Source organism: Emys orbicularis, chromosome 5 (assembly GCF_028017835.1).
Source record: "Emys orbicularis isolate rEmyOrb1 chromosome 5, rEmyOrb1.hap1, whole genome shotgun sequence".
Lineage (NCBI taxonomy): Eukaryota > Metazoa > Chordata > Testudines > Emydidae > Emys > Emys orbicularis.
Genome location: NC_088687.1, coordinates 38,714,517 through 38,786,605, shown reverse-complemented (window position 1 = coordinate 38,786,605; position 72,089 = coordinate 38,714,517). Strand labels below are relative to the sequence as shown.

The 72,089-nt window shown below is 40.2% G+C and overlaps 1 protein-coding gene across 1 annotated transcript; it reads right to left on the bottom strand.

The window, feature by feature from the left end:
- Nucleotides 1–12,837: 12,837 nt before the first annotated feature.
- UGT8 (UDP glycosyltransferase 8) lies at nucleotides 12,838–57,147 on the bottom strand. Its single transcript, XM_065405658.1, has 5 exons — nucleotides 56,326–57,147; nucleotides 25,617–25,759; nucleotides 20,765–20,841; nucleotides 16,280–16,499; nucleotides 12,838–13,201 (listed from the first exon to the last, which is right to left on the bottom strand). Exons 1-5 carry the CDS (start codon nucleotides 57,145–57,147, stop codon nucleotides 12,838–12,840), a joined length of 1,626 nt encoding a protein of 541 aa, XP_065261730.1.
- Between the last annotated feature and the right edge of the window lie 14,942 nt (nucleotides 57,148–72,089).

The following is a 72,089-nucleotide window of genomic DNA, read 5'->3' as shown; positions in this document are numbered from 1 at the left end:
CTTCAGGGGGGTCCAGCACCATGGGTTCCTCGGGATAGCTGGCGAGGGGTAGGCTCAGCAACTCCTCCGGGTAGCTGGCACGGGGCAGACTTGGCAACTCCTCCAGGTAGCTGGCACAGGGCAGGCTCGGCAACTCCTCCAGGTAGCTGGCGCAGGGCAGATTGGGCCAGTCCTTGAGTTTACCGCCGGTCGCTGGGGTTTCCCAATCGTGAGCTAGGCCGGAGGCATCTGGCTTCCCCGGTGGCTGCTCTCACAGTGAGCTCTGGGGTCGGGCCTTTATACTTCCGGTGCCATGCCTGACCCTCTGGGGGGCGGGCTCAGAGCTCCCTGGCTCCACCCACTCTGGTGTCTGTAGGGACTTGTCTCTCCCTGGGGCAGCAGGGAACCACACCGCCTCACTACAATCCCAAAATGCTTTAATGAGTCTCAATGCAAGACAGTGCTTAGAGTATTTCTGTAGATGGTATAAATGACCTAGAACAACAATGAAAAGGTGGGTGAGGTCATATCTTTTATTGGACTAACTTATACTGGTGAAAAAGACAAGCTTTTCAACTACAGAGAGTGCTGGTCTGGGAAAGGTACTCAGAGTGTCACAGCTAAATACAAAGTGGAACATATTATTTAGCATAAGTAGTTAACACATATTGTAAGAATGTTGTTGTAGCTGTCTTGGTCCCAGGATATTAGAGAGACAGGGTCCAATAAATTCCACGGGTCAATTATGTATTGTGCAAAATGTTTTATTTAATTTTACCAATTTTAAATTTGTGGCTTTTTAATTTTCTTGGTTGTTTCTTTGTTCTTGTATTATGAGAAAGAGAACATGGGCAAGTTCACTTTTGCTTCCCTACATCATTCATTATTTCAGATTTCTTTTATCATGTCACCTCTTTGTTATCTCCTTTCTATATTTATTAGATATTCCTTATTCTGATATCACATCAGTTTTACACTGGTGTAACACGATTTCTTCAATTCTAATACTAAGATACTATATTTTAAAATCTTCTCTCAGCTAGAATTCCTTCCGTGCCTCTAAACATTTTATTTTTTCTTTTATGGGCCTATTCTGTTTCTGCTTTATTATTTGGTGGTGGCCAGAGATTAATTCATTCTCTTTCATAAGATCACTGGAAAGTAGAACAGATTCGTTTATGTTCTTTTGGGGGCTGCATCAACCAGCTGCAATCAGTCATTTGCAGGAGAAAAGCTAACAGCTTTGTTTTATTTTTGTTGATTCTTTTATCTAATTGAATAAACTACCTGGTGATTGGTTTATAAAATGGAGAGGATATTTATCAAGGGAATGAAACAAAACAGGGAAATGATAAAAATGAATCTGAAACAATATGGATGGTGTAAAGGGCTAGTAGGTTTACTAGGGTTCTTTAACTCATCTTGCATGGAGTTACCACCAGCCAGTGGACTCCACTGAACATGGGTAGGAATGCACACTCCACCTACTGCAAGGGTAGCAGAGCTGCTGCAGTAGCATATACTCCATTGGAGCCCCACAAGGAATTTTGGTCAAATAAGTGTGCCCCATCAACAGTCCCTCCAGCCTGGGCTGTGGCTGTAAAACCCTAACCTTATCAACATGGTTATCTATTGCATCAGAGACCTCTTTTCTCAATCATAATTGAAAAGAGTGATTGGCTAGAAATCCTTTGAGGCCCCTATCCTTGATTTTGAATGGATTATTCTGGTGTAAATTCTAGGTGAAAATGTAAAAGATTGCACATTTTGATGTACTGTTTTGATTCAAATAGACCTCCAAGTCTTTTTCTATGGTGCTGACAAAAATGCAAATGGATACCTGACATTTACTGAGATAGAAAAGATCCTGGGAGAAGATGCACCTCAGAAAGAGGAATTGGATGAATTTGATGATGATAACAATAAGATGTACTCCTACCTTGAATTGAGAAAAGCCCTTGAGCTGACAGGTAAGGATTTTTTAAAAACCAATGAGGTTTGTTTCTTAACTAGATTTTTCTCCCTTCCATCCAACACCTCTTCCTCTTTCTGAAAGACGGCATTAGGGCTTGTCTACAGTTGAGAATTTGCTGAAATATCTATTCTCCAATAATTATTCCAAAATTAGCCCCTATGAGGACACTTTTATTCTGGAATAATTATTACAGAATAGCTATTTCAGTAAATTTTCAATTGTAGACAAACCCTTAGAGATAGACCTAAGTCACGAATCTGGATCTGGAATCGCATCTGAACTTTCCCAGAGTTTGGGTTGTTCAGGTTCAGGGTTCCAACAGGGTGTCACAGTTCAGCTGTGGATATGAACTTATTCCATACTTGACAAGTTTCAGATCTTGAGTCCTTCTCTGGGCCCAAGTGTAGCTTGAATGAAATCACAATCCTTTTTGTTACTTGACAGCCACAGCCATTTGGGGGGTTTGAGGTCAGCCCCTACAATTATTACTTTCTGAGTTCCAACACTATGACCACATTATAGAAGGGGAAAAGGTTACCCTAAGTACATTTTCATAATTATGACTGAAGACTCAAGACAAGAGGTTTTGGGAAGTTTATTTCTGCATAGTGGAAATGGGGTTCTCACTTTCAATCCTTGGAAGTATAGCTGGAGAAAAAGGCACAAGATAATTTAAGAGCAAAATTCTCCTCTCATATCTTTGTGGTGCATTTGACTCCAAAATTCTGCTTTTCCCCACATGAAAAAATATCAATATATTTAGTCGGGAGACCAGAATACTGGAGCTGACATTCACCATGTATCTGAGAGGAGATTTTTCCTCTAAGGGCTTACCTATATTCAAAAACTTGCACTTGATTTAAAATGTAGTGATACCAATGAACATCTCCAATGTAAAACGCACTTAAACTAGTTGCACTTAACTAAACTAAAATGCACTTAACTGACATATAACAATAAGGACATTAAATAAAATCAGTAACACACTCCAAGTAGTGCCATTATACCTCAGAGCTGCATGTATAGCTTGCTGCCTTTGGCCTTCTTTTTCACAATACATTGGTATCTTAGTCATGTGAATATTTCAATTGTGTTGCCATTTATGGTACATATGGACTGCTCCTGCAACTCTTAATCAAGTGATCCTCCAACCAAAATGTCCCAAATTCCCACTGACGTCAATAGGGCTATTTATGTAAGTAAGAATTGAGGAGTTGGGCCATAATGATGCCCTAAGGCCATCCCAAAACACAAAGGTTTCCTATTCTCTCAATTTTACTATTTTCTGTTTATTACATAATGATATACTACAAATTTGTCTACATTGTTCTAATAAGAATGTCTGTTATGATGTGCCTCTGGAAATTTCCATTACATGTGTCTGACGAAGTGGGTATTCACCCAAGAAAGCTTATGCTCCAATACATCTGTTAGTCTTAAAGGTGCCACAGGACTCTCTATTGCTGTTATGATAATGTCTCACAAGACCGTCTCATAAAGAAATCAGGAAAGATAGCCCAGATGAACCTAGTATAAGGTGGATGGACAACAGGTTGGAAAACCATACCCAGATAGTTATCAATGGTTCACAGTCAAGTTGGAAGGGCAAGTGGGGTCCCCCAGGCATCTGTCCTAGGTTCAGTTCTACTCAATATCTTCCTTAATGATTTAGATATTGGCATAGAGAGTACACTTACAAAGTTTGCAGATGATAGCAAGCGGGGAGGAGATGCAAGTTCTCTGGAGGACCGGATCAGACTTCAAAATCACGTTGAGAAACTGGTCTGAAATAAATAGGATGAAATTCAATAAGGACAACTGCAAAGTATTGCACTTAAGAAGAACTAATCAACTGCACAAATAGAAAATGGGAAATGACTGTCTAGGAAGGAGAAAAGGATCTGGGGCTTTGTGATGGGGTGTACTGGCCCTGCACTGGAGAGAAAGGGGTTAAGGCAACACTCTGAGCCACGGAAGCCCCACCCCCTCAACCCCACTGGGCATGCTCCAACTGCTGTTGCAGTATAAAAGGGAGTTGCACAGTTCAGTCGGGGCTGACCACCGAGGAGGGAAGACACACCTCGCCAGCTCCAGACGAGGAGCAACCGGAAGCCCATACCAAGGGAGTAGGAGATGCTGCGGCCCAGGCAGGCACCCAGGCACCCACAGAGGCCCCAGAGAGATTATAGCCATAGCACCCCGAGACCCTGAAGACACCCAGACTCAGCTACAGGAGTCAAGGTAGGAAGCAGCCCTGGGAGGGACCAGCCAGCATCCCCGCAGTAGTCGGCGTGTTACGGGTGGATTCCCCGCCGACTATGTGGCAAATCCCATTGCCACTACCAGGGCCCTGGGCTGGGACACAGTGGAGCAGGGAAGGCCTGGATCCCCCTACGTGGCCGCCCCCCCGTTTCTGGGCGGTGGCCCACCAACTGCCTTCCCCCATGTCTTCTACTGACTCTGGCCACTAGGCCGCGCTTCCCCACAGACAAGGGAAGCCCTACTGACCCTGGTCATTGGGCCGCGTGTCCCTGAGGCAGGGCACAACCCTAGTGGCTGCGCCGTGGGGCTATCACACCCTCGCTGCGCCCCAGGGTGACCAGGGTACTGGCCCCATGAGAGTGCATCACAAACTAAATCTGAGGCCACAATGTAATACTGTTACAAAAAAAGCAAACATCATTTTGAAATCTATTAGCAGGAATGTTGTAAGCAAAACACGAGAAGTAATTCTTCTCCTCTACTCAGCACTGATAAGGCCTCAGCTGGAGTACTGTATCCAGTTCTGGGCACCATACTTCAGGAAAGATGTGGACAAAGTGGAGAAACTCCAGAGGACAGCAACAAAAATGATCAATGGTCTAAAAAACATGACCTACAAAGAAAGATTCGGGGAAAAAAACTGGGTTTGTTTAGTCTGGAGAAGAGAAGACTGAGGGGGGACATGAGAAAAGTCTTCAAGAACATAAAAGGTTGTTATAAAGAAGAGGATAAATTGTTAACTTTAACCATTGAGGCCAGGACAAGAAGTAATGGGCTTAAATTGCAACAAGGGAGATTTAGGTTAGACATTAGGAAAAACTTCCTAATTTAAGGGTAGTTAAGCACTGGAACAAATTATCTAGGACATTGTGGAATCTCCCTCAATGGAGGTTTTTAAGAACTGGTTACACAGGGATGGTCTAGATAATACTTAGTCCTGCCTCAATGCAAGGGACTGGATTAGGTGACCTATCAAGGTCCCTTCTAGTCCTACATTTCTCTGATTCAGAGTAGCTACATTTAGCTGAATTCACCATAAGAAAAACTTATCATTCAAACTTCTGTGTTTCAATGTACTTAAGATATGACCCCAACTAACAGTGAATCTTTTTGTATTACAGAATAACTGAGAAGACTAATTGCAAGGCTGAGAGATGCACGCAATGTTCTGGATCTTTATTTTATTTTACAGGAAAGAAAATCATGTACAGGTTTATTTTTAATTGGTCATTCTTTTGGAACAGCAAAATATCAATTATATATGGATAAAATGCTCCTTATTCCAATAGGCACACCATATTTACCATAGTAGCCATGTGTTGCAGAATAGCTAGAGGAGACTTCTCAAAATGTTTAACTCACTTTTTTGTAATTGTAAGTACATAGGCAAAAAAGGAAGATAAAGGAAATATTATTGATCAAAATGTTTTAAAACCATGGATTTAGTATTAAAAATTGTTATGCAGCTTGAGCGTGTCTTTTTAAAGTTTTTCAGTATATAACTTCTACTTTATTCTTCCTTAAGTACTCTAATAGATAGTCGATGATTACTCATTTACCCCACCACCACCACCACCACCCCTCAGTTAACACTATAATACTATTTACTTGGCATATCAAAGAGTGAAATCCTTCCGTCATCATCCACATAATAGATCTGGGGTATGGAGCAGAAATTACTGCATATTTTGACCACAATGTGTCAGGTGTGGCTTCTTCGGATGTTTGCATGTTCCAAATGGTGATTACCAAAACCCAATGATGTGCTAGAGAGGACAATCGGAGATTCCTTGGGTCTCTGGGTTCAAATTCTGTCATTATCAAATTGAAAGGACAGTTGTGGAATGATTTATTTGCCTCTGATGGAGTCACCCTCTTTCTGGATACAGCTAAATTACTCTTGCTAGAGACTGCTTATCTGTATGCTTGTAATGTTATTTCAGACAGCATGTTTCTTTTTCTTTGGAATGGACCAGATTGCACCAAATATAATTGGCATTTTAAAGTCTTTTCCTGGGGAAGATACCTACAGGCCCCATTTCTCCTACGAGTTCTTTAATTCAACAACTACAAATTGAACCCTGTGCTTTACTATCAGTTTCCACAGTATATTTTTCAGAAACACAGTATAAATATTTCAGCAAAGTGCAGTATAGTAGGTTTGGGCCTGGGACTGTGCCTGCAAAAATGTCCGTACCTGACTTGACTCACCAGAACAGTTGCATTAACTTCAGTGGGACTTCTGATATGTTTTCATGGCTGGGCCTTTGTTGAGATGTTGCCTTCTTCCTTAGTTACGAGAAAGCATTTGCATTTCAATGAGAAATGAATGAATATTTGTCAATCCACCCACCCCAATGCACCCATACACCCTAATATATACAGGAAATTCGGAGCCTCTTGTTAAAATATAGGAAGAACATCATAGTATGCACCAATTCCATGTTGCCCCGATAGATCTCTAAAAGGGAATGAGATTTGGTCCTACTGCAGTACAAATTATACTTGCACTGTCATAACAGGAAGGCAGCATCATATAAAGAGGGTAGTATATCCTTTCGGTGGAACATCTGTTCAGCAGCGTTGTGATACAAGGCAGGTGGCTGGGGCAAATATGCAGACTATAACCCTACATGTAGATCGAACAGAGTAAAGGCTATAAACCAAACATCAGTTGTTCAGAACATCACTTTGGTTGTGGAGGTCATGTTTTCCCAGACACTATGCAAGCAAGTTTATAATTTATGAAAGGTATTCACACATCTCATGGAAAACCTAAGCAACTCAAACTCAAAGACTTCCCTTTTAGAATGACTGGACTTCATAACAAAATGAAATTGTCTATCATTCGTTACAAATTCAGAGGTCTGTAATTACTCATATTTTCACTTAGGCCCAAGTATTCCCACTGAAATCAGTGACCAGGATTTGGCATTAGGAAATTAGTTGATCTTCAGTTTATACAATTGCATTGGGACTGACTTTTCACCTGTACTATTATTGAATACATTAGACCAAATTTGGCCCTGATTTATGTGCCTTGCAACCCCCAGGAAATCAGTGGAGGATTTGAGGGACGAAACCCTAATGTAGTCAGCGGGACTCTAAACAGGCAGATGCAATTGCAGGATTGGGGTAGGAATGCCCAATCTTTCGAGGTACTGAACACTTCCAAGACGGTTCTGAGTGTGTGCATTACCTGCTGTATACAGTGGGTACACTTGAAAAGTTCATGCTTGTTCTGGAGGTATTACCAGTTTCAGACGTATTCTCCTTGTTAAGCAAAGAGAATATCACCACAATCTATAGTATTTTGAAAACTGTCAAAAAAATGAGGTCACTGTATATATAGAATGGTGGGTACTCAGCATAACTACCAAATCTAGGTACACATACTTACTTACCCATTTTAATGTTCTCTTCATTTTAGATGTGCAGATTTGACTATTAATAATTAATACCTTTCACTTGTTTAAATCTATAAACTCAAATGAGAAAAATAAATAGACAATAGTTCATGGAATTCCAAATCCTTATAACTTGTATGTCAAAAAGTGTCATAAACAGAGGAATAGATAAAATAGGAACAATATGGTGCATTTTTAATTTTGTAAAATAAATTTTGTGTGTGTATGTGTGTGTGGTGGGGGGGAAATTGGCAGTACAATTATTTTCTATTTCCTAAAGTTAATATATTTTAATATCAATCTTCCAAAAGCTACTTCTATGGGAGATCTTACTGGAAAGAAAATCACTTACAGGTTTATTTTTTAATTGATCAAACAGCCACATTTTAGGCAAGAAATTTAGCCCATGACTATTTTGTTTATGTATAACCAAATATCGTTGGGATTTTCTAAGGCACCTAAGAGAACTGGTTGATCAAATCCCATTTCAGTAGGATTTGGATAACTAATTCTCTTAGGCTTCCTTGAAAATCCCAGCCCATGTGAATACCATGTACTGCTGTCACAGTGCCTACGATGATTGTTCCTAATTCTACCAATGGAGAATTTGTATTGGGTGTCCCACCTTGGCCACAGAGTGCAAGGTACCTTTTCCCCTATACAAGTATTTAGAAAGTGCTCAAATGTCGGAGGAGCTAGCCCCCCTCCTCTGTGAAAGCCAGTGTGAAACTGCCATTTTAATTAAGGACAAGCACAACATGCACTTCTTAGGGCACATTATATACTTTGTTGATATTTTAAGTTCAGCATACATATACCCTGTATTTAAAATTGAGAATATTGCTGATGCCAGGAATACCTCTAAAACTAAAGTGAACTTTCAAGTGCACCTTCTGTATATGGCAGGTACTGAGCCCCCTCAACTCAGCTGTGACATATATGGCGGTTGAGGCCACTTAGAACCTAATGACCAAAGTCTGCCCTTTAAAACGTGTGTGATCACTACAGAAGTTAACGAGAGTGGCTTGCACATAAGCAAAGTACATGTCAGAAATAAACAGGGGGAGCACATCACAGCAATTTCATGGCTGAACTCACGCTTGGAGGATCTGCACTTTTTTCTGACATCCTCAGAACCTCTCAAGTATGTTATAGCTTCATATTCTCTCAAGGAGTGGGAAGGGGGAGTAAGGAGCAAACTTTACAGATGGCAGTATGTCAGTTCCTGTTCTTTATTAGCACAGGTGGTATTCCTTTAATTTATTTTTTGCCTGTAGGATCTCCTCCCCACATATTCTGCCAACTTATGGCAGGAGGCAATCAAACACTTTGGAAAGAGGTTTTATTCCTCAATTTCTTTTGCCTATGCAAATATCACCACTAGTTAGGATGGCAGCCAAAAGAAACTCAAATACAGTTCCCAACCAAGGATTGAATAATTAGCTGTTTATTTGTCTTTCAAACTCTCTGCTTCCTTTTTGAGATTTCCCTCCTCCCCTTCCTTCTAAAAACTTCCAACTTCTGCATCCCTATATATCCTTCATTATATATAGACATTTGTCTCTTTTCTCAACTTCCCTCTAGATAATGCCATGCTATACTGCCTAATGAGTTTGGTCATGATTGTCCACAACTTTAGAACTCACGTAATTAATTACACCTATGCAAAGTGAATGTAAAGGGCTCCAAATAAGAAATCTCCTCAATTACATGGATTGTAGTGGTTTAAACCCACTTTGTACTCACTTTGTATAGCTGAAAATGCTACACAATATGCAAGGCCAAGGAGGGCCAGACCCCTTTTATTACCCTGTGCCAGCAAGAGCTGAGAAGAGAACTGATTAGACTCATGCCAGTTTCACACAGTTACTGTTGCCAGAGCTGCTTTGTGGAAGAATAGTACAACTGGTGCGATCAACCACTAAGAGTTTGTCTGACAGGAAAGCTTGTAATGGGGGAAGAGGAGTGTATGAGGAAATGCAGGATACCTTCAACCTCAGACCAAATGTAGACTCCACATTGAAACACTTTTTAGCTAGTCAGAGAGCTCTCTCTACATTTTAATAAACACCTCTGTAAAACCAATGTGATATTTTCCCCTATATCTTTTAAAAATTTATAATGTAACATAGTCAGTCCTGAGTGCAAAAGACTAGTTCAAAGGAACACATTAGCAGTGGTTTGGTATAAAAGTCAGTATTAACTGAATGTCTACACTACAATACTGAAATGAAATGTGTTGATATATGTCATTCTTCCGCTCTACTCTGCTCTGGTTAGGCCTCAGCTGGAGTATTGTGTCCAGTTCTGGGCACCGCATTTCAAGAAAGATGTGGAGAAATTGGAAAGGGTCCAGAGAAGAGCAACAAGAATGATTAAAGGTCTTGAGAACATGACCTATGAAGGACGGCTGAAAGAATTGGGTTTGTTTAGTTTGGAAAAGAGAAGACTGAGAGGGGACATGATAGCAGTTTTCAGGTATCTAAAAGGGTGTCATAAGGAGGAGGGAGAAAACTTGTTCACCTCAGCCTCTAAGGATAGAACAAGAAGCAATGGGCTTAAACTGCAGCAAGGGAGGTCTAGGTTGGACATTAGGAAAAAGTTCCTGTCAGGGTGGTTAAACACTGGAATAAATTGCTTAGGGAGGTTGTGGAATCTCCATCTCTGGAGATATTTAAGAGTAGGTTAGATAAATGTCTATCAGGAATGGTCTAGACAGTATTTGGTCCTGCCATGCGGGCAGGGGACTGGACTCGATGACCTCTCGAGGTCCCTTCCAGTCCTAGAATCTATGAATCTATGAATGAAAACTTCATTATTTAGAAATCCAATATCTGATTTAATATATTATCATATTTTTGTTTGTTCTCCCCTATAGATGGCCAAATAAAACCGAGTTATTTACTAATAAAATTTGCTTCACTAAAAAAGCTCTTGAAAACTGTATATTATTGGAGAGTTCAGTATAAATGTTGGAAATCCTTAGACTACTGCATTTTTAATCTGGCTGGGGATTCAGTTGAAATCAGTGCTATAATCTTTGTCAGTAATGGGATTTTTACTATGAGGAAACAGAATAATGCTCACAAAACATCTTTACGTTTGGAGTTTCACATACATACCATGCCCTTGAGTGTACATACTGACCAGTGCAGTATATATGTATTTTAATATACATATATATATGTATAGTTATAAATACACACATTGTATGAGTTAATGCATATACACAAAACCAGACAAATATGAATCATTTGAATAAAAATGTACTTCCAACAACAGTAATTCTCTATTAAATCCATGTTTATTGCATAAGTTTTATCACAGTGGAGATTAAATTATGCTTAATCATCCGGTCAGTGCTTTTGTACCTTCACTATACCAAAAACAGTAAAAGCAACTCAGTCATACACTCAAAATCCTGTTACCATCCCACCACTCATCGCCTCAATGTGTTCCTTTAGTTGCCATGTACTGATAAGATTGTAAAAAGATATATCTCATCGGCTTATTTATAACAACATTTTCTTCAAGTATTCGGAAAGCAGTACAAATGTCTGTACCATATATTAGAAACATATTTGTAATGTTATTTATTGCTATAGAAGGGAGGCTCCTGATGGAATGATAATGAAATATAATGTCACTGTGTATGAAGATGATCTCAGCATTCTGTCATTTTCACAACTCTTCCCATGTTAGTGAACAACACAAGATAAATGGGCTTCTTTCCTTCCTCTGTCATTCGTGGGATTTCAAACTATAAATAAACAATGCATACACTCACAACATGTGTAGTGCAAATTCCAAGTAAACAGAATGACATGGAAATAAGACATAGTTGCCAACTTTGGTTCAGCAAGACAGCTCTGATTTCATGACTAGTGCCCTGCATCCCCACTCTCCATTCAAAGCCAGAAAAGTCGCATGTCAGCTACAATGATTGACAGAGATTGTTGAGGGATGGGGCCATAGTGGAGAGCAGAAAAGACAATCTCTATACACTGTGTTTGGTTTGCGAGGTTTAATGTCACGCATGACATAAAACCTCTAAACATGCATTGGTTACCAACCCAGAGAACCCATCCCATGTTCAGAGACTTTAGTGTTGGCAACTATGTCAGGCACTGTGTGGTCCAGACCAACATAAGTTAATATTTTTTCCAGATAGAACTGTTGAAAGAGAACATCTACAACACTGTGATTTAGAAAAAAACTTAATAATATAATAATTATTATTAGGAAAGATATTCAACTTTTCTTAAACAAACCCCAAATAATGGTTTGCTTCTGCATTGCTCAAGGGCCATGGCAAACCTTCTGCACTGAGCTCAGGGCCAAAAAAAATTTTCTGAGTTTCATTTATTTTTCTTAATTATGCATTCTAACCACACAGCCATTTTATTCATTTAATTAAAACTCCCCTACATTTCTTCCAGTGGAATAAATTATTTATGTAGGGAAAGGCAAATAAAGCCCCATAAAATAAAATAAAAATAAAACATACATAAATATAAAATTTACAACTTATCCTAGATTAATCAAAATCCCTTTCTCTAAAGCAATGGCAAAGAACAGAAGAGTTATATAGCCTATCAGGGGGGAAAGCAGTACATATTTTTACCATTTTTCTTCAATGTTCAGTTTTGAGAAAGTTCTTTTTTATGGCTGCATTCTCAATCTGCAACTTAATTGCTGCGTGTCAAACACTGGGAAAGATGACTTTATTGAAACATCATTCTTAGGCAACATGTCAAACCTTTAACAAATATAACACAGAGCTAGGTCTAAAATTCTCTCAGCTAAAAGAGGGATATATATATATATTTAAAATAAAAATAAGAAAATCTTTGCAAGTAAAAGGAAACCTTTCCTTATCTGGGACACACACATTCAGGTTTAAAAACTGGGAAATCATAAATATGGTCATTGAATTACTTCAGAGAATTAAGGCTTCTAAAAACTTCAGTGCCAAAATAACCTCTCTGCATCCGTATTAAGAATAAAATACATTTTGCATTTTAGGTTGTGTTTTTTGTTTTGTTTTTTAAAGATGTTTCTTAGTTCTGTAGAATCTCATCATATAAGATTACATACTGTAGGGGAGAGTTAGAACTGTTTACTGATGTTTTACTTTAAGTAGTTGTTAGACTAAGTTACAACGATAAAATTCAATTATTGATCTGATTCATTACTGTACATGGGGTAGTTGGCTCATTTCACCTTTTTTTCATGTTTAATGTGACCATTTCTTCTGTATTTGCCATTTGGTATCCCGTTGTGGTAATGTCCATTAATGGTGCTATGTTCATCACTTGACCAAAGATGTTTGCTTTGTTTGTGGATAAACTTTGCTATCCTGGCCAAAATGTAGTAAAATAAGGCAGTACCAAGTAGTACAACAAAGGCAATATCCAGTAAGAAATACTGATAAAAAGAGATGGTGTAAACAGCAGCACGTAGATGTTGTGCTCCATTGTGTCGGAGGATGTAATTAATCCAGTACACTGTCCGATTAACAGGATGCCCGGGTTGGTCCTGGTGAATTTCAGACAGCTTTTGGGCCCGTTGCCTGTAGCTGCGGGAAAGAAGCAAACAATGTGACAAATTAAAAATATTATCTTGCTCTCAAATGACAAGTGTCCATGTGAACAGAGAGATGTACTTGAATTTCTCCATATTGAGTGGGGTATTTTGGTAGGAAAATGACAAAGAACAGCAGGTTTTTGAGATGCACTATAGGACAGGTGAGTCCTCTTCAATTCAATAGTAAAAGTATTCAGAGAAAAATAAATACTGACAATAGTTGTACCTACATTTATATCTGTACACATGTTAATATGAGGTAAAATTCACCCCATGCAGAGAGCCAGCAGAAGGGTTTAAATGGGACTTTAGTGATGCATTGCCCTTCTGTTGGCCTTCTACATGGGGTGAATTTTATTCACACTGAAAAATAAACAAAACAAATTAGAGGAATTCCCCCCCACACCACTAAAATAGACACATACTCTGTCCAATATATTGTTCATTTATACTCTGTCTCTAATATAGTCTGAACAGATTTTTATATTGTTTGACACTAGATCTTTCATGTTTGGGATGCATTTTTTTAAATTTATTTTTTAGTATCAGAATGCCCTGATCATGGGGATTCCCTTTTCCCTTTATTTCAGGACAAACAGATTACTAATGGGGACCTCCCCTCCTCAAATCAGATAACTGTACAGTGGAAGGCTGATGTAACTGGGATTCATGAGATTTCCTTTGCAACTTCCTACGTAGGTATTTTTTCCTTCATTAATACCCTTCTCCTACTGACTATTTTATTTACTCATAGCATTGTCCTGCCCTAAGACAATAAAAGTGTCACCCACAGACACTGTCCCTATCAACTCGGTAAGTTGTGTCCAAAGCTCCTACAGTGTAATGCACTAGACAACTAGCTAGAACATTCACCTATTTAATTTAGGAATAGTCTATGTGCTACAAATGATAACATGCATTTGGAATAAGGATCTAATATATGAATATTCCTCCTCTTAAGTACCATGGGACAACAGGTAGCATTTAGCAGTACTATAATCACTGGGTTTAGTAGTTGATTTTCTTACATTAGTTATAGTGTGAACACAGGCACACTCCTTGAGAATGTGAGCTGTCATCAACGGCAATAGTCCTGATGACAGCATGAGTTTGTCACTATAACAAGACTAAGTGAAATCGCTCACGCAATCATATGCTATAAAACCAACATGCTTTTGTTCACCACAGGTTGCTAACAGCTTATAGTAATTTATTATCTGTTAATGTGACTTCTCCAGGTTCTTTTCTGCAAGCCCAGAGTGGGTGTAACTTCTTCTACCCTGCAGATGGAGACAGAAGAGAAGCCATATGCTTGGTGGAACCCCCAGATATAAAGGTCTCTAAAATCTGAAAAAGAATACCTCTGCCTTCCTGTTTGTTTGGGAAGCCATCAGGGCCCTTTCACAGATTCTGCATTTTTGACAAATCATCGTAGATGTGAACTGGTGATATTCCCGTTCCCCTGGCTGACAGTGACTCTGAATCAGTTAGTGTTTTCTTAGAATGCAAGACTCACTCAATATAAAAGGTCAATAGGAACAGTTAATTTCTTCTGTGCACAAGAGACAGAGTAGTCTTTGGCTGCCCCATCAATGTTCTCCATGCCACTCTGTTTACATGTGCCTCTGTGGTGCTATTATGTCTTTGGATCCTTAATATCTTGCCCTTCATCCTGTCACTGAATAGTAATAACATGCCAGACCATCCAGAAGGAGCGGCGCCAGGGTTTTTGGCGCCCTAGGTGGGGGTCCTTCCGCGCTCCTGGTCGTCGTCAGCAATTCTGCGATGGGGGGGTCCTTCCGCGCTCCCGGTCTTCGGGGCACTTCGGCGGCGGGTCCCAGAGCGAGTGAAGGACCCGCTGCAGAATTGCCGCCGAAGACCCGGAGCGTGGAAGGACCCCCCGCCGCCGAATTGCTGCCGAGGGCGGCAAAATGCCGCCCCCCCAAATCCTGGTGCCCTAGGCGACCGCCTAGGTCGCCTAAATGGAAGCGCCAGCCCTGCCATCCAGTCTCCAGCCTGTCAAAAGAGAAAGCGCTCTCTGCTACAAGACTAGTGGACACTTCATCCAAAGTGTCTGTCATGACAACTGTGTAAATTAAGGGAACATCCAAGAGCAAATTCAGCCAGAAAGACTTGTCCTCTAGCCACCAAGTGAGAGAGGACTTCAGATATAAGAGTAATGGTAAGCAAATAGAATCAGACTGAAGTGACTAATACATGTGCCAAACTGAAGTGTCTGCAGATGAAAACATGACCATTGTAGTTCCAGACATGCCAACACAGAAGCCAGCTTATGAACCCAGGCTATTATTGAGTCCAGCTGAATTATGAGAGAAACTCAAGACCTCAGATTCATAATTCTTTGTAGAGATGATAATATTTTACTGATCAGCTTGAATGACACACCTCTGCCCCAAGATAAATCTGCTTCTGGGATGAGAAAAGAGAACCTTGTGTTTATTCTAAACCAAGCTGTGGGCAGACAAGGCAAGGTTACTCTTTTGTATCCATTATACCATAGGACCCAGACAACAATTTTGGATCAGCTACAATTCAAATATTCCAGCTGATAGAGCCAAGTATATGCATAAAATATGTTTAAACCTCTCTGTCAACACAGCAAAAAATGACCATTCTACATGTTACTACTGATTCATAGTGATTCCATCAAGACAGATATACAGATGCTTTGCTTTACAGAGAAGGATAAAGTGTGTGGGGAAAGGGCCAGTTGTTGTCCTTGAAAAATATAGGATTAATGGTCAGGGATCTTCATCTGGTGACTGTACGTGCTAACAAGAAAAGTAAATGAGGATAATGATTTTTAATATGGCAGATAGAATACTAATTATTGGAAAGATTTGTCTGCATTATGTACAGGACCACATTTTAAAGGAATGACTTTTTGTGTATCCATAATGCCTGTACTTCTTTGTGCATATTGGACAACCAGGCAGGAACTCAGCTGTGTGCAGAAATCTCCATTTGCGTAAATATCTGTGCATACAAATCCTCATTTGCATAAAGATTTAACCTAATGACAATTAAAAAAACAACAACGTTTCCTTACCTGGGATCATTAATGACTTTCACCAGTGCTTCATATAGTTCATCCTCAGTAATTGTCTTCCAGTTTAATAATATTCCCATGCCTTTGGCCTGCACTCGGGTCATAGTATCATAGTGGTCTCCAAAGAGGGGAATTCCCACCACAGGCACTCCATGGTACATGGTTTCAAAAATACTGTTCAAACCACCATGGCTAAGGAAGGCTTTAATGTTAGCATGACCTACAGAGAGGAAAAGTGAAGTAAAGGAAAGAAAATGCTTTACAAATATGTATATTATGTATCATAAAATTACTGAAATTAGAAATAGAAAAGAACAATTATCACATCCAGCAACTCTTCCCAATCAAGTATTATTTGGATAGTGTGCTGTTTTAAACCCTTTCTCAATTCATTGGTGAATAGATTAAACAAAACCAGCTTCCTACTGGATGCTTCTCTCTGCCAAATTAATATATTGCCATTTATCATTATCCTTAGTTTCCAAGCCTCTGTTTTTGTCCAAACCAATTTGAACGATTTTTTCAAATAAGATTTTGTGAGGCAGAGTATAAAATGGTTTAATAAATCTGAGTATATCACAGCTCCTTTCAAATTTCTACGACTTCAGTTCAGGAAGTGCACACAATTGCTTGAAGTTACATATGTGCTCAAGTACCTCCTTGAATTGAGGTCATAGAAATTTTGCAATCGATGTTTTCTCATTCCTTGTAGTCCAACATACAAGGTGGGATATATTCAACAAAATGAAAATCTCATTTCACACACATGGTTTAAAATAATTAATATAACTGGTAAGTGTGATATTGAGGGATTCTGACTAGGTCGACTCTAGCAGACCCTGAAGTTAAGTTCACATGGTATCCCCAGAGCAGCACAAAGATGCACATTCCAGGTATCCTTTCCTCAGGTTTCTGTTTAGAGTGGAAAGTAGCACTGAGTGGTTTCAGGTTACTCTGATTTGCTGGAAAAGTTGAAGGAATAATAGGATTGAATTGGAGCATCCTGTAAAGCCTTGTGTTTACTTTTATCTAAATAAAACATCAGTTTCATGAGGGACAAAAGCTGATTACTTTTAACAGACTGTTGTTGATTATTACCATTGGTACATGCTAACTTAGCATTATAAATGAACCAAGGAGAGAACCCTTATCCCCAAGAATTCATAGAATCATAGAATATTAGTGTTGGAAGAGACCCCAGGAAGTCATCTAGTCCAATCCCCGGCTCAAAGCAGGACCAACACCAACTAAATCATCCCAGACAGGGCTTTGTCAAGCCTGGCCTTAAGAACCTCTAAGGATGGAAATTCCACCACCTCTCTAGGTAACCCATTCCAGTGCTTCCCCACCCTCCTAGTGAAATAGTGTTTCCTAATATCCAACCTAGACCTCCCCCACTGCAACTTGAGACCATTGCTTCTTGTTCTGTCATCTGCCACCACTGAGAACAGCCTACCTCCATTCATAAAAAATAGGAGTCTTTAGTGACAGAATAATTAATTTCTTTGGGGTAAAATGGTCTGACTGTAACAGTAACAATATATTATTGTATTAAATAGAAGAATTTGACTTACTCAGTGCAATGTGGTTACCACAACAAAATTAGTTTAGTTAAAACGTATTTGCCTCATCACTACATTATAATTAATACTCTCTCTCTCTCTCCCCCACCCACCCCCACCCACTTACTTACTTACTTACTTTTTAATAAGTTACTCCTCAGAACGAATCTTTAGACTGGCATTGTTTTGCAAACAACTTCTAAGTAACCTAGAAGCAACCATAAGCTTTCATTGGGTCCTAAGCTCAGCAGTGTTTTCATACACTGTTGACACAAAGTAAAAAAGCTCATGGGAATAAATCTTAAACATTCTTTAAAAAGAAACTATTATGTCTGAGATACAGTTGTTTGACTTCTTATTTCTCAGGTGCTTAGATAACACAGCTATGGCTTAATACCCTGATAAATAAACTGAGAGAGTTTGTTATCAATTTGTAATCCACATCCTATGCCTGATAATGCTTCGGTAGGAACAAGCAGCAAATATATAACTATATTGCCACACATACACATTCCTCAGGTTTCAATCAATTGTGTGTGTGTCTGTATGTTTCTGAATTTTCACTGAAAACATCAGCAAAGACTGGATATTTGAAGTGTTTGCTGGTAAAGCAAACATCATATAGTACTCAACTTACTAATAGTTACAGGTGAGCAGTGTTCCAAGATAGCATGATTCTAGTAAATCTCTACATAAGTGACTTATCTTTTTAAAATATTATCTCATGATTGCATAGCTTTTGCAGTATATAAAGCTTTCTTCAGTGCGGTTGTCCCATTTATGAAGGCCACAAAGTCCTGTATTTTTTTTAAATCAGCTATGAAACTAAAAGAAATGTAAAATAAATCCTATCTCTTGAATCCTCTCAGCTCTCTTGGAGGTGGGCTAATGAAGTTCTATGAATTACCTACTACTTGGCCATCTTAGTTTTAATAGAACCAACCATTAGGAAAAGACATCCTGGTCCACACTAACCCCCCACTTAGAACTAAGGTACGCAAATTCAGCTACGTTAATAACGTAGCTGAATTCGAAGTACCTTAGTTCGAACTTACCGCGGGTCCAGACGCGGCAGGCAGGCTCCCCCGTCAATGCCGCGTACTCCTCTCGCCGAGCTGGAGTACCGGCGTCGACGGCGAGCACTTCCGGGATCGATCCGGGATCGATTTATCGCGTCTAGACAAGACGCGATAAATTGATCCCAGAAGATCGATTGCTTACGGCCAGACCAGGAAGTAAGTATAGACCTGCCCATAGAGATGAGATTGGGGAAGGAGAGAAGGACAGTGATCTTATAGATCTCAGCAATTCTGACCAAGAGGATGGTCTGGGCTCAAGACAGGAGCTTTAAAGCAGACTCCACTGGGGTCCTCTTTCATCCCAACTTTAGCAAGGAATTTGTGTCTTCTCCGGTATAGTACGTACATATAGGCGCGGACAGATCACAGGTTTCCCCTTGCTCAGATGTGGCCTGATCCACAGTCCATTGAATTCAATAGGAGTTTTTTCTACCAACTTCAAAGGCTTTGGATCAGGACTATGTTTTGTTGGACTGATAAAGGGATTTATACTGAGGTAAAAGGAATAAAACGTGTAACATATTATAAGCTCCTTGGGGCAAGGAACATATTTTGGTTTTGTGCTTATATAGAGCCCACCCTTAGGGGGCCAGGCCTCTAGCCACTACCACAATACAAATAATAAATGCATAAATAAATAAAATAATAATAATTTATTGATTTACACTTTATCTGACTAGGGAAGACAGTGAACAGCCACTGAAGATACACCTGACTTAGTTTAGCCCTTGTGTTTAAGAAAGAAAATTGTTTAATTTTGAGGAAAAGCCATGGCTATGGTAGTGACTTTACACGACAGTCCAGGCACATGCATTTGTGGAGGTGTTCAGAAACATAGAAGATGGGCAATGTTTTGTGTAAGAGAAACTGCCAGATGACTGAAGGGTCATTAGTAAATTCATCAAATTTTGTGTTTGGGTATTCCTGGGTGGTTTTCCAGGTACAAATTCTCTTGCAGAATTCTGGCTAATAAAAGTCACTGACTGAGTCAAAGCCTGATTATTTTCAGTTGTTGGGAACATCATTACTATCTTTGCAGCAATCCAACTGTCAGACACCATAGATGTTGTAAGCGCTTAACTAAAGATGGCACCGTCTTTGGTTCTTTTGGAGGTCCTAATTTCAAGCCATTTGATTATTTAACCAAAAATGAATGTCTTTCAACTATTATGACAACCCAATGATAATAATAATCAATTTGCCTTAGCTAGCACTTTATATACTCAAAGAGTTGTACAAACATTAACTAATCAATTACCACTTTAGTGATGGGGAAACTGAGGAAAGATAGCAGGACCTGATCTTTAGTGTCATAATGTTCTGAAAAAGTTTTCCTTGAGATTTTAAACACTGAGCTCAATTAGGTTTTGGTTGGTTGTAAAGTATTAGCACGAGAAGTCCTCCAGATAAGTGGCATATTTAAATTTTCAAATTTTAAAGGTTTGGATTTTGTTGAAACTCCCCCAGCAAAAAAGCAAGCAAACATGAAAACAAGCAAACAAATCCCTCTAGGTTGAGAACCACCATGGAAAATTTACAGATGGAATGGAGAACTTTTCAGAAAGTTGTAAGCAACTGAAAATGGAAGTCTGGTTTTTTCTCCTTCAGTTATATTCTCAACATATGACAAACTTCACTAATTAGCACAGGATTATTACTTTTCTTTTGCACTCAGAGCATAAAAAGTGATTTATTTACCTTGACTTCGTTCTGAGTTCTACATTCTTACCGCACTATTTCTGGTATAGAAGTTGGTTGTTTTAAAATAACAAATTTTACAGCACTGTCAACTGGATATACTTTGATTTAAAAAAAAGCAAGCTTTCACCACATTTTGTACTCACCAAGGAGGTCATTTTGTGGTAACCATTCTCTGAGTTTTGTATTGTTTCCTAAATTCTTCGGCTTGCTTCCTGAAAACCTAAAATGCACAGCAGACAGCAATCTTTCAAAATAAATTCTCAAAAGTTCTGAAACTGATAGACTTGAAACACACATTCAAATCAAATGATCCCTGAATATTAAAAACAGTCATTCACCTGGGGAAAGGATTTATTTATGTACCATTACATGGAATTGGAGTTGTGTCAGCAGGTCAGACAGTTCCAATGGTACAAAGTAATTGACCAATAACTACAGAGTAATTTCAGTTATTTAGTTTTCCTACACTCTGGCTGACAGATAAATATGTGTGTCTGATTTGCGTAATGGCAGTATAGTTTTTTATTTAATACCCATACAAATCCCTGTGTGATGCTGTATGATTGAAACATGACCATTTATATAATTGATATTGCCACTGTTAGACAATGCAACAAACCCTGTATAAAGTATGTCATGTAAGGTGTCAGTGGAAAAGCTATGATTTGCTAAAGATGATTATTCTGTTTAAATCCATATATCATCTCTGTATCTGAAGTTATGAATACTGGCTATAGATCTATATCCCAAATGTGTTTGTTCCAGGGGGAACACCCACCAGGTAAAATCATCATTGAAGCCAGACAACTTTGTGTTGATGGCCATTCAAAGGCAATTGACTCTCACAAGGGGCACAGAAGAAGCTTATCCCACCCAGCAAGTCTTCCTGTGAACGCCTTAGCCTGCAAGTGGGCAATGGCTGCTCCTGCGAGTCATCAAAGCCATGTAAGAGTATGTGACTTGACATGTGACCTTGGGCTCCATCTTTTGCCTGTAATTTTTGGCAAACTGAGACTGTGAGCTTTGTTTGGGATAGTAAAATTCCAGTCACATGATATAGGGAATAAAAGACCCTGGAACATCTCCATTTTGTCTTCATTTCCTGCTTCATTTCTCTGGACTGGATGAAGCTCTAAACAAGGATTTGATGACCCCCAAGCCATTTGAGTAATTTCCAGAGAGACTTTTGCAAACAAGCAGTTTATTCCATCACTGCTTCAAATCTGATAGAAGAACTTTGCAATCACTTGTATGTATGATTTCTGTCACCATTTTAATTCTCCTCTTCTTTCTTTATAAATAAACCTTTGGATTTTAATTACTAAAGGATTGGCAACAGCATGATTATTGGGTAAGATCTGAGTTATATATTGACCTGGGTATGTGGCTGATCTCTTGGGATAAGAAAAACCCTTTGTTTGATTAAACTGGTTATCAATAACCACTCATCATAAAATCTAGTGTCTGGGTGGTGAAATAAGTGCTGGAATGCCTAAGGAGACTGCATTTTTGACTTCTTGTTAACCGGTGTTAACCAGAGACAGAAGTTTACTTTTGTTAATGGCTTGGTATAATCTAATGATAGAATAACCACCAGTTTGGGGGGTGAGTCTGCCCTATTTCTCAGCAGTTTGTCCTGAATCTGGTATTCTCAGCTGTGACCCATTGAGGCGCGGTGTATCCCTAATACTCTGATAAGCTGAAGTCTATTATTAAATAGAGCAGAAGGTTTGTATAATCTCTCTATGGGCATTTTGTTGAATGAGAAAATATTAATAAAGCTACTCTGACTGGCTACTACTATATAAATCCCTCTACTCAGTACTCCCCATCAACATATCCATAACAAACACAGCTCAATGTGTGACTTCCCTTTGCAATCATGCAACCTCCCCTAGGTCCTAACAATAAAAACTATTTAAAAGGAATTACTATCAGTGGTAAGAGGGGAGAGAGGGCTTAGACTTCCCCAAGGGGCAAAAATCTAATACAAAGACTTAGGGTTCAGGCAGGGAATCAGAACTAGAGGCAGCCATATTTACTGTGGCTAAGATTTTCAATGGCAGTTGGGTGTCTTAACTCCCTTAAACTGATTTGAAAATCCCAACCTGTAGGATTATGGATTGGTAATTATGAAGGTGCTTAGGGATTTATAGCAGTCAATCATAACACATTTAATAGAGGGGGGAGAGAAAGCAGAACATAACTACTTGGGGAAGCTCCCTGTTTGCTCAGCCATATCTTGGGTTAAGGACCTTTGATTTCAGAGTTTATTTCACCCAGAATATAGTTATTAGTTGGAAAAGAAGGAACATCCTCATGTTACCAGTTAAATAAATAATTCACCATTGCATGGCTTGTACTATTTAGGCTGCACATTCTGTGCATTTCTTAAAAAGCTATGCTATTTACCAAAAATATATAAAGTAAAAAATAAACTATGTCATGGTCTTTGGCTACAATTTGACGGAGAATATATATAGGAAAGCAATAAAAGAGATTTACCTAACAGTAATTTTATTTATCATACTCCTTCTCTTTCCCCATTTAACACAGAAAAGAGTAATGACAAGCAGAAGTATTTTTCTACTTAAAAGGTCAGTTATACAAGATCCACTTCTTCTTCGGCTATCCCTCGATGTGAAGATGATGTCTGCCAAGGGGGTTCATTGGTGAATTTTTAAGTGGATGAGGAGCCCAATTCTTGCCCTGCAGATTTTCCCACAGAAGTGACAGGTGTAATCTTGGAGGAGACATAGTTGTTGGCTGGACTGTTGTGGCCTTTCTTTCCTTTGTCACTTCTCTGTCTCATGAGCACGTCTGTTCTCCTCAAAGTGACTTCCCCCTGTGGCTTGGTGTATGGTGTGGTGCCACTGTGTTCTGTTCCGCGCCAAGTCCTCCCAGTCTTTTGGGTTGGTGCCTCCCTTTTTAAAACGTACTTTCAGTACATCTTTGAAACGCTTCCACTGCCCTCTGCACAGCACACCCACTTCAAACTCAGGAAGAGACTTCCATAGGTGAATGATCAGAAGAACATGGGTATGTAAAGTAAAATTCCTAAATTCATATTTAGGCACCTCATTAATTAAGTAGCCTGATTTTCTAAAGTGCTGAGGACTAAGCAGCTCCCAGTAAAGCTAATGGGAGCACCTGGATGTTCAGCTCTTCTGAAAATCAGTTCACTTACTTGAGTGTTTAAAACTGAAGTGGAGATCATGACAAGCAAGAAAACAGTAAATAATTTCTCTTGCTATTCATCTCTTTTTCACCCATCCCACAAAAGAAAAAAATTACTGGACCAGCACCCTTGTAATATTGCGCCAAAAGCTATTTAGTAGAGATAAGCTGGTAAATAGAGTTGGTCCAAATATTCTTTTTTTTCCCTCCTGCCCAGGAGAACTAGTTTGTCAGGGAAGAGGTCATCTAGCAACAAGTCAGCTGGTAGGGGTCTGTGATCACCTATGAAGGTTGATCAGGGAGTCTCCTGACATAGGAGACTGGGAGGTTATAAAAGGGCAGAGCTGGTCTACGCTGTGTCTTTGGCCATTTTCACCAGCTCAAGCTGAAATTAACTGCTGCAGGAACCTGCTGCCTTCTTGAACACCAACAGTTCCCTAAGGGGAGGGTGAGTTAGAGTGAGAAGCATTATGCTCAGGCTGTTTGTTGTTTTCTAAATAATCTGTGCCCTCTTGGTGTTTTTTCTCTTACGGGCAATGATGTTGTAGAATACTGTGCAAAGTCTGTCACTTTTGAGACAAAAATAAAACTTAAACATAAAGAAAGGGACAGGGAGGGGCCAGAACACTGCATCACTCAGTTCAATGCTGTTTAGTAATAATGATAATTAAGAATTAAGAATAAATAAAGCATACATAACTACAGCAGGAACAACAGCTACCAGAAGGTAATGAAATGTTGCTCTCCTGGAGAAGGGCAATTTGATATATTTTAAATAAAGTGCTGCTCCCTCATCCTGAGCAGACTCCAGAAGGGAGATTCAGGATTAATATTCTTCATTTCCTGTTCTAAATTGTTGTGTTGCACTGCTGTGTGCTGTCAAACATTTGCATTTAACAAAAGTGCTGTCACTGATAGTAAGGGAGTGGCTCTATAACTCAAACCAGGAGATGCTGGAAATGCAAAATTTCTCACCCACTCCTACCTAATTATTGTTACACAGCAAGCTAAGGAATGCAAGTACCTATGGTCCAGTCTGAGACCTGGGGGAGATTTCTAAGTTTCCAAGTGAGATTGTGAGGATGCCTTATGCTTAGACAGAGGAGTCTCCACATCCATGTGATCTCCTAATCACTCCAGACAAGCAAAGGGAGAGATATTTCTCTTTCCCTCTTTGTGTTTAACAGGCAAGATAAAGACAAGGATGAGGGCAAAACAAACAACAGGGAGCTGCAGGCAAGGAAGACAGACAGACAGATTGAGACAAATGGAGACAAAGGAGAGAGAAAGACAGTTCAGAGGACAAGAATTTCCTACCTGAACAAAGGTTCTTGTTCACACACAGCCCTTTCTCCTTCCTTCCTGTCATGTTTGTTTCCCTGGCCCCATCCCCAACATGAAGTCAATAGGATAATGTCATTCCCAATTCCTAATATGAGGTCTTTAGCTAGCAGTGATGTTAAAAAGCCTCAAATGATTATGTTATACATACCCTCAAAAAGTTCCTCATATTGTTCTATCTTTTTTTTCTGGCTTACATCCCAGTGCTTATAACCTGAACTGCACTCTGCTAGGAGACTGCTGTGTTTCTGACTACAAGGACAATGCTGCAAATCCAGCTTCTGTGAGAAAGTGGGGAGGGAGGTTAAAAAAGGGCAATAAATATCACCTTTCATGAAAGAATTACGTCCCTCCTGCTATCCTGCCTATCTACATTGTGTGTCTCAAATTCAATTTGCTTCCAAACCAGGACAGTCCAAATATGAGGTGAGAAACCTTCAAATCTACCTCAGACATGTATTATACTGTAGTTCTTACCTCCAGATAACCCTCTGAGGAAGTCTTGCCAGGGCATATGCTAATTTATTTGCTATGTCTTCTGACAAATATTTCACTCCAGCTCCAAATGAGACAAGGACAAAGCCATTTTCATTAGCACCATTCACCCATGTTTGAAGATCCTGTGGAAACAAACATTTGCACTGAGCATTGTAAAACAAGCATCAGAATAAAATTACCATTGCATACTGGAAATTTGTCTGTCTGTCACTGCACAGCTTAGCAGTGCTTCATGAGGCGTTTGAATTTTGGAAATTAGGTAGTATAATATCCAAGAGATTCAGACTACATAACTGATATTTTGAAAGTTATTAATATTAAATTTATCCCTAGTTTTGGGTTTAATTAAAGCCTTTATATTAACAGCCAATATAATGGGTCAAGAGATTCTTTCCTAATTTGTTAAGGTAACAAATATTGTTTACATATAGAAGCAGATTTGCATCTGATCTCAGATAGACAGGTACACATAGCTGTGTATTTTGAAAAATCAGCTCATGTGCCTGCAAATGCACAATAGCAAGGTATATGCAACATATGAATAAAACCCTAAACTAAACTCCAGAATCCGAGGTTTGGCCTTAATCAAAGAAGGGAAGGAACTTTAAATAGAGGGTTTTTTTAAAGGGCAAAGATATTTTATTAGGTTGTTATAAGTACAAAAGAGTAGAGAACTAGGGATTTGGAGAAACAGATAATTTCTTCTTATAAAACTGGAGTTAACAGTACTGAACAACAAAATGTTCACTTCACAAGCTATTTTATTTTTGGCAATCACTAGGAATAGCCAGATCCTAGGCTTAGATACTTCTTTACCTTTGAACTTCACTGACCGCCTCTTTAGTTTATTTAGATAGCCATGCGCAGCATTCCAAAGACATAAAATAACAATATTATAAAATAACACTGCCCCAAAACAAACAATCAAAACCTTCTACACAAGTTAAAAACCAAAGCTGAAATCTTGACACCATTGAAGTCAAAGGCAAACCCCCCCATTGACTTCAGTTAAATCAGAATTTCACTATGAAGACTATATTAAAATATACAAATATACCAAAGGCAAATTTCTTCAGTTCTGTCACTAAAGTACATATATGATACAAGATATACAATATGCAAATAGTCAGTTTTCTTACACTGTACTCATATGTTTTACCACTGTTTCGTTAGTTCCTCTAAATGTTCTCTAAGCAGCAAGCCGCTTGCAATGGCATTTCTGCAGAACCCCTTCATGCAAAAACTATACACACCTCTAACAAGCAACGTAACAGTGGAAGAGGTGAAAGTGCACATACTTTTATCGCTTAGGAATTTAAGGGGTTTTCAGATTCACCCTGCAGTGTAAGCTAATAAAAGTTGTGAATCTGCAATGAATTACATGAGGAAATATGCTGTCAGATTAAAAAAAATCAATCATCCTAACACTATCTACTGAAAGAACAGTAGCACAGACTGGGATGCCTTCTCTAGTACATAGCACAATTAAAGCCTTGTAATTACTGTACTGCACAAGCACCCATTCATCTCCAGGTTAAGCCAGATTCTGCCCTTCAGAATTTCAGGGCACAGGGCTTCCAATAATGGAAAGTCACCTCTCCACCAAGGGACGCACAGATGATCTGCCCATCACCAAAAGCAGGTGGCACTGGCAGGGAAGAGGGCATGGACCAGTTGCCTGAGGGAATGATTCAGTACCTCCACTAATGAACCCAAGTTAAATCAGCCCTCCCCTAGGCATGGCAGTAGCTCATAAACCAGTGAGGTAATCTGTGCCCACTAGGCATTAGACATGCCGGTTTTACTGTGGGATATTCACCTGCCAACAGGGGAGAGGGATTTACATTTTGAAAATGTTTTAGGTAACAACACTGTCACATTCTCAGTCAGTGGAGAAACCAGTCTCCACTAGTTGTATCAAATAAACTCAATTTGCTGATAACTAGAGGCAATTAGAGGGAGAGAGGGGAGAGAGAGGGAGAGAAAGAGAGAGAATGAACAATACAACACATGCTAATTTTTATTAAGACAAGGTCATTTTCCCTTTCCAAATGCATTGCAAGTAGCAGTCCATCTGTAATCTACTGTGTAAGGAGGCAAAGGTGACAGTACTTCCACAATCAGCAGAACTTTATGGCACTGACTGGAACTTTCAATGGTTATATTTGCAAAGCAGCATCAAACCTTTTATGAAAGGTAGTATTTCAGTGGCTAATAAGTTTATTGGATGCTACATGAAATGTTAACTGCTACTTTTCAAATATAATATATTACTATAGAAGCATGTGACAGAAAATACTACTGATATTAAAGAAGAGCCTGCAATAGAATGTTCCCCAAACAATTCATCATAATGGATATCAGAATGGTTCCACAATTCATCAGTCACTTGTTGGAAAGGATTTAATCATAAGAAAAACAGCAACAGTATGAATGTTTATTTTCACCAACAAGTAAGGTGAAACCATGGCTCTACTGAATTCAATGTGAGGTTTGCCATTGGCTTCAACAGAGTCAGGATTGCACTCTTAGTTTTTAATACAATAAGCAAAAGCCTGTTAGCAGCTTCAGGTAATTAATATTAAAAAAGTAATTTTAAAATACAACTGGTGTGTGGAGTCACAGAAACAGTCAGATTTTTTTGGATGGAATTTTGTGCAGAAAGTCTTCCAGAGTTCAGAATTGGACACATTCCCCTCCAGAACACAAAATTGATATTAAGTAATTTATCCTGTTCTTGTTATAGTCAGGAGAAAACTTATAATAAGGTCAAGCTGGTGTTTGTATAAACAAAAGGAAGGAAGCACAGGAAAACTCCTTATTGATTGATCCCGGGTTTTGATGCAGGGTGTAAAATAATCAATTGAAATGTACAGTATTAGTTTTCACTGGAATTCCACAGTAAGAGTCTTTTTTCTTCCATTACAGGTCATCTGCCTATTTACTGTAACAGTTAAACTACAAAAAAAGAGACAGCAAAATTTGAACCCCTCAGTTGACTTTGTTGAAATAAAGTTTATATAACCCCAAGCCAGCAGATAAAACTTCCCAAGAATACTGTGATAGCAAAGCCCTGCAGAGTCAGAGTAAAACTATCTCTGTAGATCAGAAAAAGAAGAGTTGCTAACTAAACAGAAATCCAAAACAAACACGAGAACAATGTCATCAGGATATCACGAAAAGGTAGATAAGACCAGGAGGCCAGTGTGCTAAATAGACTTGCCTTTTGCTTTTGGAAACACAAACTCAAATCCTATTTAGATCCTAACTGATGTCAGGCAGTGCTGTAAACTGATACCGATGCCTTACAGATATCCTAGTCTTCAGAATGCTATTTAATTTCTTGGAACCATGATTCATTACTATTTTCATAAGATAGGGTTACCATATTTCAGCAAGCAAAAAAGAGGACGGGAGGAGCCCCGCCCCTGTCCTGCCCTAGCCCCGCCCCTGCCCCTCCCACTTCCCGCCCCCCTCAGAATCCCCAATCCTCCCCCCGCTTCTTGTCCCCTGACTGACCCCTCCTGGGACCCCTGCCCCTAACTGCCCCCCAGGACTCCACCCCCTACCTAAGCCTCCCTGCCTCTTGTCCCCTGACTGCCCCCTCCTGAGACCCTCCCCCCATCCTAACTGGCCCCCTAGGACCCTACCCCCTACCTGTCCCTTGACTCCCCCAACCCTTATCCACACCCCCAGACAGACCCCTGGGACTCCCACGCCCCATTCAACCACTCCCCACCCCCTGACAGCCCCCTCCAGAACTCCCGACCCATCTAAACCCCTCTGCTCCCTGTCCCCTGACTGCTCCGATCCCTCTCCCCACCCCGCCCCCTGACAGCCCCCCCCAGAACTCCCAACCCCCCCCCCGCTCCTTGTCCCCTGACCACCCCTCCTGGGACCCCTGCTCTTAACAACTGCCCTCCAGAACCCCACCCCCTACCTAAGCCTCCCTGTTCCTTGTCCCCTAACTGCCCCCTCCTGAGACCCCCCCCACCCTAACTGCCTCCCCGGACCCTACCCCCTACCTGTACCCTGACTGCCCAAAACCTTATCCACACACCCCCAGAAAGCCCCCCCCCCGAACTCCCGACCCCCCCCCTCCCTGTCTCTTGACTGCCCACTCCAGAACCTCCCTGCCCCTTCTCCGACCCCCTGGCCCTGCTGCTCAGACCAGCGTGCTGGGGAGGAGGAGCAGGGGGAGGAGCTCCAGACTGCCTGTGCGAACGACCAGCTGGTGATCTGCGAATGCAGGGAGGGAGTGCTCTCAGCTGCAGGGGAGAGGAGGGGGAAGCGGAGGAGGGGCTCTCTCTGGCTGTTGGAGCCCCATGTAAGTGGCACCATCCGGCCGGCTGCCCTGTTAGCCACGCGGGCTCTGCATGGGGGGGGAAGTCCGGACATTTGCAAATTCCCCCCGATGCTATTTTTAACTCTAAAAGCCGGTCATGTCCGGGGGAATCCGGACGAATGGTAACCCTACATAAGACTTATTATAAGGCCCACAATTACAATTCCCACACAGCAATAGGAAATGGGCATGAGAATTGAGTAAAAGGAAAATCAAATGGGCTGTTAACACTGTGCAGCTTGTTCTGTCAACAGCAGCCCAAACAGCATAAATATAATTTACTAACATATTAGGACATAACACCACAAAAACTAACATCCAATAAAATACAGCACGTGTACCAGTGGCCAGTGAACTGCCTCCTGCTACACAATGCAAAAAGGATTTCCATTTTCTGAAGAATGCCTGTTTGAGTCACATCTTGCCACTTAACCATATTTTTTCCCTTGCCTTCCTGATTCTTTTTTGTTTGGGGGTTTGCATTCCTTTTGTGACTGTTACTGTATCCTTTGCTGAGTGTAAGACTTTTAATTTCTATACTTTGATCTTTTTGACTACTTTCCTCATTTTTTGGAAGCCCTCCTTTTTAATCTTTAGTGTTGCAGAGCTAATTTTTGGTATAATTCTTCCCTTGAAAATGCTGAACGTAATTAAATTGTGGTAATTTTTATATAATTGTTTAGGGCATAATTGAGAATAGCCTCTCCTTCTTGTGTGTTCTAGAACAAGCTGTTCCAGAAACAGTAATGTGAGGTGTTGTGTAAGGTGCATCTTTAAACCTGTCCAATTATGACATATGACTAGTTGATATATTGTTAGTTGAAGTCATCCATTGTTATTGTTTTAAAAGACTTAGAGGTCTCTTTGACTTCCCTTGAGATTGTGCACTGTGGTGGAAAAATTAACCACACGTTGTGTTTGGATCAGAACAGCCTGAGGCCCACTTTATTACAAGCATGCAGGGAGACACAGCCAGCCTAGCTGGTCTGTCTAACAAAGGAACACAGAAGCTTATATAGCTTAAAACCACATTTAGTCAAACACACTTTTCATTTGTAACATACTTTTAAACAGAAAACCAGCTCTTTATAAGGAATACAAAAGCAACAAGCTTTCCTGTTATTCACAGGTGTTTCTCTAGCAAACTTTTCCTGTTATTCACAGGTTGTACTTTTGCGGTTAAGGCTTCTAGCGATTACAGTTACATTTCACAAGACTGACATTTTTCATTCTCTCTTTCCTCCTGCCCCTTGTACACAGTTATTTTAATTAAAGTTATCCTGGTCAAAGTTTGGGCCTACTTAATTTTCCCTTACAGCTCTCAGATGGCCTGTGCACTCAGGTGGCCTTTTTCTGATCAGGAGGCCAGTGATATAACTCTATTAGTATATATGTATTCTTATAATTGGGATTTTTCTAAGTATCCAAAGTACAAGACAGCAAGTCAGAGGATCTCAGTTCTATTTTTACCTTAGCTGCTAATTTAAACTCTTTACGCCTCAGTTTCACCATAGAGAAAATGGACGTAAGAATACCAACTTTACAAAGATGTTTTGAGGCTTTATTAATTAATTAATTAACATCTGAAAAGCACTTTGAGATCTCATGAAAGGCACTAGAGAAATGCAAAGTATTATGCTCAGAACTAGAGAGAAAGAGAGAGACCACAGGAACTTTGCATTGCTTATACTTATTACCTACGAAATTCACGGCTCATTTTGGTCAATTTCATGGTCATTGGATTTTAAAAATTGTAAATTTCATGATTTCAGATGTTTAAATTAAAATTTCACAGTGTTGTAATTGTAGGGGTCCTGACCCAAAAAGGAGTTGTGGGGAGATCACGAGGTTATTGTCGGGGGGGGGGGGAGTTTGCGGTACTACTACCCTTACTTCTGCGCTGCTGGCTGATAGCTGAGCTCTGAAGGCAGAGCTGCTGCCAGCAGCAGCGCAGAGGTAAGGATGGTATGGTATTGCCCCCCTTCTGCACTGCTGCCTTCAGAGCTGAACCCTCTGTCAGCAGCCACCACTCCCTGGCCACTCAGGCAGCAGCGCAGAAGTAAGGGTGGCATGGTATGGTATTGCCACCCTTACTTCTGCGCGGCTGCTGCTGGTAGGGCACTGCCTTCAGAACGAGTCACCCAGCCAACAGCTGCCAGTCTCTGGCTGCCCAGGTCTGAGAAACGCTGGTCTCCCCTGTGAAATCTATATAGTATAGGGTAAATTAGTATAGGTAATTTTTCATGGCCGTTAATTTGGTAGGGCCCTACTTATACAGTGTCAACCATATCTCCATAGTCTTTGATTTAGATGTTACAACTAGGCAACCTTGTGCTTCTCCCCTTCAATCCAATGTCATTACGCAAGCAGAAGAGGACGGTGTGTGACACGGACACTGGCACGGAGTGTTTACTTTAACTGATCTCAAGCAACAGAATTCCAAACATGGCAGGCTTCCCTGGTAACAAAGATAACAAACACCATAGCTGGCACTATTGCTCAATTATTTTTCTCTTCCAGCAACGGGAAGTCATATCCTTGAGAGAAATCCTGAAAAGTTTATCTTCTGTAATTAAGGAGCTTCAAAGTAAATAAAAGAAACATTAACAGTAGCTTAGACAGCAGTATCTATGCTAGGCTGAATTAGACAGTTGGTTCCTATTGGACAGGATGCATGACTTCCAATATGTGAACAGCAGTGAACAGCTATGGTGTTTGTTACAAGGTAAACCAAAGGTAAGTCCAACGAGACAAGACAGATAATACAAGTGGTGTTAGATACAAACAAAAATTAACATTTGTCTTGTCTACTTGGGCTTTAAGCAATTCAGCACAGGGACTGTCTTTCTAAAATTTTGTACAGCATCTAACTCATTATATGGCTGCTTTGTCTTTTATTCTGTTTAAGGCCTGATCCAACTACTACTTAATGCAATGAAAAGGCTCCCACTGATTTCATTGGAAACTTGGTTGGTCCCCTAAGATGCCAAATAATAATGAACAATCTTATTCTTTTAGGAATAGCTCTAAGGGGCTGCTCTTACCTGTGCCAGCCCAGGAGAAGTCCAGGTGAGCCTGAATCCTGGTTTCTGAATTCAGATTTACCTTAATACCATTTGTTTAAGGCTTACATAGGCCTCTAGCTAAGGAACATACTCAGGGGTATTGCTGTCCTACTTTCCTGGACTGCAACCCCCCCTTTCAGCACAGGCTGGTGCTGAAAATTAGAAGTGCTGTGCATGGGTTGCAGATAATAGAACAGATACATTGTGTTCTTAGATACTAAACTGTTCAGTGAAGGGACTGTGTCCTTAAATCTGTTTGCATAGCACTATGGGGCCTTAACCTTCACAGGGGCCTCTGGGCACTACTGTCATATAAATATTGTGTACAAATAATAATCAGAAGGTATATGGGCTGAAGAAATGCAGAACCGGAATTTACACACTCTCCTTGCAAAGTTAAAGCAATAGCTTTCCCCTAGATTTTCTTTTTTTTTTTTTTAAATATATATAATCCTTTCCCATTATCTCTTTAGTATTTTTATTTAAAAAGTAGGAAATTAAATCCAAACAACTAGTGTTAACCATTAAGGTTACAAAATGAAGCATGCAAATCAGTTATGGATGTTTACTAAACATTAACAGAGCCACACTGCACAAATGTAGTATTTTCTATTACTCTGTTATTAATGCATATTATAAAATATATAAGACGTGCAACTTAACACTTAGAATTTAAAAAAACAGAATATGAACTGAGCCCTTAGAATATGAAAAACAGTGCTTTACCAACATAATTACTGTGACACTGCAGTCACAGCCTTATCTTTAGAAATTTTCTCTTTTGAGTTCTTGATCTTGCACCCCTAACACAAGTCTCATGCAAGATTACTAGAGTAAAATACAAATACTGAGCTGGATCTTGTCAAACCTTCGTCACCCAAGTAATCCCAGTTGAATAACTTGCATACTTAAGGCTGCAGCATCAGTGCCACTATTTTATTGATACACCCACTTTTGTCATTAATGTAAACTTGCAGTCCCATCCCTATGCCATCTATGCACTTACGAATATGCTTTGCGGTCTGGTTATAGACTTGGACACAGAAATGCCTCTATTGTGTGTCTTTCCTTCCATGATTCTATATGTTTTTTTTAATAAAAACAGAAATATTTGTGAACATTAAACAGTAATGACATGTTACCAAACAGGAAAATTCACTGTTACAAAACCAGTATTTCTTCTCCTAAGATATATACATTATTTTTCAAAGTGCTTTCTTGCTTTTCACCCTGCAACCAGAGAGAGAAATGCCCTGAATGAAAACCTGACCCCACTGAAGTTAATGGCAAAACTCCCATTGACTTCAGTGCGGCCATGATTTCATTCTGTTTCCAAGTTCAGTTAGCTCTGCCTGATCCCTGACCTGGTTTGTCCGCCATTAAAGTCTGCAACCATTTTTTACCTTGTCCTCATTTTGGGCATTTTAAAGTTCCTTTATTCAAGTGCTTTCCAGAAAAGGGACAAATGTCAATTTCAAGAGGGTCTCACACAACTGGACAGAAACAGCAAGTGAAGCCAATTTCCCTGCACTATCCCTGAGCCCTCTCTCTCTCCAGCTACAGTTTCTCCACATTTCACTGAACAGTCTTGTCTGGTAAAGAGATGATAAATGATAAAACTCTTTCTGACATTCTCTAAGAGGAAACTCAGATTACCAACCCCAAGAGCACAATGTAAAGGGCTGTATATGCCTTTTACCTAATAAATCCTAAGCCATTACACAAAAAAATGTTCTTTGGCTTTTGGCAAAACTTTTCCACTGGGAGGTATTTTCTGGTGGCTTACAGCTCCTGCTCTTTGCTTCTTTCCACTAACACCACCAGCACTTCCAGGATGTCTCAACTACTTTTCTACCTAGTGCCATCATTTTTTTTTTTTTTTTTGGTATATGCATGGGTCCCAACACCTTTTAACCCTCCTGTGTCAGTCCAGCCTGCAGGTCTCAGTTGCTGCTCTCCAAGTTTCCTCCTAATTTTGTGAGGTTGCAGGCAGTCTAAGAGCAGGTCTACAGCGGCGCAGTATCTCCCATCGGCGTAGTTAATCCACCTCCCACGAGAGGCAGTAGCTATGTTGATGAGAGAAGCACTCCCGTTGACATAGCACTGTCTACACTGGGAGTTAGGTCAGTATAACTGTGTCACTCATGGGTTCACACCCATGAGTGATGTAGTTATACCGATGTAAGTTTATAGTATCAGAGGGGTAGCCGTGTTAGTCTGGATTTGTAAAAAGTGACAAAGAGTCCTGTGGCACCTTATAGACTAACAGACATATTGGAGCATAAGCTTTCGTGGGTGAATACCCACTTCGTCAGACGCATGGCAAGTTTATAGTGTAAACCTGGCCTAAGAGTCTTAAATCGCTGACATTTAGCCAGAGTGAGTCACTGGACCAGTGTTTCTGCAAACACTTAGCCCTGGTCTACACTACAGAGTTAGGTCAATGCAAGGCAGCTTATGTCGACCTAACTCTGTAAGTGTCTACACTAAAATTTTGCTCCACTGACGTAACTCGCCCGCTACATAACTCCACTACCACGAGAGGCATAGAGTCAGTGTGGACGTATTTAGGTCGATGCAGTGCCAGTGTAGACAATGTCGACTGTTGCTGGCTTTCGGAAGCCATCCCACAATTCCCCACACTGACAATTCAGTTGGTGCAAGGACACCTGATGAGGACATGCACCGCCAACACAAGGAACAAAGTGTACACATGCACAAGTGATGTAATTACTATGGCAACTGTATGCTGATGTAAGTTAGGATGACTTAATTTTGTAGTGTAGACATGTCTTTAGTTCCTGGCTTTCAAAATCCATTCAGGGTGGATCAGCATACTCCCCCCTTATCCAGTTTAAATGGTATTCATGTTGTCCTGAGCTATTGTAAATTCAGTGATCTGAGTGCTCAATCTAGGTAGTGCAGGAACTATTTTAGGTCAGGGAAATGTGATGCATTTTCTTCTCTGTACTCTTCAGAGTTTCCTCTATATCAGTTCAGACATCCTCCAAACACATTGCATTCCTTTGTCTGCTTTAATTTAACTCAGAAACATTCTTGAAGGGTCCTGTCTACAGTCCTCTTTACTCCAAAGAGATTGCTTTATGGGCATGAGGTCATGATAATATCCAATCAGCAGAAATTGTTTACATACAAATCTGCTTCCAGAAACCCTCATCCCATTCAGTTTGTAACGAAAAAGCCTCTGCAATACCTTTTAAGATTTTCAGCTCAGTATCTTTCTACTACATTTTAAGTTTATATATATTACAGATGGTCAAATAATGAAATAAAGTTTAGTATACAATAAAAAAAGCCAAAACATGCGTACACACACAAATCCCAACGAATTATTCAACCAACTCTAATAAACATCAACTTCTTTCATTTTATTATTTATTATGCCCACTGGTTTGTCAATCCCTACAAGTTATGGGTGCAGTGTATCATAAAGTAATACTCGAATTTTCATCCCTTTTGGGATTTGACATAGAAGACAGAGAAAGATATTATTTCATTGCCATTCACTTGCCCCCCCACTGTTTGATAGTGCAATAATAACAGTGGTGACTTTTTGTCCACATCTGCAATGTACTATCAGCTGTTCATATATACTTATATTTATTTTAACTTGAGATTTCCTAATGCATTAAAATATCAACATCTTCTTAAGAAAAACTCTAAAGACTGCACAGTTCCTTTCATAAACAAGTGCGGTACATCCCCAATGGAACATGCCCTTTGGGTGCACTTGATTACTTTTTAAAGAACAAAACAAACAAAAAATCCCATCAACGTATTTAAAAAGTTTTTGATTGTTATCCTTATCAAATGATTTCTCATCCTTGGAAAAACAGACATAGAGAGCTATTTGTGTAGTTGGTGTTTTCTCAGCATCTTTATGGCAGAATCATGGTCGTTATTTCATGTTTATGGTATAACATATAACACATTTTACAAGCACATAAAAGCACGCAGATACTAAAGTAATGGCACCTTGTACAATAGACACACAGAGAGCTACATAGAGAATGGACATGCCAGGATCCTAATTCTAGTTATTCTCTCACTCTCTTTTCACATTTTTCTCCTGACATGAACAATGACTGTTCCAGGAGGCTGAAGTGGAGGAAAAGAGCAGTACACTACAAACAGGCATCAGTTAGTGCGACAACGTTCCCAGCATTCCCTATTCATCACATACATACTCGGCTCTTTTCAGCACTCGCTTATTCCTGCTTCTCCCACACAAAGAGTCTTAGAGCTAGGCTGCAAATCACATGATATTTTTACATCAAGATAGACATCTGCAGTGACAGTTACAATAGCTCCAGTCCCAAAGAGTGCTGTAAAAACAAGCTTTGTAAAGTTAGGTTAGTGGAGGAAGCTGATAGGGACAGGGGAGAGGTATCCATGTCTCCATATAGATTCATATTTTGTTCATGACAATTATGTTTATATTTTCTTATTATTTATGGTAGAATCTACCTAAGCTTTATAAGGAGAAAGCAAAAGTGTGTTGGGAAGGAAATGTTTGTTCCTTTTTCAATCTGTCTGTCTGGCATATGCAGTGACTGAATAGATCTGGTACTCTATGGTACTGGAAAGAAACAGAAAACAAGTGCGAAGAGCATATTGGCAGCTATTTGAAAACTGTATGCCACTAACATTTGAAATCATGACATCTGTCATGCAGTAGCATAACATGGATGGAACAAATCTTTTAAAAAGCATGGGCAGTCAAAGACTGACCCACAGCCCACTAAAATCAACAGAAAGACTCCCACTGACTTCACTGGGGTTTGGAGAAGGTCCTCAATGACAAACACTTTTTGCTATTTTGCCTGATGGTACTGTGCAAGTTCAGTACTATTCTTCTCATAGTATCATGTGAAAAGTATGAACAACTGAAACTCATGTTTTTTCTGGTGTGCACATGCACGGCCGGCTCTAGGCACCAGCGTTCCAAGCATGTGCCTGGAAGCGGCACTTTTCAAGGCGCGGCACTCCGGCTTTCTTTTTTTTTTTTTTTTTCTTCGGCGGCAAAAAACCTGGAGCCGGCCCTGTGCACACAATGATTTTTCAAGTTCTTTACATCCCTTTCCAATATATAAATAAAACCATATCTCTTGTACTACTAAAGTACACATTCTACACACCGAACACTGTACACAATGCTACTGGAAGATCACACTAAACTTTGCCATGTGGAAAAGCAAGCATTCAGTTACACTTAGATTACACAGTAATAATGAACAATGAAAACCCCTTTCTTCAGTCCATACATATATTATCCGGAGGACTTTCTCTTTCCCTGGCTTTGATTCCAGTCACCTCTCCATTCACCAAGATTTCAACATTCTGGAAACTCCATCCACCAAGACATTCCCACAATTACAATCAGTTGGGGTTAAATCCTTCATGGAGTAATTATCTCTCTCCAGAACTGACACGTAGATCACATATTACCTCTTCCTGAACAATGAGGAAGACTGTTATCAGCCTAACTTTCTGGCACTTTCTCCTGGATGTCTCACAGACAAATTACCGCATATACTCGTTCATAAGCTGAATTTTTTTAGTAAAAAAGGGAAGCACCAGAGACGGGGGTCGGCTTATGAACGGGTATAGAGAGGGAGAGGTGGGACACAGCTCCTCCCCCAACAGAGGGAGCAAGGAGAGGCAGCACAGCCAGAAGGGAAGAGGCGGGGCCAGAGTCTCTCCGCTTCTGGCCATGCTGCTCTTCCCCCAGCCTCCGAAGCAGCTGCAGCTCCAGCTCCGGGGCTAGCAGGCTGCAGCCATGCCGCTCGGCCCCGCCCCCCAGAGTAGGCTGTGGCCATGCCGCCCGGGAGCACGCTGCGGCCGTGCCTCCTGGTCCAGCCCACTGGAACATGCTGCGGCCGTGCCGCCTGGTCTGGCCCGCCGGAGCAGGCTGCGGCTGCGCTGCCCAGCCTGCCGGAGCAGTTCCAGCCAGGCCAGAGACATCCTCCCCTGGCCCTCTCCAGATAAGGTGGGAAGGGATGGGATGGGGAGAGAGGGGGGTCCCGGGCTAGGGGTGGGGTCATGTGGGGGGTGGTCACAGGGGTTACTCCCCTGACCCCCAGCTTCTCCCCCCAAAAAACATTTCCCCACCAGTTGCTGTCCCGGCCCATCAGGGTAAGCAGCTGGCGCGCCGGGACACTTTTGTTTACTTAGGTTTACCTCCGTGCCTGCAGATGCTTGAGGTAAACAAACCATTTCGGCCCACCAGCGGCTTATCCTGATGTCCCGGGAGCCAAAGTTTGCTGACCTCTGAATTATAGGGTCGGCTTATGAACGGGTTATAAAAATTTTCCATTTTTACTTATCCATCTTGGGGGCATCAGCTTATAAGCGAACCGACTTATGATCGAGTATATACGGTAAGCTAAATACAAGTTACTTATTTACCTTCTTCAACTCTCCCATTTACCCCGCTTCTTTAACACAATTCACACCACCGCTCACTTACCCAGTCTTGCAACTTGAAGGAAATCTTTGACTCCTCCCTGACTTTATGCCATCACCTCCAAATCTTGCAGTTCTTTCCCTGACAACAGATCAAAAATCCATCCATTCTTCTCTGTCCTGGAAACTAAACACTTGTTCATGACCTGGTCCATTACCACAACTACTTCCTCTCTGTCTTTCTGTGAGTGGAGATGAGCCTCCCTGCCTAGTGGCTACAGTCTGCAGCACCACCTAGTGGTAATGGGGTAGGGTAGGGGAATGCAAGCCCTCCCATTCCATTGGTTTTCAACCCACGGACCCTCTTGAGCACCATAATGCAGGATTCCACTACCTGCAATCCAGCTAACATTCTTCCCGGGCCTCTTCCTACTGTTCTATCCCTCTCCTTAAGGCATGTCATGGCTGGCAGTTGTCCATGGCGATCTGGAATTGAGTCAGCAGAGGGGTGTGTGATCCATAATCAAGAGGAAGGTGTTTCCCAGTAGGTAATACCATAATACTACCCCTAGCCCTACGCTGGAAGCATTGGTGTAGAGTATGAACCATCCTGTGAAGTCATGGTGGAAGAAGACTAGTTCACTGCTCAGGAGGTCTTTCAAGGTCCTGAAGACTTAATCGCCAGCTTCAGACTAGGCGACCTTCTTGGGGCTACAGTTCTTCAGCAGGTCAGTGACAGGTGTGGCTATCATGGTAAAGCTGGGTATGAACCATCTATAGTAGCCAGCCAGACCCAGAAATTGTCTAACTTGCCTCTTTGTTGATGGGATAGGGCAGTCTGTCAAGGCCTGGACGTTCCTGATTAAAGGCCTAAGTTTGCCCCTTTCAATGGTCTTCCCAGATACATCAACTCATGAAACCCCAATCGGCACTTGTCTGGGTTTGCCATGAGGCTGGAAATCTCCAGAGCCTGTAAGACTGTCACTGTATGATCAAGGGATGTCTCCCAATAACCACTGTAAATGACTATATCATCTATGTAGGCTACTGCATACTGGCTGTGCAGTTACAGGATTGTGTCCTCAGCATTTGGAAGGTGGCTGCAGCCCTGTGAAGGCTGAAGGGCATAGTCTTGAAGTGATACAGGCCAAAAGGTGTTGCAAAGGACATTTTCACTCAAGACCCCTTGTTAGAGGAATCTGCCAGTAGCCTTTGGTCAGATCTGGGGTTGAGATGTATTGTTGTGGCCGTCAATCACTCTAACAACTAATTGACTCGGAGCATGGAATATGCATCAAATGTCAATGGGGGAGGCAACAAATGTGGATATCACATTTATCTTCCTAAAGTCTATACAAAACAGAGTCATTCCATCTGTCTTGGACACTAGGACAGTGGGGCTCTGCCAACCATTGTGAGATTCCTCTACCACCCTAAGGTCCAACATTGCCTGTAGCACCTGATGTACAGCGTCTCACATTTTCCTGGGCAGGGGATGGTGGCTTTCCCAGACCTTCACTTCACTAACTTCAGTAAATACTTCCTTAGTATAATACATGAGTTAGTTTTAAATACAAAAACATGTTTTGATAAACTTATTTTTTTCCTTATGTTGTCCAGCACATTTAAGTCATTTTTTTTTACTAATAAAAACAATTTTAAAATGCTGGGTTTGTACATTTTAATTGAATTTTACACTCTGTCTAAATGCAGCTTGAAACTAATCTTAAATAAAAATTATCTTCTACTAAATAAGAAATGCATTATTGACCATTTTCTAACATAATAGATGTAAAAATTAAGAATGTACATAAATATAAGTTAAACTCTAGAATTGCCTAAACAAATACCTATATAGTGTATCCTACTGATTAGCAAAAAGAAATATCAAATTTAGTATAAAAATTATATTTGATTGCATATCAACATGTTTTTATGGTTATCAACTAATGAGACTGAACCTTTATTTAGAAAAATAACTAAAAATTAAAAATGCAAAACAAGATTAAAAATCAATTACTTAAATCAAGGTTTCCTGCTTGCTGATTAAAATCAGTGATTTATCCTGGTCTCCCATGTTTCAAAGGAGATATTAGCTCCAGCAGAAGCCAGATATGTTTTTTTAATTCATTTCCTCAAGGTTCACATATATTCTCTTCAAAGAGACTGTCTAGGCAGTCCTCTCCTTTCCCTATATGAGTAGTATTTATTGTAGCCAGCATTTCATAAAGGAGCAGATACTATGACCTTGCTTTGCTCTTTTTTATATTTGTCAATGAGGAATAGTTTCTACACAAGACTATATTATTGAAGACTGAGGAGTTTAAGTGTGTAATATTCTTTTACTAAAATTCTGTCTGTGTTTGTACACTTGGAATAAGCACTTATGGCTCCAGCCATTATTATTATATGGAAAAAAATCTTTTTTATCATTCACAGACAAAAATGGTATTGTGCTGACACTACTGTGTGAGCTTTGTTCAGTTTGATTTTCTAATTAGCTATTCTTAGCTAGTTTAAATGTTAAATGCACAGCTGTGACTGGTGAGGTCCCAGCTGGCAGTAACCAGTGGTGCCTAATACTGAGCTTTGTTTCAAATAAACAAAGTTCACATATGCAAACATAACTGAGTTTAAATATCAGAAACTTTCCCTGTTCGGCTCGTAGATTCAAATGTGTAATAGCATCAATGTCTGCTCTCTGAATATGGCTGTGGACAATCATTCTTTAATGGAAACACATACACGCTACGTGATATTTTATATAATTTTTAAATGCTAAAATATTGTTTACAGCAGAGGGGAAAAAACAGATTTAATTTAGAAAGTACAATTAAAGTAATTTTCAGTAACAAGTTGTCAATTAATCTATAGTTATTTTATTTTTATCAATTCCTAAGCAAAGAACAGCTAGCACAATGGAGGAGGAGGGGCTACAGTAATACAAATAAGAAATAATAAAGAAGCATGTAGATGGCTGTATTTTTTTTATTATTATTATTTTCTAGTTTCCTAACTTTCCTGGTGTATTCTAAATCAGAGAAGCTTGTATTTGTTTAAATGCTGCACTGTGAAATGCAAGTTTTTCCATTGGGTGCCTGGGTGTTGCTGAACAAAACTGGGCCCTATTGTGTAAGCCAAAAGAGAAAACCATTCCTGATTCAAAATAAGCAACAGCTACAAACAGAATAGCGGCTAAGGGTCCAGAGAGTGTTCAGGAAAGTGTTATGATTTCAAGCACATTACATACTCAGAGGTGGTATATCATTTGAGTATGGGGAGGAAGGGTGGCATTATTCCATCATTTTGTCATTGTGAGGTGGGATGTGGAAAGGAGAAAATGGTGTGTGTATATGGGAACTATGGTCAACGTATGAATTTCTCTCCACATCCAAACCATCCTTCTATCCTATTTTGATGATGTCTCCCACCAGAGATCTTCAGAGGCTAGCATTTTGGGCACTTCCGTCCCACTATAGATGCACACAAAATACAGCAGTAGAAGAGTACAACAAGGATATGTGTCTGCTGTTCTGCCTCTTGTTCCCTTGTGGTACTTAATTTTTAAGCATCAATGAAATGAATACAGTCTGCTTTCTTTTTTTATTTAATTCTTGCCATTCAATTTCCTCCGGGTCACCCTATTTCCCAGGAGGATATACTCTTGTCCCAATTAATTTCATAAAGTAAGTTGAACTCTGGACCCTTTCATCTTTTTCCACAGATATTTAATCAGTCTTAAACAAAAACTGAAAGCACTTTTCTGGGTGTACTTTCTATTTTATAAGTCCATGTGCAGAAACCAACAAGGCCCTACCCTTGGATGCTATTCTTCATTGATTACTCAGTACTAACTTGTTTAGACCCTGAATTGCACCAATTTTTCCTCTTTTCATCCCTCTTTCCCATTCCCTTTTCTCACAAGCACCTCACTGCCTTCACCCAGCCTGTACAACTCCTAAAAATAAAACCAAGGACCAAAAGAATTTATGTTTTTACAGTATCACTGAATGTGTTTCTCTCAACAAGAATCTCACGTGACCGACTACCCTGCAGGTTTTGGTGCTACTCTTGGACAAGAAAGGAGACACCATTAAGATGTCATTAATTCCTATCCTGTCAGTGGAATTTATAATTAAATGCAAAAAATAATGTTAAAATGACATTAAACTTCCAACTTGACACAAAAAAAGAACTCAGCTAAACCTTCTACAGTACCCTTAACTCATGACCTGTTGTTCACTGTAGTTCATGTGAGGTGTAAAAAGTCACTGTTCTGAAAGCCATTCATTAGGCACACATTCAGGGAGCACCAGATTGGAGTCCTCTTGTCTTCTACAAATCTAAGACAAGTCATACGTAACATTATGCTGACATTCATTTTGTATGGAGGAACTGAAAATGGTTTGAGACAAGTGTTAGATGTTCAAAGAAAATGTTATTTGTACGGACTTCTGTGAGTACTTATATTTTATCTAATAATGAAGTTGGAGGTGCAGTACCTCTTTAGAAATACTGGGTGAAATCCTGTACTGACTGAAGACAATAGGAATTTTAATGTGGCCAGGATTTCACCCACTATATTATCAGCGGTTCTCAAACTATGGGGCAGGCCTTCCAAGGGTGATGCGGGAATGTGTCAAGGGAGGTGCGAGCTGTGTGCTTTTTTTTTTTTTTTAAGACCTCTGGCTGTCAGCCCTGGGTGGCTGGGGCTCATGTAGAAGGGCCATGCACACCCCAGAGGCGGGGAATAAAGGGGACAGCTGGAGCCCTGCCACCCAGGTTCAGGCTCTCCTTCCCCTCCACTCCCCAATTCCCTCAGCAGGAGGCAGCCCGGGCTCAGGTTCTCCTTCCCCCAGCCCCCAATCCCTCACCTGGAGGTGGCGGGGCTCTGGCAGCCCCGGTGTGGCAGCAGCAGCGCAGAAGTAAGGGTAGCAAAAGTGGCACTAAGTCTGCTGTGAAAAGTGATGACAAATACCACTTTTCACACTGTCTCTCTTACTTCTGCACTGCTGCTAGCATGACGCTACCTTCAGAGCTAGGCACCTGCCCAGCAGCCACTGCTCTCTGCTCTGTCTTCAGAGCTGGGTAGCAGTATATGTACTTGGGGGAGGACAGTAAATGACTACTGACACAAAGAAGGGGGGCTCAATCAAATACGTTTGAGAACCACTGCACTATATTAATCTTAGATGTATCACTATTTAATATGCATTCTTATTTGTATATCTGTTTTATTGAAAATGTAAAAAAAAAAAATTTTAAATCTAATTTCACTTTTTTAATCTCTAGACCTGTTTATAAAAATGGTTTTTCACTGCACAATTAAATAAAGCATTTTTAAACCCAAAAAAATGAAAAAAAACGAATTCTGTCATGTGTAACCATAATGAATTTGACCCACACTGAGCATCAGCAAGTTTGAACCTTAAATTTTCAGGTCCCAGCACAGATGTCTACTTCTTGAGCTAACGGAGTATCTGTTTTCTGCTACTACATATGGTAGGGTTACCATATTTCAGCAAGCAAAAAAGAGGACGGGAGGAGCCCCGCCCCTGCCCCTCCCACTTCCCGCCCCCCTCAGAACCCCCAACCCTCCCCCCGTTCCTTGTCCCCTGACTGCCCCCTCCTGGGACCCCTGCCCCTAACTGCCCCCCAGGACTCCACCCCCTACCTAAGCCTCCCTGCCTCTTGTCCCCTGACTGCCCCCTCCTGAGACCCTCCCCCCATCCTAACTGGCCCCCTAGGACCCTACCCCCTACCTGTACCCTGACTGCTCCAACCCTTATCCACACCCCTACCCCCAGACAGACCCCTGGGACTCCCACGCCCCATCCAACCACTCCCCACCCCCTGACAGCCCCCCCCAGAACTCCCGACCCATCTAAACCCCTCTGCTCCCTGTCCCCTGACTGCTCCGATCCCTCTCCCCACCCCTGCCCCCTGACAGCCCCCCCCAGAACTCCCAACCCCCCCCCGCTCCTTGTCCCCTAACTGCCCCCTCCTGGGACCCCTGCTCCTAACTGCCTTCCAGAACCCCACCCCCTACCTGTACCCTGACTGCCCAAAACCTTCTCCACCCCCCAAAAAAGCCCCCCCCCGAACTCCCGACCCCCCCCCCGTCTCTTGACTGCCCCCTCCAAAATCTCCCTGCCCCTTCTCCTGCCCCCTGGCCCCCTTACCCTGCCACTCAGAACATGGTGTTGGGCTCTGTGCGGAGCCGGACACGTGGCTGCGCTCCCCAGCGCAACACACAACCCGGTCCCTGCCCCCGCACAGTGCTGCCGGAGCGGGGCGTTGGGCAGCAGGGGAGGAGGAGCTGCCGAGGCCCGATGCAAACGGCCCGGCAGGCCGGCCGGCTCAGAATGCGGGGGGGGCGGGGAGGAGGAGCTCTACAGCTGCTCCGGAGTCCAGCCCGGCAAGCTGTGGGGGAAGGGCTCTGGCTGCCAGAGCCCCTTGCGAGCGGCTGAATTTCCTGCAGCCCTCCCAGCCGCACCTCGATCTGCATGGGGGGGAAATCCCGGACATTTTTAGTGATTTACAAATTCCCCCCCGGACGCTATTTTTAACACAAAAAGCAGGACATGTCCGGGTAAATCCGGACGAATGGTAACCCTAACATATGGACAAGCTGCCAGAGGGATACTTTATGTACAAATTTGCCAGTGGCTCACATGACTATTTGCTGGACAGCAGTAGAAGTATTAGAAATTAGGAATCTTAAATTCTGTTCCAGGGTTTCAGAGGATTGTGATCTATTGGCTACAGCATTAGCTGCAGCCATCATAGCCAAGCCCATATTTCACGCATTCACTTGGAAATACAATGTGGCTGAGAGGACAAGAGATTAGTCTGAGATATTAGAGATACAGGATATATTGCCAGCTTTGCTTGCAGTAACCTTGTGAATTCTCTGTCAATTTATTTGTAAAAGAGAGGAATGATATTGGACTGCTTCTGCAGGTAGGGCTTGAGGCCTTGTCAATAAGGTATCTGTAGTGCACTGAAATATAAACCACAGTCAGTAGATTTGATACCAAATTGGGTAGACTTCTGGTGCCTAATTCAGGGCACTTTTTCTTTAGGCCACAGGTTATTTGGACAGGGGTTGGACTGATGATCTATGGAACATTGCCTGACTTAGCAGAGCAGTGGAACAAACAGCCTAATTTAGCTGAAATGCAGATTTCCCACAAAATCCATACATTTGAGAACTCTATTCTGAAATGGCAAGTGAGAAAGGAATATCTGGGGATATGGAAATTATGACAGGAAGGAAGTGATCATATTAAGGTTCTGGGTTCTAAGAAGATTAAACCACCAGACAGAACCAATGAGTGCAGCAGGTCAGAATGGGGCAATCGGTGGGAAGATATTTTATATGGAAATTTATTTTAAGAGGAGGTAATAGGGGGTCACATGATGCACTACAGCACCTATAATGTCTCCAGAAGCTTCCATCAGCAATCTTATAACATCCTTATTTCAAGTACTAATTCCCCCCTCCCCCTCAACTAATGAAAATCACATATACATCTCGCTAAACCTTCTCTTAGAGCATTCAGAAAGGCATTTCTATTAATTTAATATCAAAACTAGCAACTCTAAAAGAGTGGGAACAGCTCTAGAAAAGAGTCAAGATGGCAGAGCTATGCAGTATGTAAAATCCAATGATCTGGCCTCCAAGATTATACAGGAAGTTAACTCAAATTTGACTACAGTAATGACTCAAGAAATGAAAAAGTCTCTGCTGTCCTTCTTAGACTGGAAGAGTAGATCTTAGGAAAAACTTTATAACTATAAGGATAGTTAAGTACTGGAAAATGTTTTTTTCTGAATGGATTCCAAAACTACTGGATCTACAGGTAAAAAGAATGTTAAAATAACAAAGCTTATTGGGCACAAAACAGCCTTCACCCCTGATATGTAGTGATCCTCCTTCAGAAATGTAAAGATAGACAATCAGTTTTATAAGCTACAATAGAAAAGAGAGATCTTACTTACTCGGATAAAAACTTGTCATTTTTCTAGGATTTTTCCTCCCTCTCACAGCAGCACATAACTGCATTCCACCCAACAAGAAAGCTACTTCAAAATCAGCTAGTTATAACTTAAGATTCAAGAACCTTCACGATCTTTGAAGAAATGCAAAGCTTTATGTTTAAAAATTCTGAGGAAGCTTTACAATTTGGAAACTCAGATTAAAAATATCTTAACTCTAAAAACCTTAAAACATTATTTTGTGTTAAATTAATGCTACTATATAATTAAATGGCAAATTTATTTGTTAAATGAAAGATATTTAAATAATTCATTTTTTTTCTTATTTGATGTATATTGATATATATGACCGTAGTTTGTGATTATATGTTAGTTAATAGAGTTCATTTCATAATGTTAATAATATGAAAACCTAAATTTTGGGTACTGATTGAGAGAAGCCTACACTCTCCACATAATCTACCGTCTCTGTACACTTAAGTGAGCATATATGAAATCCATTATGATCCTTTACCTGTAGATAGGCTCCCTGATCATTCTCAATGTCCTTTTCTTTCAGTATGAATCTGATACTTCTAATTATTGGTCCTTATACCTGACTAAGAATACTAAAGAGGGGTAAACTTAGGCTCCTACACTCATTCAAGGACATATCTTATCTTACTGATTAATGGCTAACTAACACAATCTGTTTTAAAAGAATGTCATAATTCAGAATTTTCCATTGTTTATTTTATTTAATATTAACCAATGTTATTGAACTTAAGAAGTTCCCCCTGAAAGAAATAGAATGAGGGTGAGAAAAAGGGAAGGGAGAATATTATCTGTTAGTTTGCCACATTATATTACCATTGTCAGCACGGAACCACTATATGAGTATTACTGTGCAGATCCTATTGATTCAGTGATGGTCTTTAATGATTGGACTTTTTTTCTGTCTTTAGCTGTGATGATTTAAGAATAAATCTACTCACATTGCCCTCAACAGGATATTGTATTGTACATGTGATAATGTGAGTTTATGAACGAGTCATCCCACTACACTACCTGTTTATTATAAAAAAAGAACTAAATAGCATATGAAGCAATTTTATATGGTACAGAATGAGATCAAGAATCAGCTTGTTGAGATGCCTAAGACAGACGACATAAGGGTTAACCTCCAAACTGGAGATTTTATAAATGGGCGTTTGTAATTCAATATGTTTAGAACTGGTTATATTTTACAGAAATTCAAATCAACAGCTCCACATTGCAAAGCAGCAAAGAAATATATTACTTCCCTATTATTCTTTCTAACTTAGTATGTGGCAAAGACATTTTTATTTCAGCAGGAGATCTCACAAAATCCCAACCTAGGGACTATTCTGCAAATTTAGGGAAGGACTGTAATGTTCTTTGCCACAGTGCGTGAATTATCATTGTCCTTGTGGATATATGACCTACAAGGCTTTACTCCACAAAAGGAAAACAGTATGTTTAAAAGATGAGATGCCAAAGGACTGTGGGCTATTAGAAATTTTTCCAGGGCAGACACTACTATGGTACTTTCTTTGAACAATACCTTCTCAGGTATTCTATATGTAGCTACAAATTAGAATTTCCTAGACATATTTAAAAGGAGACACACCACAAGTGGAGAAGAACCATTTAGAATGTATAACCCAGATAATACCCTATCTCTATTGCACATCTTCGTTAGTCTATATTCTGGACTCCAGATATTAAAATTCCTTGTATGGATAATCATTGACAAAAACTGTTTGAAAATCCTTTGAAGTGTCTATTTGCAACAATTACAAAGAAATGCTTTGTGTGACATAGATTTTTCTATTTTCATTCAGTTTTCAACCAAATAAATCCAGATTGATATTTAAGATGGTGTAAATACAACTATTAATCAGACTCTCTCAGCATTACTTATGGAGCTGTCAATATACACACCGGGCATTGATCCACCTTATTATATGTTCTAAGTTGGTAATTCACACAGGCGAGCCATATAACTTTCACTCACCTATGTCAGTGGTTTTCAATCTTTTTTCATTTATGGACCCCTAAAAAATGTCGAATGGACGTGAGTACCCCTTTGGGAATTTTAAAAACAGTCTGCGGATCCCCAGGGGTCCATGCACCACAGATTGAAAACCACTGTTCTATCGTAACGACAACCTTTCGTGGACTCCTTAGACATAGTCTGAGGACCCCCAGGGGTCCGCGGACCACAGGTGGACAATCACTGACCTAGGTGAACAGTCACTGACATGAGCAGTCTCACTGACTTTAATGGGACTACTGTGTCAGTAAGTGCTCACCAACATGAATGAGGATTGCAAGATCTAGCCCTCAGTGTTTAACCCTTTATTATACATGCTGGCCCACATCCCTAGCTAGTAAAAATGAGCACAGCTTCATTACAGCCAATTGATTTTTAATTACTATCTTTAATATTAATAATTTGTAAAATGAAAGACCAAATTAAGCACAGTGAGTGCCAAAGTGGCCTTTCCTGCACAGGGGAATAAAGGCATGGCAGGTAGTAATGCAGAGGGCAGAAAAGCAGCCTCCACAGAGCTACTACACCATTTGCCATGGGAACTGGGCAAAACCTGGGGGGACAGACACTGTGATAGATAGGGGCTAACTCAAGGTACAGAGGAAAGATTGAAAAAAAATGGGTTTGTTTAGTCTGGAGAAGAAAAGATTGAGTGGGGCTGTAACAGTTTTCAAGTACATAAAAGGTTGTTACAAGGAGAAGGGTGGAAAATTGTTCTCATTAACCTCTGAGGATAGGACAAGAATCAACGGGCTTAAATTGCAGCACGGGAGGTTTAGGCTATACATTAGGAAAAACTTCCTAACTGTCAGGGTAGTAAAGCACTGGTACAAATTGCCTAGAGAGGTTGTGGAATCACTGTCATTGGTGGGTTTTAAGAACAGGTTAGACAAAAACTTTTTAGGAATTGTCAAGTTATTACTGAGTCCTACCTTGAGTGCAGGTGACTGGACTAGATGACCTATTGAGGTCCCTTCCAGTCGTACACTTCTATTATTCTACTCCCCCAACTACAAAGAAGGGGAAAATCAGACAGTAGATTGTGATTTGGAGTTAGACTCGGTTTACAGGGTTACTCATGGGATAGTGCAGTGACATGCTGCCCCACGCATGCGGCTTGTAGCAACTAGCAAAGTCACAATGTAATATAGAGTTTTCCTTTACTTCAGCTATCTCATAAACATTTGGTATTTCTGATTTCCATGCAACTTTTTTTGTTTTGTCTGTTATCTTGAAAGCCATTTTTTTTAGTAGATGATAATTGCACTGGCACTAAATCAAAGACTGTAATTACATGGGCCAAAGTAATGAAGGTTTATATTAATTCCTGACCAAGTGCAAAATGAACTGCTAGATCAAGTGGAGTTAACAATAATGGTTCTGTGATTACTTTAATGACTAGACTATTGTTATTTCTTTAGCCCTGACTATTTAAAAACTAGTCTACTCCCTTTCCCCTCCTGAGGTTGTTGTAAATTGTTTTTGTGAGTTTAAAAGCACTGTTACATTTATACGTTTTTTTCTAACTATTCAATGGCAGCATATTGATCACCCAATAATTTACTTGTGTCCCATATTCTAGGCAGTGCCATTATATGGAGAAGAATCTATTTAGATAAGAGAATATTAAACACATATATTAAGGAAAATGCAACCTCCCAACTTTGTGTTGCTTTGCATTCGTTAATATTCTATACATGAAATATTAATTGCCCAACAAAACTCAAGAAAGAGAAGATGAAGATTGCTTTAGTTCACAAAACTATATATATATGACTACAATAAGTATTTGCTACATCCTATACTACTCATAGCTTTATTATCGTGTTTCCAATTCTCACTATTTTATTATGAGACTTGTCACATTTGATATTTGCTTTATAATGCTCTTGTTCCTGGAGTCATGGAATCCCAGCTTTCTTTTAAAAAATTGTAATTTTTTAGTCCTTAGGGTTGCAGAATAAAGTTTGAAAATGTGACCCAAGTGTACCCTAAAGGCTTAAAAACCAGAAGCCAAGCAAAAAGAACCTCAAATTTACCATTAAAATGACCCCCCGTAATTATTTTAAGCTAGTTTCATGATTTTGGGGAGTCCGACTCATGGTTTTTGACCATTTTAGTTGGCAATATCATATTTATGCTTTGTGGTTACTTCAGTCACTGCAGATCAGAAAGCACATTATCTCTTGATTTCTAGTGCATCTGGTAATATATATATGCTCTTCCTTATGAATTTCTCAGTTTTCCATCATATTATCTACCAATCAATCACATCTTATGAATAACAAATTATTTCATGGGAAATTCTTTAATTCTGTCTTAAAATCCAAATTTGAAAAAATCTCACCTCAATTTCCAAAGAAAAAAATGTCTAAAGATTCAATTTTATCCTCATTGAATAAAATTTAGCGGTTTTCTGCAGTCTGCTAAACGCACATTGTAAATGCCAAAATGCATACCTCCTCATCTAGATTACGTTTTATTTACATTAAGGCTGAAACAATTTTAAAACATTTCTTTTCTAAGATAGGGTTATGTTTGTCTCAGATCAGTGCACTTGTGTATTTCTGGCCAGAAGTGTGGGATGTAAAAGACTAGATACTGTACCTACCTGGAGATTTCTTTAAAAAGAAAGCATTTGTTTTATCCATGTAGACATATGAAAATGAGGGAAGCATCCCAACAGGCCTTGTGGAAGGCATTTCACGCATGCATTAGAAGATAATCACTAGTGAAATACTGTGTATTACTCTGGTGTCCACACTTGGAAAAACATGTTAAAAACTGGAGCATATTTTAGAGAAGAGCTACAAAAATTATTTGAGGTCTGAAAAATATACCTCACAATAGAGGATGACAATCTATTCAATTCATCAAAGGAAATAAGGAGGCAAACTTGATCACAGTCTGCAAGTACCTACACAGTCAGAAGATAGCTGATATTATTAAACTAGCCGAGAGAGGCATTTATAAATGAAATGGCTTGAAAACTAGAAAAATTCAAATTTGAAATAAGATGCAATTTTTAACAATGAGGGTCATAACTCATAACAAATTACTCATGAGAATTCATCATCACTTGGAGTCTTAAAACTGAAACTGAATGTCTTTCTAAAAGAAAAGATGTAATTCAACCACAAAGTTATTAGACTCAATAGTATTCACTTAATAAATAGGGTTCACTTATGTAGGAGAGAAGAACAGTTTCCTTCACTCCAGGAATTACTGGATGAAACTTTATGACCTGTGTTGTGCCGGAGGTCAGACTAGATGATCATAGGGAGCCTTTCTAACCTTACACTTTAGGACTTTATTACATATTTAATTCAAACTCAAAAGATGCCTTTTAGCACAGCAACTGATTGTGGAAAAGAAATTCAAATCACTTCAACAAAATCTAACTAATGCCCCCACCCTCCAAAAAAAGTTCAAGCTGAATAAATTCAATTGCAACATTTACAAGCAAACGAATTACTGCACACTTCATAGACTTAATATTTTTCTTCGGTTTTAGAACCAAATGGATCCAGACCTACATTTAAGATGTTCTATATGTGATTATCAATCACCCTCAGTCATACACTGTTTGTAGAGCTGTTTTTATATACCCAATTTTGGGCACTAAGTCACCTTTTCACATTGGCCATTCATTCAGTTTTTAAACCATTATTGCACGCAGTTGGATGGGACCAACTCAATTGTATTGATTAGACACAATGCCTTTAGTGGGCAAGAGGATTATCCTAGGTCTATTAAATATACCAATGAAGCCCACATTACTTATGTGGCAACATTAAGCCTATAGCTGCCTTGAGGTACATGAATCTCAAAATTCTGGCTGAATTAAATAAGCTTCACAACTCTCCTTTTCCCTCCCTTGCAACAGTACATGCAAACATGCCCAGTTTTCTAACTGATAACTGGTTCAACATCAGACATTTGAATTCTGTAGCATCCATATGAATGGTCTGTTCCTTTAGGCCTCCTGTACCTCTGAGTAGCACAGGGGCTGTGAGATGACGTGATCAGGACTGTAATGCACATGAATTATTCATTGCTGCATGAAGTTCCGAGCTCACAATTTAGTGCTCCCCCATATAACAGATCACAAATGAGTTGGTTTCACTATAAAATCTTTCCACCATTAATAAAACAAACCTTGTCAACTGAATTTCCTACAGCTGTGCAACTAATGTTCAAAATATGTATGTCTAAATTAGGATCTACACTTGAGCATTAAAATTGGTATTTGAGGGGGTATATAAGTGCCTATTTTAAGAACACAGTTTGGACACTGGACCCAACTATAAGGCCACACCTTCTAACTATAAGGTTAGAAGCCACACCTGTAGTGCTACCAAGCAGCTGACATCTCCAGGCTACCACCCAGCAGCAGCTTAACTAGCTTGCGTGCCACTTCCCATGAACCCACTGAGAACACAGCCCATGGGCAGTTCCACCTCAGCAATTTGACAAACAGCAGCCCCATGGCTCCTGATTGTCTCCCTGCCAGATATAAACCCAAGGAGCATTCCAGTAACTGTCCAGGATACAGTGTGGATCTCTGGGGCTGCCATGATTGTTCTTTGCTCTTGAACTCCTGGCTTGATTTGGACTTTGCCTCCTGACTTGGAACCTGAAACCTGACTCAGACTCAGACCCTTAGTATTGGCCCTGGCTTGGACCTGACAATGAACTCCTCTGCTACTTCCGGCCTCAGGTTTGTCCTTTCCTCTGACTGCCCTTATTGGGATCCTGACTCCAACCCTCAGGTCCCCTCTAATGCCCCAGAGCCACGGGGAAGCTGACATATAACTGACTCCTGGAGGATTCCTCAGGAATCACAGGTGGCACAAAGCCAAAGTAGCAGCTCTACACCACTACCCTCCCAACATCCCATGTAAGAGTTCATTCTAGGAGAAATTGAGCATGGCCAGCAAGTTCCTATATCCAATAACTCCCCAGGTGCCTGACTGGCTCCTTGGAATTACGGGCAACTGTGCATACGTTACAGAAGCTTTGAGGCTACTGTAAATTATACTAGAAACCAGCCTAGTCAGCTAGTCAGCTAGTAGCCTAGTCAGCTACCTCTGCCCCGGTCTTTATGTTGTTGCTATGAATGTATCTCAGTTGCAACAGAGGATCTAGACCTCTAATTTAGGTATCCAAGTTCTTAAGATGGTTGTCTTTCTTGTGAATCCTAAGAGGTGCTGGAGTCTTTTACTTTTTCTCTCACTCTCTCAATCTTTGAGTACATTAACAGTTACTAATGGAGTTCAAAATGACTCTTTAAATCAATCATGTGAAATGTTAAAATAGTTTACATATATGACCTTCGAAGCAATATTAAAAACATGAAGTATTATTTCATTAGTTTGCACAATATCCAGAAATTATAGTTTGTTTGATGCAGGGCTATTACACAGAATCTTATCAACAGAAACCATTATATAAGCCTCTGATTTCAATCTAGAAATCCTGACCAAGTTTTCTATTCTGTAGTCCCATCTTTCCATATACTAGTTCCATAGGAGAAGCAACTGAGGGTAACGGGTACATTAAATTCCTCTACCTCAATTCTGTATCCTTCCTCATGTCCAATATTCTCTCCAGGCCAGCCAGCAGAATCCATTAATTGAACGGATTAGTCCTGAACCACAGGTGACAATGCATATGTAAATCATTATATAAACGACAGCTTGTTGAAAAATTTTGTTCTGCCTTTGAGTCATCATGGTGTTACTAAACAGAGACATTCCTAGATATCATGTGTCAAGAGCACATGATGCACTCAAGTAATTAAATTTCATTATGAATTCTCAGGTCTCTGCGGCCAGTTTGCTAAAAATGATACTGGCTCTAGCACTGGCTCTGTTTCTGTACGAAGTTTAGTTTTACTGTGTTTTGTGGCTGTATTTTATTTCATTCAGACTTTAAACTTTTACACTGTTACCAGTTTGGTTAGCAGTCTGTCTTGTTACAAACTTTTCTGATTCATACCTTATATATAATATAACACAAACGAATGAAATAATACTTCATGTTTTTAATATTGCTTCGAAGGTCATATATGTAAACACTCTGTCTTGTTACAAACTTTTCTTATATATAAGGTATGAATCAGAAAAGTTTGTAACAAGACAGAGTGTTTACATATATGACCTTCGAAGCAATATTAAAAACATGAAGTATTATTTCATTCGTTTGTGTTATATTATATATAAGGTATGAATCAGAAAAGTTTGTAACAAGACAGACTGCTAACCAAACAAGTTTTATATTTATATATATATATATATATATAAATAAAAAAACAGGACATCCTCTATTCCCCTAGCTAACAGAATAATTTATAATAGATGACATACCAGCATCATGAAATTGGGAATAAGATGAGGTAGAATATTAATGAAATCTCTGTATGTAAAATTGTCCATCTGATCACATTTATCTCTCTGCTACATTCATTTGCACTCAGCTAGGACTTCAATTTCTAACAGCCAAGCTATCATACATTGTGATCCCTCTGCTGGATCATGAAACATCTAATTCAAAGCAGGAACAAGCGTAAGAAAAGTAGAGAACATCTACATGAAAGAACAGCTTTTATGCTCGGAGTTTCTATCTACAAAGTATTTCCAATTATTGTTATTGTGTATTTAACACAACAACAAAAACAATTTTTAAAAATTTAGATATTAGGTCACCATTTAACTTAAATACATTTCAAGTTCATTAAGAAATAAGACTTATCCAGATATTACAAAAATTACCATAAAACTCAGCAAACCTTACTTCTGGTAGAGGACTGGCCGGTTTGGTGAGGATTCCTCCCACATAAACAACATTTGGTAGCGTGGGTCTTGGAAACTCTAGTGCTATATCTGTACACAGCATCCACAGGCTGGAGTCATGAACCAAATCATGCATCGACCGCTCTGGCAGCACTTTGTGTTTCTGCATTATCATTTCATATTTCGGCAGAACCAAAAAATTGACTCCTAATCTTGAAACCAGATAAATAACAGTGTTTTTAATCCTGTCTAGAAAGTTCATATGATCTGTGAGAAGTGAGTTAAATTCTGGAACGTAAGATAAAGGAGCCGGAGCACCTACTTCTGCTGGATACCAAAGGCCAGTGGAAAAAACAGCATATTTAACGCCTAAAAGGTGAGCTATAACAAACCCACACATCTCATTAGGATCCACTAGCAAGAGGTCAAATTTTTCCTGTTTCAAGGCATGCATTAGGTTCTGGTTGCCCACAATCATGTCACAGTTCTTAGAATAATGATCCAGGATGTCAAATAGTTCCAGTGCTGTCAGTCTTCCAGAGAAAATACTCCTCATTTTGGACTGAAGAAAATCATCCGAGGTGCTGCTATTAAAGATCCCTGGGTAACGTTGGAGTCTATAGTGATTAGATGGAGGGATGTGTCTGCCCTCAGAGAGGAGGAACACTGTCTGGTGACCTTGCTCATGCAAGGCTGAGGCCAGGGCCTTGAAAATATACAGATGGCTTTCAAACATAATTGGCGGCACAACAACGATTTTGGCAGCCCTTGCTATCCCGACAGCGCCCCACAGGAGAATGAAAACTGGAGTGTAAGACTTCATAGCTGAAATGACAAAAGAAAAAAAAATATTTCAACAGATTTCAATCCCACCTGTTGTTTAGAGTTTGATAAACAAACATTACTTGATAACATTTTCAAGTCTTTGCCAGGATAACCTTTAGTATCATTTTATCCCAAAGTCTTTTTAGTAGCATTCACTGGGAACAAGATAGCTACTTAGTTAAAAAGAAGCAGGTGTTGTGTTTAGTTTCTTGTTGGGCTTTAATTTTTTTCTCTCTCTCTTTTCCCTTCTCCCCTTCCATCTGGTTATACAGGTGGGCAAGCAATTTCTTCTGATACTGATACAGTTCCTGTATTATATGGCAGGAAAGCTGATGAGGACAATGCAGCTGGTACCTTCCTGCAAGATACTGTGTGCACGGCTTCTGAATTATACATGGTATCCAACAGCAAAGGGAAACAAGAACTTTGTGTCCTCTGAAACCCAGATCGTCCTAGGCTTTGGAGCACTAGCATGACTGCAGCCAGTTCATGTTAAGTATTTTGGGTGAATTTAATATTCATAAAGGATTCAAAGACCTAGAAGCTAACCTCCTCTGTTTATCTACATAACAGGCACAGCTTGTGTAGTAGCACTACAACCTTCCCCACCAGCATGCCTCAACCCTGTATCTAGAAGTACCATCTCGGCCAATGCATTCCTGATTCTCTCAATTGAGAATTCCAACAATTCTGATGGTGGATTTTGGCGATGTGCACTCATTACCATTTGAGCAACAGTGCCTCGTGTGTGTTTCCATTGTAAGCTCATGTTGTCACAGTTGCCCATAGCCTTCAAACACGTTCTCCTGCATTTTCCAGGCCTGACCTCTGCTGAAGGTGACTTTATATTTTTTAGTTTTTAAGTTTGAGACAAAAATTGTTCAAGCTTTTCTCCGTAGGTGGAGAATATGAAAACTCACATACAAACTTTCCATACATATATTAATGTTATCTTTTAACAAAGTTATAATCCAAACAATAGCCCTCCCTGAAACAGAAGTACCTGTGAGTGTTGCAGCAAAACTGATTTTGATATGACTGAATTCTGAGCCTTTGAAAGTTATACTTCGCATGAGTACAATTGTTATGCTTGTTCGAAATTTGTAGTAACATAGGGAGTTGAGATGTGCAAGTTTGCATTGCTAATTTAGTCCTTGATTCAACACATCTCAACTCCCCATGTTACTTCACTCTGCATGTTACCACAAATGTCAAACAAGCATAACAATTGTACTCATGTGCGAAGTATGACAATAAGCATGTGCTTAAGTCATCCTTATTCAGATCAGCATTTAAACAAACACTTAAGTCCCATACACTTCATATGGAACAAAGGGGCCAGATTCTGGCCATAAGTGGCCAATAGAAAATTCCTGGGGTGTAAAGGAGTTTCTTGCAGGCAGAAAGCCAACTCCTGAGTTCTGACATATGCAGGGGATAAGGGAGGTGAGAGAGAAGATGTCACAAATGGGGAAGGACAGAGAGAGGGTGTGCCACTCCACTCATTTGATCCTCTATTAGCAGAAGGCTTATGAATGCTTAACAGCAAGTAATATTACTCAGTGGACAATCGAGATGCTAAAAGAGCACTCAAGGACGATAAGGCCATTGCGGAGAAACTAAATGAATTCTTTGCATTGGTCTTCACGTCTGTGAGGGAGATTCCCAAACCTGAGCCATTCTTTTTAGGTGATAAAACTGAGGAACTGTCCCAGATTGAAGTATCATTAGAGGAGGTTTTGGAACAAATTGATAAACTAAACAGTAATAAGTCACCAGGACCAGATGGTATTCACCCGAGAGTTCTGAAGAAACTCAAATGTGAAATTGAAGAACTACTAACTGTAGTCTATAACCTATCATTTAAATCAACTTTTGTACCAAATGACTGGAGGATAGCTAATGTGATGCCAATTTTTAAAAGGGCTCTAGAGGTGATCACGGCAATTACAGGACAGTAAGCCTGACTTCAGTACCAGGTAAACTGGTTGGAACGATAGTAAAGAACAAAATTGTCAGACACATAGATGACCATAATTTGTTGGGGAAGAATCAACATGTTTTTTGTAAAGGGAAATCATGCCTCACCAATCTACTAGAATTCTTTGAGCGGGTCAACAAGCATGTGGACAAGGGGGATTCAGTGGATATAGTGTACTTAGATTTTCAGAAAGCCTTCAACACAGTCCGTCACCAAAGGCTCTTAAGCAAAGTAAGCTGTCATGGGATAAGAGGGAAGGTCCTCTCATGGATTGGTAACTGGTTAAAAGATAAGAAACAAAGGGTAGGAATAAATGGTCAGTTTTCAGAATGGAGAGAGGTAAATAGTGGTGTCCCCCCAGGGTCTGTATTTTGACCAGTCCTATTCAACATATTCATAAATGAGCTGGGAAAAGGGGTAAACAGTGAGGTGGCAAAATTTGCAGATGATACACAACTATTCAAGATAGTTAAGTCCCAAGCAAACTGCAAAGAACTACAAAAGGATCTCACAAAACTGGTGACTGGGCAACAAAATGGCAGATGAAATTCAATGTTGATAAATGCAAAGTAATGCACATTGGAAAACATAATCCCAACTATACATATAAAATGATGGGATCTTAATTGGCTTTTACCACTCAGGAAAGAGATCATGGAGTCATTGTGGATAGCTCTCTGAAAACATCCACTCAATGTGCACTAGCAGTCAAAAAAGCGAACAGAATGTTGGGAATCATTAAGAAAGGGACAGATAATAAGACAGAAAATATCAGATTGCCTCTATATATATCCGTGGTGCGCCCACATCTTGAATACTGCTTGCAGATGTGGTTGCCCCATCTCAAAAAAGATATATTGGAACTGGAAATGGTTCAGAAAAGGGCAACAAAAATTATTAAGGGTATGGAATGGCTGTCATATAAGGAGAGATTAATAAGACTGGGAGTTTTCAACTTGGAAAAGAAACGACTAAGGGGGGATATGATAGAGGTCTATAAAATCATGACTCGTGTGGAGAAAGTAAATAAGGAAGTGTTATTTACTCCTTCTCATAACACAAGAACTAGGGGTCACCAAATGAAATTAATAGGCAGCAGGCTTAAAACAAACAAAAGGAAGTATTTTTTTCAGACAACAAACAGTCAACCTGTGGAACTCCTTGCCAAAGGATGTTGTGAAGGCCAAGACTATAACAGGGTTCAAAAAAGAACTAGGTAAGTTCATGGAGGCTAGGTCCATCAATGGCTATTAGCCCAGATAGGCAGGGATTGTGTCCCTACCCTCTGTTGGCCAGAAGCTGGGAATGGGTGACAGGAGATGGATCACTTGATGACCACCTGTTCTGTTCATTCTCTCTGGGGCACCTGGCTTTGTCATTGTCGAAAGACAGGATACTGGGCTACATGGACCTTTGGTCTGACCCAGTAGGGCCGTTCTTATAATTCCCTTAACATAGTCTAATTTGTTTTTTAATGTTATACAGGTCTACAAATGAGATAGTAATGCCTTTGGGCCACTAAAATATGATGTTGTGCATCAAGAAAGGTACCCAGTTCTCCTTTCTCACACCTAAATAAGTGGCCTGATTTTCAAAAATTGTGAGCACCAAGTAACTTACAACAAAGTCAGAAGACTAGCACAAGGCCTATGCACTACTTAATTCTGATTTAAACACTGTTTTGAAGATTTTGGTGGAATCTAAGCTTTGTACTGCTATCCATGTAGCCTTTGTGTCCAATATGAGAGGAAAAGAGCCTCTTGAGAGGAAAAGAGCCTCACACAATATTTATCACCAGCAAAAAACTGGATACACAAGATTTTTTTCTAATATTCAATTACAGAAACAAATGTAAAAAAAGTGAGTAAATTGAAATAACTGCTTCTAGAATGGAAATTTAAGGCACTTATCTTTTCCTCTTGTTTTCTTTTAGCTTGAAGAAACAAACACACTCACCACACCATCTAGTAATGTAAACCATAACAAGAAGCTTGTTAGCTTTTTTCCTTGCTATGAGACCTTGGCTACACAGATTAAATAAATATTGAGTCCTGCTCTCTGCTTCCCAGGAAGAGAGTGATACACAGATGATTGTCAGTTTCCTGCCTTACGTTTGAGCTCTTTTTAAAATGTTCCCACTTGATTTGAACTGTCCACCAATCTGTCATCTAGAAATTTTAAATTCTGTTTATGTACTATAAGATCTAGAACATTTTGCACATTGCTGCTACACCACCTTCCAGCTAGAACAACGAACACAAATTTACTGGGAAAACCTATTCCCAGCACTGTTTAAATATCATTGGTTCTGGTATAGAAGCAACAAAGTGAATTTATGACTGAATTCTGCAAAAAAAAAAGTTTAGATGTAGTTTTATGCTTCATGGAAAAAGTGAAAGTTCCATCTGGACTGGGTTTTAAACTGAGTTAGTAGAATCACTTTATAAAAAGATTTGTCAACAGTTCCTGCTAACCCATATTTAGCCATACAGTTTGCCTTTTTGATCAGCTGGTGTACATTGATGTACCTTCACTGACTTTATAGAACTACACCAAGTTACACCAGCTAGTTAGCTGGCCCCATGTCTACAGTCTAGAACAATTTTTAAAACACAGTTTGAAACTAGATCTGCCAAGTCCATAATGTCCAGGCAAACTTTTTAAAAACCATTTAAACTGGATCATTTTTAATCCATGTTTTGAAAAAGCTCCATTAACTTCCTTTGGTCTCAGAGAGTACCTTTAAATCCCACTATACACATCAAAATCAGCAAAGACTACAGTTATATTTGCAAGCTCCTAAACAATGTAAATATTTTATTTAAAAACTTCAAAAATACTTCAGAGTATCACTTTGAAATCAGATATACCAGCAGCTACTTACGTACAAGTATTATGACTGTTGGTGCTCAAAAGAGGAACAATTCGGGTATTTTAAAATCTTTTTGGATGTAAATGGTCTTATATTTCAGATTTTTCTTCCAATTTTATGCAAACACAATAAAACTAACTAAATAAGCTACACACACAAAGGTAAGTCAAAGTCAATCTAATTTAGATATGGTGCTCACATTCATAGAATCATAGAATCATAGAATATCAGGGCTGGAAGGGACCTCAGGAGGTCATCTAGTCCAACCCCCTGCTCAAAGCAGGACCAATTCCCAACTAAAGCATCCCAGCCAGGGCTTTGTTAAGCCGGGCCTTAAAAACCTCCAAGGAAGGAGACTCCACCACTTCCCTAGGTAATGCATTCCAGTGCTTCACCACCCTCCTAGTGAAATAGTGTTTCCTAATATCCAACCTAGACCTCCCCCACTGCAAATTGAGACCATTGCTCCTTGTTCTGTCATCTGCCACCACTGAGAACAGCCGAGTTCCATCCTCTTTGGAACCCCCCCTCAGGTAGTTGAAAGCAGCTATCAAATCCCCCCTCATTCTTCTCTTCTGGAGACTAAACAATCCCAGTTCCCTCAGCCTCTCCTCATAAGTCATGTGCTCCAGACCCCTAATCATTTTTGTTGCCCTCCGCTGGACTTTTTCCAATTTTTCCACATCCTTCTTGTAGTGTGGGGCCCAAAACTGGACACAGTACTCCAGATGAGGCCTCACCAATGTCGAATAAAGGGGAACGATCACGTTCCTCGATCTGCTGGCAATGCCCCTACTTATACAGCCCAAAATGCCGTTAGCCTTCTTGGCAACAAGAGCACACTGTTGACTCATATCCAGCTTCTCATCCACTGTGACCCCTAGGTCCTTTTCTGCAGAACTGCTACCTAGCCATTCGGTCCCTAGTTTGTAGCAGTGCATGGGATTCTTCCGTCCTAAGTGCAGGACTCTGCACTTGTCCTTGTTGAACCTCATCAGGTTTGTTTTGGCCCAATCCTCTAATTTGTCTAGGTCCCTCTGTATCCGATCCCTACCCTCTAGTGTATCTACCACGCCTCCCAGTTTAGTGTCATCTGCAAACTTGCTGAGAGTGCAGTCCACACCATCCTCCAGATCATTAATAAAGATATTAAACAAAACCGGCCCCAGGACCGACCCTTGTGGCACTCCGCTTGAAACCGGCTGCCAACTAGACATGGAGCCATTGATCACTACCCGTTGAGCCCGACGGTCTAGCCAGCTTTCTATCCACCTTACAGTCCATTCATCCAGCCCATACTTCTTTAACTTGGCGGCAAGAATACTGTGGGAGACCGTATCAAAAGCTTTGCTAAAGTCAAGGAATAACACATCCACTGCTTTCCCCACATCCACAGAGGCAGTTATCTCATCATAGAAGGCAATTAAGTTAGTCAGGCACGACTTCCCCTTGGTGAATCCATGCTGACTGTTCCTGATCACTTTCCTCTCCTCTAAGTGTTTCATAATTGATTCCTTGAGGACGTGCTCCATGATTTTTCCAGGGACTGAGGTGAGGCTGACTGGCCTGTAGTTTCCCGGATCCTCCTTCTTCCCTTTTTTAAAGATTGCCTATTTATTCCTCTGGAGATAAACAGATAACATTTTCCAAAATGTATAATATACATAAACTGAAAGAAACAATTTGTTTTTGTTAAAAGCTGACATACAGCACCTTTACATATGCTTGCAAATGTGAATTTGCCTGCACAAACTGAGTTGTTAAACATGTCATTAGCTGATCTTCTTCTATAAACAGCTGCACACAAATTCTGCTTGTGCATAAATCTGCAATATTTTGGGCTACAGATAGAGGAATCTTTTCTTTCAACCTCAGTTCCTCTGCTTAACACATTAGGAATTATTTCACTTTCTCTGGAGCCCCAATCTTGACTAAAAATAATATCAAGGTACTGGATATCACTTGGGAGATCACTGACTGAATCTCAAGAATCACTCCACTGACTGGGTTACTGTGTCCTCTGTTAACTGCAAGATCAGCATATGACTGTATAAGAGAGGTTGTGTTTGTCAGTGCTGACGATAAACCTATGTAATTGCAGGGTGAACAGACAGATATGTCAAAACTTTGGTGGCTGCTCAGGTGCAATCCAGGACAAAGATGTAGTTTAGGAATAGGTACATGTGCCTACCCTGGTCTTGCAATTGCACTGTGTCCAGGTCTGTTGTCCACAATTCAAGAAGGATGTTATGTTGATAAATTAGAGAGGATTCAGAGAAGGGCCACAAGAATGAATAAAGAATTAGAACACCTTCCTTATAGGGATCGACTCAAGGAGCTCAATCTATTTAGTTTAACAAAGAGAAGATTAAGGGGTAACTTGATTACAGTCTGTAGTACAAATATTTAATAATAGAGTCTTCAGTCTAGCAGAGAAAGGTTTAACGTGATGCCAGGGTTGGAAGTTGAACCCAGACAAATTCAGATTGGAAATAGGGCTTAAATTTTTAACAGTGAGGATAATTAACCTTTGGAACAACTTACCAAGGGTCATGGTGGATTCTCCATCACTGATGATTTTAAAATCAAGATTGGATGTTTTTTTCTAAAAATATCTGCTCTAGGAATTTTGGGACAGGAGCGGGAGTTCTGTGGCCTGTGTTATACAGGAGATCAAACTAGATGATCACAATGGTCCCTTCTGGTCTTGGAATCTACAAATCTATTAATCAGTTCTTCCATAAAATAGCCAATAATAAAATCAATGATTAACTGAACAGCATCTAATAAAATTATTATAAACATTTAGCAACTACATCTCCTCAGGCTATAAACATTCTTATAGTAATAAATTACAACTTTAGTTAACAAATATGAAATTACATATAATACATGACAGCATAATATTCTTATTGAGAAATAAACAGGTGTTTACATTCTTAACATCAATACGAAAGAAACATAACAAAAGCTGAAGGGCTGGCACAGGCTGGGAGTGTTCTAAAGAGATCCCCTCTAATCTCAGTGAATAGATAAGTACACTACGTAACCAAAGGGAGTATTTTTCCATGTATTATGTTACGTACGTACCCCCAAAAGCTACATAAATTAAAGCTGTAATTCCATCTGAGGGTTATGGTAACACAATGTCACCGGAACTCCTCAATGAAACTGCAGTGTTAATATGTGCAGTGTGGAGTACCTTAATTCTTATAATGCTTTGTTTACTACAAATAGTGTTATATTTCTGTTGCAGCATAAAAAGAATCAATGAAAAATAAAATAAAATGTAATAAATGTCCTCAGGTTGCTCATTCACATTTTTGAGCAATGCACATTAATATTGCAGCAATGACACAATATTCCTCCTTTGAAACCATTATCCAGTCAATACAAATGCAGAAGAAACACAATCCCTTCACTATTAGTGTAGTGCTTCTTTTCAGCACCAATACAATGTTTCAAAATGTATTACAAAAACTCCCATTGCAATTGATGAGCTTTGTATGCTAACAACAATACATACATAATCCCTAACAGAAACATTAATATTAGACATAAAGGGCTATACTCTTGATCCCAGAGAGATGCCTTATTGAGGTTGGTGATGATTTCCCCCAACAGAGGGGAATCCTCAGGTAGCACAGTGTACCAGAACCATGTCAGAGCACAAAGGGCTCTGCCTGATCCTCTGACAACACAGTCCCAAGAAGACTGTTCCGGCAAACACTACTACTATCAGCTCTTGGCTTCCTTAAATTACAATAGAGGCCATTTCAGCCCAGAGCCAGCTCAGGATTAGGGGACTTGAAAGGATTACACTCTGGCACAGCTAAGGAGCTGCCCCAATACATCAATTAACACTTAGCAGTGTGCATACAAATCAATCCTCACAACATCACTGTTAAATATTATTATTCCCATTTTACAAATGGGAGAAATTGAGACAGAGGGGTTAAGTGATTTATTTAAGGCAACAAAACAAACCATTGATAAAATTGAGTTAAACCCAGCTTTCAGTCCCATGCTTAATCCATTAGACCATGCTGCTTCTCTTCAAGCTATTTGTATCATTAGTGTTCTGTGAGAAACCAGTTTTGGAACATGCTGGGCATTTCCAGGAAGTTCCTCGGAGCCCTTGATACCCGTTGACTTTGATGGGAGTCTTTGAGGGATTTCAGCACCTAAGTGGAGATGTTCAGTATCTGCCAGGGCCTAAGGATAGACATTGGGGTTACACAGGTGTACATGAAAGCAGAATTCTCTCCTCTGATGTAACTTACAGCAGCCCAAGGGCTAATTGCAGTTGTGTTTGCTGCAGTGGTTCCATCAGGACATGTCAACGTCAGCTAGTCAGTAGCAGAATTAGAAATAGAATCTAGGAGCTTCTAGCGCCAACTCTAGGGTTGCCAACTTTCTGATTTCAGAAAACCAAACACTCTTGCCCCGCCCCTTCTCTGAGGCCCCACCCCCACTCACTCCATTCTCCCTCCCTCCAACACTCGCTTTCCCCACCTTCGCTCACTTGCTCATTTTCACCAGGCTGGAGCAAGGGGTTGGGGTACAGGACGGGGTGAGGGCTCCGGCTGGGGGTGCAGGCTGTGGGGTGGGGCCGGGGATAATGGGTTTGGGGTGCAGGAGGGGATTCTAGGCTGGGGGGGTTGGGCCAAGGAGTTTGGAGTGTGGGAGGAGGCTCCGGGCTGGGGCAAGTGGTTGGGGTTTGGGGGGGTGAGGGCTCCAGCTGGAGTGTGGGCTCTGGGGTAGGGCCGGGAATGAGGGGTTTGAGGTGCAGGAGGGGGCTCTTGGCACAGGCCGAGGGGTTCAGAGTGAGGGGTTGGGGTGCAGGAGGGGGTGCAGGCTCCAGTCGGTGCTTACCTCAGGCAGCTCCCGGAAGCGACTGGCATTTCCCTCTGTTTCCTAGGCGCAGTGGTGGCCAGGGGGCTCTGCGCACTGTCCCAGTCCACAGGCGCCGCTCCCACAGCTCCCATTGGCTGTGGTTCCTGGCCAATGGGAGCTGTAGAGCTGGTGTTCAGGGCAGCACCTGTGCTGTGGGCTCACCGCCCCTGCACCTAGGAGCTGTAGGAACAGGCTGGCCACTTCCAGGAGCCGCACGGAGCCAGCCATTGTGGTCAATGAGATTTTTAGTAGCCTGGTTAGCTGTGCTGACTGGAACCACCAGAGTCCCTTTTCGACCAGGCATTCCAGTCGAAAACCAGATGCCTGGCAACCCTGTCATCCTCAGGCCATTAGCCTATGCCTCTTTCTCAAAAGTTAACTTATCTGACCAACAAAGCAGATTTGATCTAAATGTCAACAGGCTGTTATACCAGGCTGCTGAATACAGCTGAAAAGAGGCACAACCCCCCCCCCCAAACAAGTCACTAATATTTCTGCTCTTAATTAAAAGGCTCCATGAAGGCACACACATTTTTCTTCAAATTAATTTTTATAATTATTTAAAATAAAAGATTTCCTTTCCAAGATTTTCCTAGAATTTGCCTTCAATAAAATAAGGAAAATGTGTGGCCTAAACAGATTGTCAATATCCCTGTAAACCAGAAGATCGATAGTTTTTTAAAAATTAAAGTTATTCAGAAACCTAGCATTGAATTTAAACCCTTACTGCCCTCAGCCAAAAGGAAGAAAGAAACGAATAGTTTTTTTTTAAACTTGGAGTAGTATTTGTAACTAAGTGCTTTGCATAAGGAGGTGTGGGAAGAGAAAGTTAAATATTGCAAAAATCAAAAGGTTAAACATTAAACCCATTCTAACTACTACACATAAAGAATGTGAAGATCCACTCATATTATCCACTCATATTCACTCTTCAAACACACTAATTTTTTTGTTTATTTTTTCAATCTAGCCAGCAAGGAGTGAAACCATGGATAAAAAGGTGCCCTTCATATTAAGCAGTAGGGATGCAATGTCAGCAAAGGAGTGATCTTGCTAGCCATAGATCTCTCATCACCCTACAAAGAGATTTTGAGTTACTTGCTACAACTCAACAAAGGGAGGTAGCTCAGTGGTTTGAGCATTAGCCTCTTAAACTCATGTTTGTGAGTTCAATCCTTGAAGGAGCCACTTAGGGATCTGGGGCAAAATCAGTACTTGGTCCTGTTAGTGAAGGCAGGGGCTGGACTCAATGTCCTTTCAGGGTCCATTCCAGCTCTATGAGATAAGTATAGCTCCATATATATTTTTTTATTATTATTATTTTTAAATACCAGAGCACATAAAGGAGCTCAGAAAAGCAGCAGATTAATAAACTAGATTTTCACCTCTAGAGATCTGAATTCAAATCCTGATTAACAATGAATTTCTTACGCTCTTCTCAAAGCTAGTGGACATGTATCACAAGATACTATTCAGTTACAAAACAGAAAAAATGGAGATTTAGGTAGGTTGCAAATTACAGCCACTGCTTTGGAAAAGCACTGAGAGATTTAACTACAGTATTTGAATCTTTCCACCCACCTGCAATGTTGTTTTTTCTCATTATCCTATAATCTCCTAAATAAAATCAAAACTTCAGAGCAAAGAATATAAATTGTGTTTGTGGAGCTGTTAAAATCTTTTGGGGCTTTTTATTTAAAATATTAAACTGGAATGCAATCAAATTATATTCCCTCATTTGGAGCAGATTGGAAGGGAAAAATAGTATTGATGGGCAACTGGGTTAATCATTAATGTGTTTATTAGACTTATGTTTTTCTCAACCACATATATACATATAATTACAAGATTGTAAATCTGTAATTTCCAAACATGGAGAGTGGATCTTCATCATATAATTTGGTATGTGTTATAACATTTGCTTAAGACAGGCCCAGGGCTGGAGTATTGCAGGTCAGACTGTTTTGTATTACCCAATGGGTGCACACAATCAGAATCAACGTCAGTAAACGTATCTGTTAGTGCTGCCATCAGAGGTCACCCTTCATGCTACAAAAAACAAAACTGTAAGCAGTACAATGTCATCACTACTGGCAGACCCACTTTCTATGATCAATGCTGCTTAGGGACGTACTATATACTAGAGCATATTTATCACACTATAAAACAGATCATAGGTAAAATGTTCAGCTAGGGACTGAAAGTTGCTAATAATGTTGATGAGAATGCTACTAACCTCTTTTGTAAAGCACTGTGAGATCTACTGATGAAAAGTTCTATATAAGAGCTCGGTATTATTCTTGTTATTATGACTACTACTAATAATAATATTTATACTGCTGGAGTTTAAATTTGAAAAAGACTCATGGAAAAAGAAATGAAAACAAAACAGAGTTAAAACCTATGAATGAATTCAAAAATGAGAGAGACAGGGAGATGAACACAGAAATCAGTTTTAAACAGAACAGTAGAACAAGAAATTTTAAAAAAAGCCGAAGTGGATTTCAATGTCACAAGTTTTGTCAAAGGCCCACTTCTGCATTCTCTCTACTCTGGTCAAACTCCCACAGATGTCGACAGGAATTTTGGCTGAATAAGGCAAATTAGGCTAAACTCTCATTAAGCACCATTTTATTGAGGAAATACAGGTCAGGCCTTTATGGGCGTATATGTTTTTAAAATGTGTTTTCTTTTCATATTTTTAAACATCAGAAACAACGTGAAGGTCATTAATGAAGGTCATTACTACAGTTAAAACTGCTGAACTGAAGTAAGGGCAGGATGCCAGTCATTTTATCATACCTCAAATACCTTAGAATTGTGGGTGAGGGGCCAAGTTTAGACTTGGTCGAATTCCACTGACTTCGGCAGAGGTGCACCCACTTATATCCTGGTTTGAAGTTGGTCTGAAGAGTTTGTGTGGTGTAAATTTTATTGGACAATGATTCTGACACACCCTGAATTCTCTGCTATTTTACTGATAGAATGGCTTTATAGAGGCACTTAAAGAAATCATATGCCTGCATTCCAAGCCAAAGGTTAGCTGCAGTAGTCAAACAGAAAACAGCTGACACTTCAGAAGGTTACAAGCCACGTACATCATGCAGAGGACATCAAAAAGAGGGGAATGAACAGAAAAGAAGGAAAGGACTTACTTTCCATTTTTATGCCAAACAAAATACCTTTGAAAAAAAAATCGAAGAATTGTAAAGTATGTTTGAGGGAGAGGGTTCGTTTTAATGTCAGTCATGCAGCATTCATATTGGGAGTGTTACAAGGCAATGCCACCCAGCCACCAAATTAGCATTAATTAGACCATATACCACCAGTCTTAGAAGAAAGGAAAATGACTGAATAAACAGGGAGACTGACCTACTGTCTCACCATTAAAGGTGGTCCCACCAGGTCAGATATGAGGGAAGGCAAGATACTGCAACTGAATAAGTGCAGCTGGACTGCTGCACTTGCAAGCTAGCATCTGCAAGTTTGGAACCTATGCCTGTAATGATGCTGTGTTCTACATTTTCTACAGGTAAATCACTTTAGTCACTCCAGTATTTTTTGTGAGCACTAAATTCAGTCAGAACCACTGAGAGTGGGCTTTAAAGAGAAAGTTATAAATCTGCAGTTTGGGGTAAGAAACAAACTTGCTACAGAAGTGTAAAGAAAATGGGCCACTCTCATGCCTGGTGTCATTCTACTGCAGCCAGTGGAGTTCTAACAGGGATGACGGTACCAAAGGTCTACAGACCCACAAAACCTTGGAGTGTAGAAATAATACATTGTCCAGTGTGGGGGAGAAAGATCCTACAGCAACTACAGCAGACATCTGGATTTATATTAAGGTTTTCATATCATATCTTGTTAGGGATCACTGAAACAGTGTATTATTCTGTCTTGTAATTTTTTAGGTATGAAAATGAATAGGTACAAACTTTGGCCTTGGCTGCAGCTATGGGCTCCTATTCAAGTCACTGAATGAGCCTTTTAAAAAGTCAATAGGAGCCCTGCACGTACAGCTGAAGACAGAATATTGTATTTACTCTTTATTCATCTCATTTTTAATAATAACAGCTGCACCTCCAATCTATCCATTGCAGCATACTGGGTTTGAGAGCATGATATAAAAAATATTACATCTGCTGGGTGGGAAGTGGAGAACAGATCTGATGGCTTCAGTCAAAGCACTGAGTGGTTTGTCCTGACTGCCAAGGGAGTCAGCTGATTTTGTATAAGGATTTGAGATGCTTGCAGGACAACTTATAGCAGTTTTTGGGGGTAGACAGCAGTTTATATACCCGATTTTACCTGACTTCATCTAATACAAATTTAGAGGTAGATTAAACAAACTTTTATATTGAAGAAGAAAATAATGAAGAAGAATCAGTATTAAATGCACCTTACTTAAAAGGGGCTATAATGGAGTATGTAGCGTTCATAAGTAATGAAAAGGTGAACTGGAACTGAAGAGTCAATTAAGGCACCTGATTGCACCTGGGAGGTGGGCCAGGGACAAATAAAGAGGAGCCCCAGCTGGGTAAGGAGGTGTGTGATTAGAATAAAGAGTCAATGCCCAGACTAGATGGACAATAGGAAGAAACTCTGTAGTCCCTTGAGAATAGGAGCCTAGGAAAAAGGGAAGAATCTGGACTTCTAAAGAGACAGAGACCTGGAACAGAACAGGGGATGCTTAACAGAGATGAAAGGTCAACCTCAAGGAGGGCAGAGTTAGTTTGTTTGTATTTTGGGTTTGAGATTTGTTGAGGGATTCTAAGGGAGAGACACGAGTCCCACCCCTGACAGAGGGGTGAATGAAGAGAGGCTGTGGGGGATGCCTGGTAACAGGTATAAGTGACAGGGAGCAGGTCTGAGTAGATAGACTTTACCTGCCTATCAAAGGGTCCTTAGGCTGGTATGCAGTATAGTGGGAAGGCCTAGGTTTCTCTATCAGCCTTGTGAGAAGGTGGCGTGAGACACCCCATCCCCCCTTCCCCACCCCACCCCCACACACACAGAGGGATAAGGACACTAGAAAAACCCTGAGATCCATGAGTGTAAAGATGTTGGGGCACAGAGCTGTGGCTGAATACCAGATGCAAGGGCAATGGACTCTATTACCCTGCAATGGGTAAAAAGTGGATTGGCTGGAGGGACAAGTCATGAGATGAGGCAGATCACTGAAGGACTAGAG

Bases quoted from the DNA above. Each gene is read 5' to 3' on its own strand.
- UGT8 (XM_065405658.1), bottom strand. From the start codon at position 57,147: ATGAAGTCTTACACTCCAGTTTTCATTCTCCTGTGGGGCGCTGTCGGG. The intron at 25,760-56,325 runs GTAAGGTTTGCT...TTGTTTCCACAG, and splicing joins CGGCCAGTCCTCTACCAGAA to GATCTTCAAACATGGGTGAA. The intron at 13,202-16,279 runs GTAAGGAAACGT...TCTTTCCCGCAG, and splicing joins AAAGTCATTAATGATCCCAG to CTACAGGCAACGGGCCCAAA.